The 69269-nt window shown below is 48.3% G+C and overlaps 6 protein-coding genes across 6 annotated transcripts in view; 3 read left to right on the top strand and 3 right to left on the bottom strand.

The window, feature by feature from the left end:
• Bsdc1 (BSD domain containing 1) overlaps positions 1 to 9599 on the top strand; it is a 29992-nt gene extending 20393 nt beyond the window's left edge. The window contains exons 10-11 of the mRNA XM_034503303.2: positions 6009 to 6112; positions 8207 to 9599. Coding sequence (XP_034359194.1) covers positions 6009 to 6112; positions 8207 to 8239 — 137 coding nt within the window. The 3' untranslated portion in view covers positions 8240 to 9599. The remainder of the gene's footprint in view (positions 1 to 6008; positions 6113 to 8206) is intronic.
• Positions 9600 to 9799: 200 nt separating this feature from the next.
• Positions 9800 to 12033, bottom strand: Tssk3 (testis specific serine kinase 3). The gene is made up of 2 exons (XM_034503222.2): positions 11377 to 12033; positions 9800 to 10827 (listed from the first exon to the last, which is right to left on the bottom strand). Exons 1-2 carry the CDS (start codon positions 11519 to 11521, stop codon positions 10166 to 10168), a joined length of 807 nt encoding a protein of 268 aa, XP_034359113.1. The 5' UTR covers positions 11522 to 12033; the 3' UTR covers positions 9800 to 10165.
• On the top strand, positions 11973 to 12873 carry Fam229a (family with sequence similarity 229 member A). Its single transcript, XM_034503221.2, has 3 exons — positions 11973 to 12253; positions 12333 to 12479; positions 12609 to 12873. The coding sequence occupies exons 1-3, from the start codon at positions 12117 to 12119 to the stop codon at positions 12709 to 12711; spliced, it is 387 nt and encodes a 128-aa protein (XP_034359112.1). The 5' UTR covers positions 11973 to 12116; the 3' UTR covers positions 12712 to 12873.
• A 20411-nt stretch (positions 12874 to 33284) lies between these two features.
• Positions 33285 to 35670, top strand: Marcksl1 (MARCKS like 1). Its single transcript, XM_034504104.2, has 2 exons — positions 33285 to 33609; positions 34419 to 35670. The coding sequence occupies exons 1-2, from the start codon at positions 33523 to 33525 to the stop codon at positions 34929 to 34931; spliced, it is 600 nt and encodes a 199-aa protein (XP_034359995.1). The 5' UTR covers positions 33285 to 33522; the 3' UTR covers positions 34932 to 35670.
• Positions 35671 to 35803: 133 nt separating this feature from the next.
• On the bottom strand, positions 35804 to 61882 carry Hdac1 (histone deacetylase 1). Its single transcript, XM_034503040.2, has 14 exons — positions 61726 to 61882; positions 54679 to 54791; positions 49444 to 49561; positions 44119 to 44193; positions 42811 to 42949; positions 42209 to 42350; positions 41214 to 41306; positions 38632 to 38740; positions 38411 to 38551; positions 37741 to 37849; positions 37515 to 37645; positions 37089 to 37241; positions 36624 to 36672; positions 35804 to 36374 (listed from the first exon to the last, which is right to left on the bottom strand). The coding sequence occupies exons 1-14, from the start codon at positions 61772 to 61774 to the stop codon at positions 36347 to 36349; spliced, it is 1449 nt and encodes a 482-aa protein (XP_034358931.1). The 5' UTR covers positions 61775 to 61882; the 3' UTR covers positions 35804 to 36346.
• A 6145-nt stretch (positions 61883 to 68027) lies between these two features.
• Positions 68028 to 69269, bottom strand: part of Lck (LCK proto-oncogene, Src family tyrosine kinase) — a 10227-nt gene continuing 8985 nt past the window's right edge. Inside the window, 1 exon segment of the mRNA XM_034502550.2 lies at positions 68028 to 68673. Coding sequence (XP_034358441.1) covers positions 68468 to 68673 — 206 coding nt within the window. The 3' untranslated portion in view covers positions 68028 to 68467.

Genomic DNA, 69269 nt, shown 5'->3' with positions numbered 1-69269 from the left:
ACTGGTGCTCTTAACCACTGCTACCTTCCACACACAGCCTGGAGATAAGATGCACCCCAAAACAAGTGAGGGGAAGCCAGAGTAACTCCAGACAGGAACAGTGGAAACAGGACAGGCAGAGGAATTTTTCTCTCTGTGGTACTAGAAACTGAACTCAGGACTTGCCAAATAGCTGAGGATAACTTAGAACTTCTGATCCTTCTTGCTTTCTACCTGCTTCCCAAATATTGGGGTTACAGTTGTATGATACCATGAGCAGTTTACACACTGCTGGGATCCAACCAAGAGCCTCATACCCTCAAGGCAAGCATTGAATTGACTGAGGTATATCCTTACTCATTTTGTTTTAAGAAAGGGTCTCAGGCTGGAGAGATGGCTCAGTGGTTAAGAGCACTGACAGTTCTTCCAGAGGTCCTGAGTTCAATTCCCAGCAACCACATGGTGGCTCACAACCATCTGTAATGGGATCTGATGCCCTCTTCTGGTGTGTCTGAAGGCAGCTACAGTATACTCGTCATATATATAAAATAAATAAATAAAATCTTAAAAAAAAGAAAGAAGGAAGGAAGGAAAGAAAGGGTCTCAAGCCAGGTGGTGGTAGCACATACCTTTAATCCCAGCATTCAGGAGGGAACAGAAGCAAGCAGATCTCTGAGTTCTGAGGGCAGCCTGGTCTACAGACTGAGTTCCAGGATATCCACAGCTACCCAGAAAAACCTTGTCAAAAAAAAAAAAAAAGAAAGAAAGAAAGAAAGAAAGAAAGAAAAGAAAGAGAAAAGAAAACTAATCTCATATAATAGCTAATAGCCCAGGCTGGCTTTTTTTTTTTTTTTTTTTTTTTTTTTTTTTTTTTTTTTTTTGAGATAGGGCTTCTCAACTGTCTTGGAACTCACTCTGTAAACCAGACTACCCTCAAACTCAGAGATCCATCTGCTTCTGCTTCTGCTTCTGCTTCTGCCTCTGCCTCCCAAGTGCTGGAATCAAAAGCCTATGCCACCACTACCAGACTTTAATTTTTGTTGTTGTTGTTGTTTTTTGTTTTTTCGAGACAAGGTTTCTCAGTGTAGCCCTGCCTGTCCTGGAACTCGCTCTGTAGACCAGGCTGGCCTCGAACTCAGAAATCCACCTGCCTCTGCCTCCCAAGTGCTGGGATTAAAGGCATGCGCCACCACCACCCGGCAAGACTTTAAATTTTTTTAAAGATTATTTGTCAGATTTATATTGTGTGTGTATTGCTGTTTGCATGTATGTCTGTGCACCACATGCATGCCTGGTGTCTGCGAAGGCCAGAATAGTGCCTCAGATCCCCTGGAACTGAAACTATCGATGGCCATGAGCAGCTAGCTATGTGTGAACTTGGATCTGAACCCCAGTCCTGAGCAAACGCAGTAAGTGCTCCTAACTCCTGAGTTCTGTCTCCAGCCCCCTCTCTTTATGATTTTTGATTATTTGTTTGTGTGTGGTTGTGTGCTGATGAGTTCAGGTAGCTGTAGAAGAGTTTTCAGATTCCCTGGAGCCTTCTGATGTGGGTGCTGAGAAACAAGCTGAGGTCCTCTGCAGGAGTAGTACGCATCCTTAATTGCTGGACCGTCTCTCCTTGCTTGGAACTCTTGATCTTCCCGCCTCAGCCTGTCAGATACTGGGATTACAAGTGTGTGTTACCACACATATATATGCTGTACTTTTTTCTTAGTTAACCCTCGCCCCTGCTAGAAGAAAACCTTCAAAAGTGAGGTTATATACCCGGCTGTGCTGCGTAGTGGAGCTACGTCTCCAAAACCCAAGGCCTGGGTATGGGGACTGTATTTAATGGAAGGGAAAAGGAGAAGAAGCTTAGGTGCTGATTCCTTTTCCCTCTGACACCCACACCACATCTCAGCTGCCATGCTGGGTCTGTGTGCTGCAGGACTGTGCCAGATTGTGCTTGCCTCTTGAGCCCCTCAGCAGAGCAGGGAAGGAAGTTGGGATGAATGTGTGGCCTACAGCCCTGGGTTAAAGGCCTACTTCACTATTAGCTGTGGAACCTGTTTTTAATCTCTGTTTATCTCAGGAAGTAGAAAAACAGTGGCACAACAGTTAACTGGGCGATAGACCCTCAGGTCAGTAATCTCTGAGAAAACAAAACAAAAGGCTCCTTCGGGAAGTCTTAGCATTCTTAAACAGATCTTGTAACTTGTCCTTTGTGTCAGGACAGGTGGCTCGTGTCTGTGCCACTGAAGTCTTCCTTCTGTGTAAACTAGGACTGTTGACACCCAGCTCAGAGGGGAGATGTGAAATGCTCCCAAGAGCTAGTCGGTGCATTTCTGCTTCCAGAAGGGTCTGCCCTAGTATATAAGCCTGAAGAGAGCTTCAGGATCCAGAGGTCAGGGGAGGCTGTCGTGGCCACAGCCTAGCTTAGCCAGGAGCCTAGCTTTTGACTCACAGGAAGCCAGCCACACTGACAGATAAACAGAAGCGTGTCCTGAAGGCACAGCACCAGGAGGCTCTGCATACAGGATCAGAACCTGAGTCTTGGTTGTAGCTCTGCTCTGACTTGCAGTGGGACATGTAAATTAAGTCTGAAACAAGGCCTTTGAAAGAAATATATGACCCTACTTCTCCTTTTGTTAAACATCCATTGCATTTCAACATGTAATTGGCACGTGACACTTACTTCTCAAACAGCAGTTCGTTTCTTTGTAGAGTTAGCCAGGATATCTAATACAGAATCCTGGGCTACACCTGGCCTGCTGAGTCAGAATGCAGGGGTGAGGAGGGGTCTGTGCTCTAGTAAGCTGCTCCAGTGGTCTTTGCAGAGAGGGTGGTTTGCCCTGAACTACATTTTTGGTGTTTGTTTTTTGAGACTGGATCTCATGTTTTATAGGCTGGCTTTGAATTCACTAGGTAGTAGAGGATGACCTTTTGAACTTCTGACTCCTAAGTGCTACAAGGTTGGGCCCCCATACCTGGGGTGTTTTCAGTGCTGAGGACCAAGCCTAGTAGGTCTTTGTACATGCTAAGTAAGTGCTGCATCCTCAGCACACCCCCCCCTTTGGTATAATTTGAATAATTAGCAGTTCAGAATAATTTGCTGGGTACTGCACAGTAGGTGTAGTGGTTAGCCCATGTCTGCCACGCTCCAGAGACCTTAATCACACTGTGGTGGGGAAGAAAGGGTGTGCGAGGCCTTTTGAGCAGAACGTACAAAAGAACAGCAGATTTTGCAGTTCATCTCTTACTGATAATTTTAATATAAATGGTTTCAGTATTGCCTAGAAGAAACCATGCCCAAGTCTATTTAAAGTAGTCATCACTCTGTGTGAGAACCACACAAAGCAAGAGGAGGAGCCGTCGTAGGAGCAGGCCCAGGTCCTACCACTGTGAGTTCTCTGGACTGTAGTCTGCTGACACGCTGAGCTCCTCTGTCAGCACATGCACGTGTCCAGAGGCAACATGTCCGTACACAGAGATGTGGTCAGAAATGTTTTCAAAGACTTTAACTTTTTTTTTTTTTTAATTATTTTTTTGTTTTTCCAGGCAGGGTTTCTCTGTGTAGCCCTGGCTATCCTGAAACTTTCTCTTTGTAGACAAGGCTGGCCTCAAACTCAAGAGATCTGCCTCCCTCTGCCTCCTGAGTGCTGGAATAAAGAGGCGTACCACCACTGCCTGATGACCTTAAAGTTTTTTATTTTTTGAGACAGTGTCTCACTGTCTCAAAACACCAAGACAAGGAATGTGCCACCATACCTATGTAGTTTTTAATTTTTTAAAGATTTCATAAGTATGAGTGTTTTGTCTGCATGTATGTCAGTGTCTGACATGCATGTCTAGAGCCCTGGGAAGTCAGAGGAAGGTGCTGGATTTCCTGGAGCTGAAGTTACGGAACGTTGACTGCCATGTAGTTGCTTAGACTAGGATCAGGGTCAAGAATAACACGTGCTTTTAATCACTAAGACATCTCTCTAGCCGTGTGTGTGTGTGTGTGTGTGTGTGTGTGTGTGTGTGTGTTTGTTGGGTTTGTGCATGAGTACAGCCTTTCTTGCTAGAAAAGTAAGTTGGATCCCCTGGAGCTGAAGTTACTGTGGTTGTGAAATGCTCCATTTGAGTGCTGGAAACTGAACTGAACTCAGGTTGTCTTAACCACTAAGCCATCTCTCCGCCCTCCCCTTCCCCCCTTCTTTCTTTTGTATTCTCTCTCTCTCTCTCTCTCTCTCTCTCTCTCTCTCTCTCTGTGTGTGTGTGTGTGTGTGTGTGTGTGTGTGTGTGTGTGTGTGTATACCTGTGCATGCATGAGTAGAAACACCTTGTGAGTTGGTTCTCTTTCCATCATACGTGTTTTGAGGATTGAACTCAGGCTATAAGACTTGACAAAGGTCTTTACCCACCAAGCCATCCTGCTGGCCCCTGTGCCCCATAGAAACAGTGGATTGGATTTGATCCATGGGCAGTAGTTGTCCAAGTGCTGACTTAAACAAAAGGTCTAAGAATATTAGGTATGAACTTGATGTTTTAGGCTACAGGGACTATATAAGAAAAATACCCATTCCTCTCCTTGGGATCTTTATACCTCCTCTAATTGCACAGTGAGCACACTCAGTCTGATACATGTTGCAAAACAAATGCAATGGGGAAAAAAGAGCAGAGTGAAGGGGGGAGAGGTTGGGATTTAGAAGAAGGTAGTAGCCGGGTGGTAGTGGCACACGCCTTTAATCCCAGCACTTGGGAGGCAGAGGCAGGTGGATTTCTGAGTTCGAGGCCATCCTGGTCTACAGATTGAGTTCCAGGACAGCCAGGACTACACAGAGAAACCCTGTCTTGAAAAAACAAAGCAAAACAAAACAAAACAAGAAGGTAGTAGGGTGTGCCTCGCTCACGGTATGGTCCTCAGCACTGTATGAAGGTAGCATGTGTCTCACACTGGAATCCTGTCACTTAGGAAGTAGAGGAATGAGAATCTTTATATAGTGAGGTTAAAACCGGGACACTTGAGACCCTGTCTCAAAGAATTGTAAATAGGATAAAATAGGCTTGTCAGCTAGGTGGTGCTTCAAGGCCTGTAGTTCCAGGCCAGTCAGGGCTAAAGTTTCTCAGAGAGAGAGAAGTCAATTTTTTTTTCTCTCCCTTAAGAGGGAGACAGAGACAGAGTGCGCACTTGTGCCAAGGCATGGACATGAAGTTAGAACAGCCTTTCTCTAGAGCCATCTCCTCGGCCCTATTTTAAAAGGGGCCGGGGTTGCAGGGGGACAGGGTCTCATCCCTGTACTTGGAAAGCAGAATCAGGTGAATCTATTTAAGTTCAAGGACAGCCTGGTGACAACCAGGGCTATATAGTGAGACCCTGCTCAAAAACAAAGACAGGTTGGCCTAGAGAAATCTAGTCAAGGCTGATTTTGGACTTCTGATCCTCCTGCTTCTCCCTCCCAAGTGCTCAAGAACACAGTATATGCCTCCACAGCTGGTTTTATGCAGTCCTGGGGACAGAACCCATAGCTTTGTTCATGTAGGCAAACACTGAGCTATGTCCCTAGCCCTAAATGTGTTGTGTGGCTGGGGATCTTACTAGACCTTGGATGTGGAAGTGTTTTCCTACTGAGCTACATCCCTTACAAAGATAAATATTCTACTGATTCCAGGATTTTTCCTTTTAAAAAGTAATTTAAAAAGTTACTAAAAGTAACATCATTGAGCCCAATTAAAAGTAGTTATAGCCAGGCAGTGGTGGTGCACGCCTTTAATCACTTGGGAGGCAGAGGCAGGAGGATTTCTGAGTTCAAGGCCAGCCTGGTCTACAGAGTGAGTTCCAGGACAGCCAGAGCTACACAGAGAAACCCTGTCTGGAAAAACAAAAACAAAACAAAACAAAAAAAAGGTGGTTATAAAGATGTTGTATATTGTTATCCCCTTTAAAGATAGCACACCAGGGAGTATGCGTAAGTAACCATCCTTAGACACGTCCTCCGTGTCGCAGGCTGCGTATCACACGTCCTCCATGTCGCAGGTTGTGTGTCACATGTGGCTTGTGATTCCAGGCTCAGGCACGGACATCAGTGAGGACTGGGAGAAGGACTTTGACTTGGACATGACTGAAGAAGAAGTGCAGATGGCGCTTTCCACAGTGGACGCCTCCGGTGAGGTGAGTAGGTCTAGTTAGCAGGCCAAGCTAGTCCGTGGACAGCAGAGTAGAGGTGCTTTGCTAACAAACCTCGCCACCCCTGCAGGGCAAATCCCTACATCTGTTAGAGCTTACAGGAAGAGAAATGAGGCTTTACAATGAAGACCGTGCCAGTTTTCATTGGACTCTGCTGCTGCTGAGTTCTAGGGTGTGTGCATGGATGAGTTCTTGACCTTAGCTCTGTATCACAGTCACCCAAGGAACAAAAAAAAAAAAACTGAGCACAGCATGGTGGCACATATGCCCAGTGTGACCCCAGTGATCAGGAGAAGGTGACTCGGGGAGGTCACTGCCTCGAGTACATAGGCCTGGGTTAAACAGAGATGCTGAGCACTGGGCCTGGCCTTAGCACTTAGGAGACCTTAGCAAGTTCCTGGCCTTGGAGACAGAAGGCCTTGGACTGTCATTTAACACCTGTTTCCTCATCTAAAGTACCAGACTGATAGTAGCTGTCTTAGAAGCTGTAGTGAGGTAAACCATGTCACCATGTAAGTGGGTACCTGTCATATGATGTCATTCATAGACACTAGTGACCATAGTTTATGTCTAAAGGGGACCTTTTACTGTTTTTAGTCTTTACCACCTCCCCATTTCTGCCAGAAATGACTTGGCACAGCTTTAATCCTGCCACTCAGGAGACGGGGCAGACAGATGTCTGAGTTTTAGTTCAAAGCCAGCCTGGTCTATATAGTGAATTCTAAAACAGCGAGGGCTACACAAGAGATCTGTCTCAAAGCAAAACCAAAAGAAGTAGGCAGTTTAGAGAGGCTGTCTGCCTGTGAACCTATGGCCCTCTCTTCCTTTCTTTCTCCCCCACTCTCCACCTCCTCTTCCCCCCACCTCTCTTCCTTTCCTTTCTTTCCCCCCTAGGTGGGAGGGGTTATCACTGCCTTACTGTAGCCCAGATTGGCCATGAAATTGCATCAGTCCTCATGCCCCAGCCTCCTGAGTGCTGGGATTGTAGGCCTGGACCACCAGGCTCAGGGATAGGATCTGGTTTTCCATTTTGAAGAGCTGGGGAATTGATGCAGTCACTATTACTTAAGCCTCCGTGATGTCCTCTGAAGAACTTGCTGGCTTATGTCTTTTAGCTCTCTTGAAATCCAAATACGCTTGGCTGGGAATATGGTTCTGTGGTAGAACACTCACCGAAGCTTCAGGAGGCCCTGAGTTTGATCCCCAGCTCTGAAAGAATATGTAACATACAACAAAATTGTCCTTGAGTACACCTGAGCCCTCACTCAGGACCTCTATACAGGAGTCAGCTGAGAACAGGCCAGCAGTGACAAGGACCTTAGAATGCAGAGCCCCTGAAAAGCCCTGTGCAAAGAGAACATACCCCAACAGGAGGGCAGGAGAGTCCATTTGACCTGTGACAGGCTCTCTAAAGTTTTAAAGTTAACAAAAGAGGGAAAAGTTCTAGCTGGGTGGCGATGGCATAGTCCTCAGGAGGCAGAGTTCAAGACCAGCCTGATCTACACAGCAAGTTTCTTTTTTGTTTGTTTGTTTGTTTGTTTGTTTTGTTTTGTTTTTTCGAGACAGGGTTTCTCTGTGTAGCCCTGGCTATCCTGGAACTCACTCTGTAGACCAGGCTGGTCTCGAACTCAGAAATCCGCCTGCCTCTGCCTCCCAAGTGCTGGGATTAAAGGTGTGTGCCACCACCGCCTGGCTTACAGCAAGTTTCAAGACAGCCAGAAACCCTAAATCAAAATAAAACAAACAAAAGGACAGCAACCAAAAGTAGACATTAGCACTTTCAGCCCTGTGCCTCCCACTTCTCAGCCTTTGCTCAGTAGAAAACAGTCTCCTTTAGGGACCGACTCCTCAGCAGACATCTCATGCAGAGTTGAGTGTAGTTAGTGGAAATATTTCCTTTGGATCTGAAGCAATCAAAGCAGCAAGCCTCTCAGGCAGCATGTGTCTGTGTTGTATTCCCTAAAGCCAATGATTGGTTTGGAGGGGCCTGGTCCAGTGGTCAGCTAGCTCGGTGGGGAAGATGGGCTCTGGGCGTGACTCAGAGTGTGCTGTGTTCTCATTGTCTTCTTACCTTTGCAGCTGGAAGATGTAGAGTGGGAGGACTGGGAATGAGGGGAGCCAGAGCAAGCCGCTCCCCCACCCACGACACATCCCACCTCCCTCACTCGCTAGTCTCAGCCGGCCTTGGAAGACACTGAGAATGTCCCCCCAAATGGCCTCTGCCATCCAGAACTTGGTACATATTCTGGTGGCTCCCTGCTGGCCCTCTGCTCACACCTTGGAAGAGCCTTTTCAAATACAGATCCAGAAGTCTGATTTGTGCCAACCTTAGGATGACCTAAGGGGAGGATTTACCCCATCACCGGAGAGCCTGCATTTCCCTGCTATTGTAGGGATTCCTACTGGGAGACCTTGAGGGGTAGCTGTCTCCTGCAGAGATAACGGGTCTACCGTGCTTTGAAGACAACATGCACTACCCCATAAGCTAGTAAGCCAGCAAGGAAGGCCATGCCACCTGCCCTTGGCTACACAGGAACAGTGAACAGTGTTTTTGTTCCTGTCCCAATGAGGAAGAGGCAATCTCTCTGGGACATTTGCCTCTCTGGAATCTTCATCCCAACCATTTCTCACTCCTGCAAAGGTCCTATGGGGTTCAGAATCTTAAGACCAAACCTTGACTCTACTCAAGCCTACACTGGGATATCCCTACACCTTCCCAGGGCTTTTATGTCAGATGCACCCAAGTCCTTAGCCCATCTGTGCCACTGCAAGAGTCTGCTCTTGTATTTCTTTCCCTCCCCAGGAAGGGAGGGAGCCCTTTGAGGCCCTCTGGTGTGTGGCCTGGTAGGATAACCTATCCTGACTCCCGTAGCTTAGGACACAAGCCAGCTCTGAGCTGTATGAAGTGGTGAGCAGAGATGAGTACTCGGTCCATCACCAGGCCAGCTTCTCTTCAGCCCTCTCTGTTCCTGAAGGGATATGCTGGGGCGAGCATCCTGAGACTCCTATCTCCTGCAGAGGCCCTCCTTCCTGAAGACAGCCTGGGGCTCTTACCCTCTTGAGACGGTGAGGGCCGCATGAAGACCTGGTGCTGCACGGATGCTGCTCTGGTGATGCTGTGTGCTGGTGTATCCACCAGTGACTCATTTAAAGGAGCTTGGTCAGGGTGGCGGTGAATAGTGGGCACTGCAAACCTTCAGTGAAGGGGGTAGGGTGGACAGAATGCTAAAATTTTTTTTTGATGGGATGGGTTTTTCTCTTTGTAATTAATTAACCTTTTGGTTGTTTGTGCAATATTATATATTTTAAATTATAATGCATCTCCCCAGAGTATTTTGTAGCTGGGAAAAGGAAAAAAAGTAAAGAAAAAATTCTAACAGCTTTTAGTTTTGTAATTAAAAAGGAACAAAAATAAGTTTGTCCTGAACCTTTTACAGATTTGCCGTGACAGCATTAAAGTCATTGAACAGAAGCCACAAGTGTCTGGGGATGTTTCTGTCCCCCTTGGCAGAGGCTCCCACAATTGCAGGCGTGACTTCCTGCCTGGAACTGGGAGCATAGGTGGGGTATAGCCTGGGTCTTAAGGATGTTCCTTGTCTCCTTCCTGACTCAACTTGGCCTCTAGTTTAAAAAAGGGATGGGCCCAAGCAGCTTCTCACCAAACCAAGGAGTCAGGTTTCCAAAAGCATTTGCTTTTATTTGGAAAGCAAGTTGTAGCACCTGAGTGGTTCCAGGGGATCATGTTTCTTCACTTCTCCCTGCCCATTGATGGTGTTAGGGTCTAACTTAATGAGCGCTAACTAATCACCTATGAAAATCATTTGAGAGCCATTAATAAAAGAAAAATCTAAATAAGGCCCTTAGTTCCAGGAAGGTCTTTACAGGGAAGGTAAGAGGCCTGTGGGGCCGCAGTAAGGAGGTAAAAGTGAGCTCGGGGATAAGTGAACTTAGTGTAAAACATAGATCACCATTTTAGAAGCGGGTTTTCAGTTTGCTTTCTCCCCCTACTTTATTGGGGAGGACTTGCCATTGCTTTTATCAAGTGCTTGCTAGCCATGGGTGCCAACTAACTTCTTCGATTGAAGGCCGGAGTATCATATCTGGTTCCAGGAGCCGCTTGAGCAGGTCCTGGCATTCGGTTGATATGCCCAGATGAGTGGGGAAGGACACCCCCTTCTGCTGCTGCCACAGCATCTTGGGGATATCTGTGTCATCAAAAGGTAGGCTTGCACAGAGCATTACATACAGGACCACACCCATGCTCCAGACATCGCCTTTCTTGCTATCATGGGGTATGCCCTGCAGCACCTCAGGGGCGGCATAGGCTGTACTGCCACAGAAGGTCTGGCTCAGCTCCCTGCGTGACTTGGGTAGCACCTTGGCAAAGCCAAAGTCGGTCAGCTTCAGGTTGAAGCCCTGCAACAAGGCGTTCTCACACTTAAGGTCCCGGTGGGCCACGCCACAGCCATGGCAGTAGCGAATAGCCTCGGCCATCTGGCGGAAGAGGGCCTTGGCCCGGCTCTCGGGGAGTGGCCCTCCATTCAGCACACAGTCAAAGACATCCCCTCCCTCAGCCAGTTCCATCACCAGGTAGATTTTTCCATCTGCTGACTCCAGCATCTCATACACCCGGATGATGTTTTTGTGGTCCAGGGTACGGACAATCTGGAGCTCCCGTGGCAGGAATCTCTGGATAAACTCTGAGGGGAAAAGTGGGGAGACAAAAATCAAGATCAAAATGGCCTAGTTTCTCACTTTTGACTCCTGCTTTCCAGCTTCTGGACACCCATCACGTCTGGGTGCTCCTCCTTGACTCCCTGAACAGTCTCAGGGGTTTGTAGCAGCAAGTAGTGCCTTTTACTACTTCATGATTAGCTCATCCTTGGAACAACCTCCCAGCAGCCTGCGGGACCACAGATGAGCTATTTGGGAGGTTCAAAGCTATTGAACCCGGTATTCTTTCCAGGGATTCAGTGTTCCTCTCCCTCTTCCACTGTGTGGGCGCCAGTTCTTGCTGCCTTTGGCCAACACCTCTTGGGACAGGAAATACCAAGGACCCTTTCTTTACCTTGTACTTTAATTGTGGATCTGGAAAGGTGCAAGGATCCTGGATTCCCGAATCCTTCTATTTAGGGCAGTAATCTGACTTGCTTTCTGTCATTCTGACTCAAAGGGAAGAAGAGCTGCTCTGAAGGAAGTGCCCACCCATGTTGGGTAGCCCACCCTTCCTCCAAAGGGCCCCAGCTCACCTTCTGGCCCTCCCATCTTGTCTATAATTTTAATTGCCACTTTTCTTTGATGTTTTTTGGAAAATGCTTCTTTGACTTTTGAGTAGGTCCCTTCCCCAATGGTCTTGCCCAGCTGGTACCCATTGGAGAGTAGAAAGTCCTCCATGCTGTGTAGCGCCTCCTTCTTGTCACCCTCTCAGCTCATGCTGCCTCCGCGAGGCAGCTCTACTCCACCATCGCCCTTGGCCTGCTTCTTTTCCCCCCAAGGACTTCATTCACAGCTGCCTCCAGGGCTAGAACATTCTCCGTCTGGACACAGCCACAGGTGGTGGGGAGGGAGAGGACCAGACATTTTTAAACTCCTGTTCAATTGTGATGTAAATGCTGTGTGACCCTCAAACAACATGGGCAGGCAGTATCTCTACTTTCCCTCACCACCACCAGCAAACCCAGCATGGGTTAAGTCATTCTTGAGTAAGGCACCGAGTGGTAGCAGTGTTGGGGAACGGGCCTGGGTGGCTGCGTAGGTCAGGGATGCGGGCCTTCTCCATGTGGGCTCCGCTTCCAGGCAGGTCGCCCTCGCCTCCGAAGTCCCCATCCAGCTGTTGGGGAAGAGTGCAAACCGGTCACCAAGGTGCAGTCGCCAGAGCCCTCTGGCTTCAGGCCCGGGCCCTCACTAAGTACCCGAACGCTCCGGGACTGCCTAGAATTCCAGCGAGGAACAGGCTGTGTGAGGTCAGCACGCAGAGACCCGGGTCACAATGCAGTCCTCCCCTTCGACGCTGGGGCCCGGGCGCGCAGCAGACACCTGCCAGGCTCCGCCTGGACCGGAGCGTCCTCCCGCGGCCAGGGCTCGGGCAGTTGCTTCCAGCCTGGGACCGGCCTCGGCCTCCGGCAGGTAAGCCACGACACAGGAGGTGGACACGGGCAGGGAGCACCTAGGGGCCCAGAACTGCCTGACCGCCACTCCTATACAGAGTGCCCCGGGGCCTGGACATGAGTGCCCAGGAGACCCCACAGGGTCGAAGATTCCCCATTGAGGCCGGAGACTCCCCTGGCCTTGCCTCCGCCCCCGAGTCCCAGGATAGCCCGGAGCCTGTAGCTACGGATCAAAACCCTGTCAGGTGAGGCCGTCGCCCTACCCCTCGGTCCTGCCCCATCGCCATCCCCAGGGCCCTACCCCAAAGAACCCAGGCGCATCCCCGGGCTCGCCCCAATACTATGCGCCCCCTGTCGCCTGCCGCTTTCGCCAGGCCGCTCCGACGCTGCCCGGGCTGCCACTGTCTGACGCTGCTGCACGTGCCCATCGACGTCTACCTGGCCATGGGCGGGAGCCCCCGGGCCCGCGCTACCTGAGTGCGCCTGCGCACGGCAGCTCTGCAGGAGCCGGGACGGACGAGGCCAGCCGCGGGCCACCACGCTGAGGTCGCACGCGCCGAGCACGAGACAATGATGCACATTTTAAAATAAAAGAATGATGCACATTTTAATAAAGCACAGCATAAACTGTTCTTTCCACTCCGGGCTGGCCGTGTATGTGTATCCGTCGGATCGGGCCCACCGGCTTCTCTGACCCAGCCAGTATCCTTCTCCTATCCCTTGGGCTACCACCTCTCTTGGACCAGCCCTCCACCCGCCTCCACTTCCCTGCCCACCTCCCTCTAGGGGCTTGTCACCATCTTCCAGGCATTTTCCCCCGTCACCCACCGAAATCTCCAGTTGTCAATCTCCCCTTCTCTGTCTTGGGTTTGCCAATGAAATCTTCATTTCTCTGCGGGACACTGGCTGCTCAGAGCAGCTTGGGACAGAAGCAAGAAAGGGAAAGATGAACAGACGATGTAGAAAAAAATAATAAGAGACTGACCACATGGAGTTACAACTCCGCGTAACTCTCTCGAGCTAGAATTAGGTTTGGCTCCCTGCTGCTCTTCGGCCTGCTGTAGGGATCAGGGGATGACCCCTGGACTTTTGGTTCCTCCTAAGACCAGCGGAGTTACTGAGAAGAAAGTTATTTGAAAAATATGTCCTAACTATATATATTTTAATTTTACTTTATGGGCATGAACGTTTTGTCGGGATGTGTGTGCAGGCACCAGCGTACGCCTGTTGAATACCCTGCAGCTAAGGTCAAGGATGTTTTCGAGCCACCGTGGTTGCTGGAAATCACACCAGAGTCTTTTGTAAGGACAACAGCTGCTGTAAGCCATCTCTCCAAACCCCACCCTTACCCCCAATTTTTTTTCTTTTCTGACTGGCCTAGAACTCACTTTGTAGACAAGGCTGGCTCTGAACTTGAGATCCACCTCCCTCTACTTCCTGGGTGCTCAGATTAAAGGCGTGCACCACCATGCCTGTCCTCCTAAGTTTCTTAATTACCTATTTCATAAACGAATTAAAGGACATGCCTAAGGTTCGCCTGATAACGAGTCATGCTGGGACATAAAACTATTCTATTTCCTTAAACTAAATGCCTTGAACCACTCCCCTCAAGCAGAAGCCATGACAGCAAAGGTCCCAAGAAGGGAGCCTATTTAGGTAGAACACATTCTAATTTTGCTGCTGTTATTCTGTAGTTATAATGATGGGAGGTTTTTGTTTTTTTGTTTTTTTGTTTTTTTTTTTGCAAGAGAATCTTTTGTAACCCAGGCTAGCCTCTAACTTTGATCTCCCTGACTCAACCTACCAAGAAAATCACAGGTCTGTACCACTATGTCAGGCTTTATAGTTTGCTGTGTTTTTTTTTTTTTTAATTATTATTCTCTTTAAATATGAAGCTATGTAACCCAAAGGTCTAGTTCAATCTCCAGTCCCTTGAGATCTAAAATAAATGACTGAAATACCTCTCCACTGACCCACATGAAGTAGAGTTCAAGCCCCTTTTTAGGATACTTCAGATCCCACTGTCATCTGAAAAATGCAATTTTTTGTTTATTAGAAAAAAAATTAAACAAAGCCATACAGGATCTCATATATAGGCCCATGCCATGGGCCTGTGATACCTCGCCCGGTTTTATTCAGTGCTGGGGATCCAGCCCATGAATTTACACCTACTAAGTAAGTGGTCTACCAACCTGAGCCTTTTAAAAATGTTTTGTAAGACTGGTTTAGGGGTTGGGGATTTAGCTCAGTGGTAGAGTGCTTGCCTAGCAAGCACAAGGCCCTGGGTTCAGTCCTCAGCTCTGGAAAAAAAAAAAAAAAAAAAAAGACTGGTTTATTTTTATTTTGTATCTACTGATATTGTGGTGGCTTAGATTTGTTTGGCCCAGGGAGTGGCACTCTTAGGAGGTGTGACCTTTTTGGAGTATGTGAAGCCTTTCTTGGAGGAAGTGTGTCACTATGGGGGTGGTATTTGAGACCCTCCTCCTACCTATTTGAAGACAGTCTTCTGTCTGCCTTTGGACCAAGATGTAGAACTTTTGGCTCCCCCAGCCTCATGTCTGCCTGGATGCTGCCATGCTCCTGCCTTGATGATAATGAACTGAACCTCTGAACCTGTAAGCCAGCCCCAATTAAATGTTGTCCTTTATAAGAGTTGCCTTGGTCATGGTGTCTCCTCACAGCAATGGAAACCCTAACTAAAACATGTTTTGCCAGCATTGTATGTCTGCTCACTGCATTCATGAACTGTCCACTGAGGTCAGAAGAGGGTGTGAGATCCCCTGTAACTGAAATTACAGGCAGTTGAGAGCCACTGTGTGGATTCCGAGGATCAAATACAGGACCTCTGGAAGAGCAACTAGTGCTCATAACTGCTGAGCCATCTTTCCAACCCCTCTCCTTTTTTAAAGCAGGTTTTCAGCTCAGTGTGGGCTAGCCTGCCACTCAGTATGCTCCTACCATGTCCTCAGGGCTGGGGCAGCAGTGCACATCACACGCAGCTAAAGCACTTTCATTGGTTTCCACACAAAAAGCTCCCCCTCCCAAGTGGTCCTGAAATGCTGGGCTCTATGGACTCATCCAGCCCTGAAATCCTGAATCCATCCCATTCTCTCTTTTTCCTCTCATCTCTGGTACTTCCTTCCCTGCCCCACCCTCTTCTAGGCCTTTTCTTTAAAAAAAAAAAAAAAAAAAAAAAAAAAAACATAAGGATATAAAAAAAAAAACACACAACTCTATAAAATAAACATTTTCTGCCACCTCCTGTGCACTTGGTTTGGGACGTCAGGCACTGATCTTGCCAGGCAGGCCATGGAGCTGGCTAGCTCGCTAGCTCTAGAATGTCAGGGAGCCAGGGAAAGGGGCATTCCAGGTAGAGCACTGTGGCCAAAGGCTTTAAAGCAGGAAGGTGAAAGGCAAGATCAGGAATTAAGTCCACTCAAGTCGTCGGGCGCCTGCTCATACTGAGAGTCAACATCTAATGCCGAGCAGGTTAGCAGAAAAGGCACACCAAAAAAGCCCAGAGGACCAAGCTCAGGGAGTTTGAACGTGGTTCTGCAAACAACCGACTAAGCCAGGCTCCGTTCTCCTGTTTCTGTTTCCCATTCTATTCTGGTCCTTTCCACGAAGGAAAGCCTCTGGCTTCAATCCAATCCTGAGTTCAAGTCCTGTCCCTGCCGTTTTCTGACTGTAGGGCCTGATACCTAAGCCTCTCTGAGCTGCCATGCCTGTATCCGGAAAGTGGGGTTTACGTCACCTTGTGCATGGCTTTGGTAAGGTCCTGTCTGTATAGTACTGGGCAGGAGGCCAGATTCAGCTAGCCCTTTCGAACAGTGAGGCTGCAAACTGCTGCTACTCTGACCTATGACTTCAAGGGGCAGCAGAGAGCCAGGCAGCCAAGGACACTGTCACCACACTGCAGAGGGGATGGATCTGGAACCTAGGAGGTTAGGGAAGGGACAGCTTTTACAAGAATCCCTAGCTGGTGAGGTACTGCTGCATCTGTCATTCTCAAGGGTAGAGCTGGCCAGAGACTCTAGTATTGGACCTCCTGGTCCCAAGCCTTATTCTCTGGGCCTGAGCAATGAGAAGGGACCCAGAAAAAGATGTTTGAATCACTGCCTTCTCTCTCAGATGCCTTATTAACTGGCCCCTCCCGAAGGGACCCCCTTTTAGAAGGAGGGGGCGAATCGAAGTACAGATGGACCCCCCAGGTTTCCATGGAGATGGCAGGGAAAGGGTTGCTTTATCACCATGGCAACAATTGACGTCAGCACTATTTCCCATCTCTCGATATGAGAAGGGGGGCAGCCACCCCAACCACAAGCAATCCCCCACAAAGCCTCCTCCCTTTGCTGAGCCAATCAACCAAGGGGTGGACAGGCTTAATATAGCATAGGAGGTAAGATGCACAGGCTCTGATGTCTGTCAAACCTCAGTTCAAATCCTCACTCAGCCTCCTCCTAGCTGTGTAACTCTGAGCAGACGCCTTAACCCCTTCAAGCTTCTCGGGTACCAGGATAGCCTCCCTCCAAGAGCTGCAGAGCTGCAAAAGGTGCAGGCCACACATTGGGACTAGACCATGGGAAGTACATAGTGACAGCTTCTCCTCCTAGGATCTGTCAGGGAGGACTTACAGACCTGGACTCTATTAACCCTAGAAGGGGCCCCAGGATGATCATAGACCAGACCCCAGGATGCGTGCCCTTGACGCAGTCAGAGACAGTGGAATTTCCAGGCTCTGAGGAAACCACAGATGTCACTTTCCCTGAAGCCCATCACATCCGGGCTTTGACCCAGCTTCCTCTTTCTCCTCCTCCCCTATGCCCTGTACTAAGCCTTGTCAGCAGCCTTCCACTTCCTGAGCCTCTGTCCACTCCTATAGGAAAAAAGATGAATGGGAGACCACAGGAAGACAGGGGCCAACTGCAGCAGTAGCAGATTGGACAGCTTGGGGAAATGGTGTTCCCAGGCCTACTGCCCTTTCCCAGCCACCACTGAGGCCTGAGCCTCAAAGGTACAGTTCTGGCTCGTTTCCTCAACCTCCAGTCCAGGCAAACTCGTCCTGTCCACACTGCCCTGGCACCATTCTGAGGGAGACCCCACCAGCCATCCAAACTCCTCAGGCAGCTTCTTGCTTGGTTCTTCCAGTCTACAGCCCCGGCGGAGTCACTTCTACTTAAACCTCTTCAGTGGCTTTATGGCACATTAGATGCCAGGCAGCTCCTGACAAAGCAATCTTCCTTTTTTTGAGAGAGAGGGAGGCAGGGGAGGTGGGGGTTTCTTTATGTAGACCAGGCTGGCCTCAAATTCAAAAGATCCACCTGCTACTGCCCTCTGAGTGCTGGGATCACAGGCTTGTGAGGCTGTGCTCAGCCTGCTTTGGGTTTTTTGTTTGTTTTAGCTTCTTACCTTTAGGCACTTGTACCATAGGGCTGGAATGGCTTCTCCCAGATCCCCACTTATCTACCCCTCAGGTCTCCGCCAGTCTTCATCTCTCAGGAAAGGTTACCCTGAGCGCCACCTCTTTCTTGTTCTGTTTAGCGCCGGTCTGTGTGCCCACTGAGGCATGGGGCTCTGCTATGTTCACCCTAACATTGCTGGGGCCTGGCGTGGGAGGGCTCCCAGGTCTTTGGATAGACTGCTTGACGAATCCACAGAAGGAAGCAAGGCCCTGAAGGAGCCGGCAGAGGAACTAACACAACCAAAGGGTCTGACGGGGAGTCAGAAATGTCTTTCACAGGAAAGTGACACTTGAACAAGCAAGTTGTGGTGGTGGGAAATGTCCAGGCACTAAAATTGTGTGTGAATTTAGTGCTGAAGAGACTGTAGGGCAGGGCGGGGTAGGGAATGGTGGTGGGGGGAGGGGTGGAAAAGACACACTGGAAGAACAAGCCTGGCTGCCCTACTGGGGCAATCATGTAGGGGATGAAAGATGTCAGCAAAGACAGGAGACTGTTGAGGCCCCCTCCCACCAGGTAACAGATCCTTGGGCCAAGTGTAAATAGCGTAAGAGGAAGCTAGGGACACTAGTCTTTCTAGGTGCGTGAATATGAAAATGGAGAGACGAGCCATGGGGGTGGTGGCACGGTGGTGGCACATCCTAGTACACCAGGAGGCACAGGCAGACAGATTGGTGAGTTCAAGACCAGCTTGGTCTACAGAGTGAGTTCCAGGACAGCCAGGTTTATAGAGGAAAACACTGTCTCTGAAAAACAAAAATCAACCAAACAAACAGAAAATAGTCATGTGTACACACTTTTAATTCCCATATCCTGTCTATAAATAAATAAATAATAAATAAATAAATAAATAAATAAATGCTAGTCACCTGTGCTTTATACATTTCATTTAAGATGCCGGGCTGGGGAGGTGTCTCAGCAGTTAAGAGCACTGCATGCTCTTCCAGAGGACCTACCCAGCAGCCCCAGTTTACAGGGCACTCAATATCCAGTTCTGGTCTCCATGGGCACCAGACAAACAGTGGAGCACAGACATACATGCAGGTAAAATACCATATACATTATATAGATGAATAATAACAACAATAACAAAAAGAACCAAGCCTAGACTTCTGGTTCAAGCACCTATTTCTTTTTTCTTTTTTCTTTTTTTTCTTTCTTTCTTTTTTTTTTTTTTTTGGTTTTTCGAGACAGGGTTTCTCTGTGCAGCCCTGGCTGTCCTGGAACTCACTCTGTAGACCAGGTTGGCCTCCAACTCAGAAATCCGCCTGCCTCTGCCTCCCAAGTGCTGGGATTAAAGGCATGCGCCACCACTGCCCTTCTTTCTAAGGGAGGCGGGATGCAGGAGCTTGGCTGCTGTGGTCACACCACCCTGGAAGCCTCTAGGAGGCAGGTAGGGGTGGGGCAGAGACCAGTTGAAGGCATGGGAATCCAGGCTTGGGCTTCCCGGTGCCCAGGAATGCTGCAAGGCTAGGGTAGGTAAAAGTTACTAAAATAGCAAGAAAAGGAGCGCAGAGTGTCCTCAAAACAAAGGGAGGGCCCCAAAGTATCTCAAGTGGGAGGGAGGTTCTCACTGTGTGAGTGTGGAGTCAGCCACCACTGTGGGGTCAAGTCAGATAAAGACTCACTCATCCCTCAGATTTAGCAACAAGGAGATCAGGGATGACCTTCAGGAGCCGCTCCCAAGGATTGGTCCGGAGGAAACCAGATTGCAGCAGGGGCTGAGGGGAAGTGTAACAACCAAGAATGTTGGCCTGAAAGGGAGCTAGAAGAGGGAGGGGCCAAGGCTTTCTGTTCCTTCCGAGATAGGCAGGACCAGAGCCTGTTTGCTGATGGGAAGGAGCCATCTTGGAGAGGCTCAACCAGGGAACGAAGGGACTGGGAGAGGGAGGCTGTCCAAGGACAGAAAAGAGATTCCTAAATATGGCTACACAATTCGGGGGACAAGTCAAGGCCTGTGCTGGACTCTGGTAGCTCAAAGCAGCTGCCCACTCTCCTCTGAAGCCTGCTTGAGTCACTAGGGGTTAAATAGTCCATACTGACAGTGTGCAAAAAGGATCTAGGCCAGGACATTCCTCAGAATCTCTGTATCAGGAAGCAGGATCCAGGCTGGGCTCAGAGCTCTGAGCCCCATGCTTCAACCAGGTCAAGGGCACAGACTTGTCCCACCCTTTGTTTTTTGCTAACCTCCAAACCTCAGTTCATTCTTCAGCAACAAGAGTGAATTAGAACAGATGGAAGATTTAGGGTCTCCCCCATCCTGAGACAGGGTTTACCTGTGTAGCTCTGGCTATCCCGGAACTCACTCTGTAGACTAGGCTGACCTCAAACTCAAAGATCTACATGCCTCTGCCTTCCCAGTGCTGGGATTAAAGGCATGTGCCATCACTGCCCAGCTGGCAGATGAGAGAATTTTTAACTATTTAGAGTAGTAAAGAGAGTTATGGAGTCTTCCTGTTTTTCAGCTTCAGATGTGTTTGGAACTATACAGCCGTTGAGAAAGCCTTTGAGATGTGGGTTCCTGTGAACACACCTTTAGGGTTGTGGGAATAGAGGCTGGAGGCCTCTGGGTAGTGTGTGTGTGTGTGTGTGTGTGTGTGTTCCCTCAGACTTTCCTGTACTCAACCCCACCCTTCCTAAAGGCCCTGGGCCTAAGGGGGTTGGAGGTCTATCTTGGGGAAAGTTGAAGATGCTGGCGGGATGGGGGGTCCCACCAAAGATCAACTCTACCCCAACCCCCTCAGTCACTTGGCCTGATGTCTTGGCAACGGACCGAGGGGGTCAGACCTCCCCTCCACACATAGGCAGGTATTAAATGGTCCAACCCTGGGTCAAGAGGACCGGACATGCTATTATTCACTGAGACTGCCCACTTCGTGAACTTTCTTCTGTCCCACTGAAGTCTGAAGGAGAATGTCACTGGATAAAACACCTTGACCTGGCAACAGGTCTAGAGGTTGAAGGGGTGTGCCCAGGTCCTTGGGAAGAGCCAAGTCGGGATGGAGGTAGCAGAAGCCGGAGTTTCCAATTCCTCTCCGGGAGCCTATCTTTCTAGGTCGACTACAGTGACCTCGACCCATGGGGACTCCTTCTCCCTTGTGTGTACCCTCCCGAAGTGATCGATCCCGCATCGCCTGGGCCAGAAGCTATACTTCTGAGACTACCGCCGCTCTTTGGAGTCGGCCGCTCGCGGAAGCCGGGGAGACTACTGAGCCCGAAGCGTCACCGCATGCCGGGTAGTGCCCGTCGCTGACCCAAGCGCAGGAAGCTGCTCTGTCCGGGTCACCCGCCTGGCGACTGGTGACCCTACCCGCTGGCTAAGGCGCCCAGACTCAGAAGGAGTCGGGCAACGGGAGGGGGGTCTCTAAGGGAAAGAAGGCGTGGCCAGAGAGGAGAGGGGCGGGGTTCTCGGCGGGGAGGCGGGTCCGGGTCCCGCGGGGCCCTCAAGGAAGTCGGGAGGTCAGGACACGAGGCGGGACCCTCGGGGGGAGAGGGCGGGACCCTCGGGGAGGGGGCGGGGCCTGCGGGGCAGGGAGAGGGCCTGCGGGGGATTCCAACCCTTGTGGAAGGGCGTGGCCTGAACTGGGTACTTGTCCTGGGGAAAGAGGGTGCTCGTGAACAGCCTGGTCCCCACCTTGTCTGCCCTGCACGGGGCTCTTCAGGTGGAAGCTCTAGTGGACTAACATTAATTACCAGTTCCTAGGCTGGAGGAAGAAACCGGGTTTCTTCGCGCCCATCAGAGCGGGAGTGAGGGGCGGAACTTGGGAGGAGCCATGGTGGGGGATGGGGAAGGTCGAGCTAGAAAAAAGACCCAGCCTCTAGCTTTGACCTCCACCAAATTTTCAAAAGTAGTTTCCTTTTGGGGGGGAGGGGGAGGAGGAGTAGGTGTGAGCCACAGCCTGTGTACGGAGGTCGAAGACCAACCCGCGGGAATCGTTTCTCTCCTTCAGCCCCTCCATCTGGGTTTGGGGGATTGAATTTAAGTCAGAGGGCTTGTTAGCAAATGCCCTTACCCTCTGAGCCATCTTGCCGGCTCACGAACGTATCTTTCTTTTTAAAGGTTGGCAAATATGGGTATACTGAAATGCCTATTCACCAAAGAAGGAGCGCAAAACAGTTAACAGGCTGGAGAGATGGCTCGGCAGCTAACAGCGTTTGCTGCGTTTCAGAGAACCTGAGTTTAGTTCAGTACGCATGTTCGTGGCTCACAACTTCCTATTACTCTGGCTTTATGGAAACACTCCTCTGACCTCTGGGGGCACCTTCACTCCAGTGATAAACACACACAGACACACATATATGCATTGAGAGAGAGAGAGAGAGAGAGAGAGAGAGAGAGAGAGAGAGAGAGAGAGAGAGAGAGAGAGAGAGAGACCTGAGTGGTAACACAGGCCTTTAATCCCAATACTCCAGGAGGCAGAGGCAGGCGAATCTCTCTTGAGTTCCATGCCAGCCCCGTCTACACAGTGAGTTCCAAAACGGCCAGGACTACACAGAAAGACTCTGTCTCCAAAAATAAACCCCAAACATAATGCCAGCTTTGTCCCTAGCACAAGGAATTTAGACACCAAGATATCCTCAACTATTATCTAGGGAGGCCTCGGGACAGGAGTGACTGGAGTCCAGGGGCTATCGGGCAAGATAAATGGACAAAGAAAAGAGCAGCTCAGAGTTGGCTTGAAGGACACCTTGAGAGCAACTATCTTGCATGTATCTGTGTGCTTCATACTTCTGTGCAGCTCCGAAGTCTGTCTGTGTGCCCTGCCTCTGAGTTCCATTTCAATGTATTTATTGGCCCTGTTTTGGCAGCTCGACAGTGTTTTCCTCCACTGAGTTCTTAGGCATCACAGTGGTGAGACAGTTGAGGTCCCTGTTCCTCTGGAGCTTATATTCCAATATGGATAGGCCATAAAACGGCACCAGAGATAAGCAATGTGTTGTATTTGAGAACAGGGATGGGCCAGGTGTTGCTTCTTATGGGATGGGCAAGGACCGTCTTGCTCACAGGTCTAGACAGTGCCTGACACATAGTGAAGTCAGTAATGTTGAATCCATTGATCGGGAAGCTCTGTCAGCTTGGAGGCTGAGGGGATCAGCCCTTTTTAGGCCTCAGGAAGTGTTCTACATGGAGGCAACAGCTTATGTCTCCTTGGTGACCTGTATCTTCTGGCTCTGTGCTGAAGAATTATCTTGCTATGGCTCAGCTCCTGTTTGCTGTGTCTGTGATCTCTCGGCATGTGCATGGGGTTTAAGCAGGACCTAGGAGGGTCCCTAGGATAACTGCCCAGCTGATTCACTGCAACAAAAGGCTGGTCTAGGCAGACAGACCTGACTCTTCCCGGAAGTGCATCGGTCCAAGGACTTTGGTTGCTTTTCAGAGTAGTAACATCCTGCAGCCCTGAAGGAAGTCCTCAGTCCTGTCTAACCACAGCCCCTGCTGAGGCAACCCCAGCTTTTCCAGTCCTGTTGCCTTGTGGGCAAAGGGGAAGAGATGAGCTGGCCTCATAGTAGCTGGTTCTATCTAGACAGAAGGTTCAGGGAAGACCTGACAAGGGTGGGGAGTGGCTATTGCCTGAAATTCCTCAGAGGAAAACCTCAAAGGACAGAGACAGTTGATGGGCTAAGCATCCATTGCATTCAAAGACCTCCCTATATGGATGTAAGCCCAAACCCGGGCAGGGACAGAGGGAAAACAAAGACAGGGCTGAGCCGCCTCGCAACAGCCCAGAAGACTTGACACTTTTGCACGAGTTTTCTCTTTAAGCATCGGACTCCATCCACACTTAAATTGTCCTCAGATGAGGAGCCTGAAGGCCCACAGACACTAAATGATTCATCCGAAGACATCAGGGCAAAGACACTTGTGGCTGCTTGAGCTCAGGACACCTGGAGTGTTCGGCTAAATTCCCTGTGCCTTGCAGTGCCAGAGGAATGTCACAGGTGTCTGTTTTCTAGGAATCTGGGGATACAGGCTTCAGGCTGTTCGGATAATGATTCCAAGGCCCACCTGTGCGGAGCCAAAGATGAGCAAAGGTGGCCTGGAAGTCCTGCACAACCTGGTGTCCCCTCTCTATTATGATTGCCCCCTCTTTCTTTGCTCCTGGGGGCTCTGAGTTTCTGTCCCTCATGTCCCAGTTAAATAGCTTTGTTTCCCCAGAGCTGCCTCCACTTGGTGTGTTTGTGTACGGGGACATCTCAGTTCTTCCCAGTGACACACACGTGTTGACTGCTACATTCCTATGATCCTCCCCCTCCACCCTGTCATCTGTGAACACCCAGCAGGGCAGGCAAAAATCATTCCAGAAAAAAAAAAAAAATTGGTAGAGCCACGGGTCATCTGAGCGAAGGGTCTTCAGAGGATGATGTAACTTGTTTGGGGCATAGTAGGTCCTCTGAAGGGTCAGGAAGGCTCCAGGGATCCCTTGAGCTGTGTTTCTTGATAGCTGAGAAGACCCTGGGGGTGGTGGGGGTTGAGCACAGACAGCAGCATTCCAGGAAGAAGGGCAAAGGGGAGGGAAGAGAGATTGGGAGGTTGTGAGCTGAATGTCTCACCTCAGTCAGGAGCCACTAGACAGGCAACTAGGTTAGCCTGCTAGCTAAGGTTAGCCAAGGATCGGAGCTGTGGAGAACACCGGGCTGGAGGAAACTGTCGGGGAGCCATGAACAAGTTTAAAGTAGAGAGAGCCGTGGTCCATGCAAGTCAGTTCGGTCCATGGCCTTCAGGCATCTGCCTGTGCTTGCCCATACACTGTCTGCCAGGTTCTGTGTGGTGCTGAGGCCAGGAGTGGGCCTCCTCACACCTCCCATCAAGGTATGACTGAAAGTGCCCGTGGCCAGAAGAAAGAAATCTTAGGGCTGCAGCCCTGACTGAGACACTCAGTAGAGGTCAGGCATAGTTGACACATGCCTTTAATCCTAGCACTCTGGAGGCAGAGGCAGACAGAACTCTTGTGTGTCTGAGGCCAGCCTGGTCTAAATAAGTAAGTTCCAGGCTGGCCAGGGTTACATAGTGAGACCCTGTCATAAATGAAAGGAAAAAAAAAAAAAAAAAAAAAAAGGTCAGGACAGCAGCAGCACCCAACTTCCTGTGACCAGCACACTCACAGGCCACTTTCTCTACCTGTCACTGCCCAGTCCCCACTGGCTGGCTCTAGTCTAGACTTTACGGTCCTTCCCTCACCCAAAGCCAGTCACCCAGCACTGCCTTTCCTTAGACGGTCCAACTGACTCTTCTCTGGGATTCTGGCTATACCTTCTGATCTGTTTCCCTGGGCCTGTTTGTCTGCGTTCTATAGCTCCCTGTGAGAACATCCAGAGCGACCTCTAAAGGATACTGAGTCCAGGACAGAGGTCTGGGCTGGGGACAGAGATCTCAGTCACCACCTTATAGCCTCTCACAGACATATGAGAGGTGAGGGGGAGAGACAGACAAATTATTTCTCTCTCCCTCTTCTTCACCTCTCTCTCTCTCTGTGTGTGTGTGTGTGTGTATGTGTGTGTGTGATACATGTTTTTACTCCAAACTCACAGATCCCAGTGACATCCCAAAGGTACTTCAATCACCCTGACCCAAACCACCCTGCTTCCACTCACAGCCCCCTCTTGCTCTAGGCTAGCCCCATGTAGCATTGCAACCCTTACCTAAGCCAGACCCTCCGTGCGGTGCCACTCTGAGCCTTGCTCCTCCTTTGTCCTTTCCCATGGCCTGTCACCACATTTGGCAAGTGAATAGATCACCCATCCTTTCTAGAAACTCTTCCTCCGTCAGCCTCGAGGACACCCTACTCCAGGGTCATTCCTCCTCTCTGGCACACCACTGGCTCTCCCTCCAGGAGTCTCATCCAGAGTCCTTCTTGGAGTCCCTGGGCTTCCAGAGTCATACTTTGTCTCTAGTGGGTCCTGCTATGTTCTAAAGCTTCAAATGTGGCACTGTCACGGGTATTACTTAGAGAAGACGGTACTTTCTTCTCAATCCAGGCTCTGCTGTCTATTCAGTGCCAGCCTGCTCTCCCCATGAACTCCTCTGGGTATCTTCAAGTTCAGCTCTGAGGTTATACCTTTAGTTCCAGCCCTGAAAGCAGCAAGAACAAGGGGTTCAGAGAGTGCCGGCCTTGGCTACCTCTCCTGACCACCTGAGTCTCCTCTGGCTTTGATGACTACAACAAGCTCAGCTCCTTTTGAGACAGCATGGAAAAAGTTAGGCAGAGGGTATCATGGTGCAAAAGTGGGAAGAGAGGAGAAACATGGCTATGCTGGAAGCCAGAGCCCATGGTAAGGACCAGATAGTGGAGACCTTAATTGCCAGGTACAGACAGTATTCTAAGAGCAATGCAGAACCACTGAGAGCCAGAAAGCCAAATGAAGCGTGTTTGTTTTGTTGTTGGTTGGTTGGTTGCTTGGTTGGTTGCTTGGTTTTTGTTTTCGTTTTGGCAAATGGTTTCTCTTGTTGTCCTGGCTATCCTGGGACTCACTATGTAGGCCAGGGTGGCCGGAGCCTACAGAGATCCTCCTGCCTCTGCCTCCTAAATCCTGGGTTAATGATGTGTGTCACCAGACTTGACATCAAACGGAGCATGTTTGATTTCACATTTCTTTATACCTTTCATTCCTTCTCTTAATTACTCAAACAAACAAACAAGAACAAAAACTGGTTAGGGTGTATCTCAGCGGGCTGGGGTGTATCTCAGAGGGCTGGGGTGTATCTCAGAGGGCTGGGGTGTATCTCAGAGGGCTGGGGTGTATCTCAGTGGGCTGGGGTGTATCTCAGAGGGCTGGGGTGTATCTCAGAGGGCTGGGGTGTATCTCAGAGGGCTGGGGTGTATCTCAGTGGGCTGAGGCATAGCTCAGTACTGGTGTACATACCTTGCCTACACAAGGATGGCTCAGGCTGGCTGAGATAACTGGATTCCATCCCCAACATTGCAATGGCAAACTTTGAGCAAGCTGCACTAGAAAGTCCCCCTGGGATAGTGGAGGGTGTATCTAGTGGCACAGGGGGTGGGGGGTGAGATTATACATCCCAGGGGAAAGCAGGTCTTCCTCAAAGCAGTGGCTAAAGAAAGGCTAGGCTGAGCTGAGCCGGCTGAGTCTTGGCCCGGTCCTGTTTCCTCCTGGAACAACGGGATACAGTGTGAAGGATGCTGTGCAGAAGCTCTGAGCCCAGGAAATGGAGTCTGCCCTGGGGAGAGTCATTCTTCCCCCTTGGTGAATCTTGAAAGCTCCTGGGGAACACTTTAATCTGGGTGTTGAGATAGAGGACCAGAAAGTTCACGTGGCTGATGAGGTAACTTTCCACAAAGCCTAAAAGCCTGAGTTCCATCCTGGGGAATCGAACTCTGAACTCCACATGCATCACACACACACACACACACGCACACGCACACGCACACTCACACGCACGCACGCACACACACAGGCGCGCGCGCACACCACTACCAGACTCACACACAGGTACACACTGAGAGACAGAAAGCACACATGGAGACACACACACACATATAGAGACACACAGGCAAACACACAGCGACACACACAGACACTATAAAAAAAAAAAAATAGAAGAGAGGAAACTCAGAGAGTGTGAGGTTTTCTCTGTAGAGGGATGGGGCACGTTCAAATGTCCTGAGGTGAGAGGAAGGGCAACACTCTTAGGGAATGAATAGGTGTAGCGTTGAAACTCTGTGGGCCAACAAAAGAAGAAGAAAACATCTCTGAATGCGTGCAGGATCTTTATGCTCCTCTGTGGTGCTTCTGGGCTTTCCTTTATGCCTGCCCTGGCTCATTTAACCCATACTAAATAGCCCTAGGGAGAAGGTACAGTCCCTATTCCCATTTTGTAGATATAGATGCTTAGGCAATACCACACCTCGTGACAACCTCAGTGGGTCCCAAGGTCCTCATCTGACAGAGATGGCAAAGCATGACTTTAGGGAAAGGGACTGGCCGACAGTTACAAAGCTGGAAGGTAGCATGCCTTAGATCACCTGGAGGAAGAGGCTGAGGGGAAAGGGTGTCACGGAGGCTGTGTAGAGGATAGGGCGTGATTGGAGATGGACTGGAAGTTTCAGTTTCTCTGGTAAGAGGGACTTCCCCTTTGTGGGGGATTTTGGCTGGAAAGTTATAAGCAATCCAGGCTTTACTGTGGGATAGTCTTTCCCCAAAGGTGCCCAGGAGTTGAGGAGGGAGGGAGACGGGGCAAGGGCAGGCTCAACACAACCCAGATAACTGGGTTGGATTTCTGGTGACCTCATCAAGCTTGGGGAATTGAGCCAGGAGCACGAGCCTCTGCTATCAGGGCAACCAAGCTCCACAGAGAATGTGCCCATCCAATCAGCTTATGTGCCATCAACTCTGCCCTGGCACTAGTAACCCCCCCCCCCAACTCCTACATATATACTTCAAAAGAAAGGAAGGGGGGGGAACCAAAAGTTCAGGACAGCCTAAAATTCTGAAAAGGAATTTTTCAGAACTCCTCTGCACTGGCTCAGAATCCATAGCAAGGCTCAAGGCTTAGAATTGACAGGAAGGTTACAGAATTAATACCTGCTGGCAGTTGAGCTGGAACCCAGAGATCCCAGGCCCATGAAGAGTAACCCTAGATCCAGAAGTCAGTACTTGAGGGTCTTGGCCCTGTTCTTGTTGGGTTCCTCTTTGCCAAGCCCCTAATACTCCCATTCACCTGAAGTGTTTTTCTGGATGCCTCCAGCTGAGTCCAGTGCCTGCCTGGTGCCTTTGTCCTAGCTCACTGGCTCTCACTTGTTCTCTCTCTCTCTCTCTCTCTCTCTCTCTCTCTCTTTCTCTCTCCACCCCCAAAGCTGGTGCTGACTTCTTGTTTTGACCCTACTGTCATCAAAGTCCTCCAATAGGCTTCTGCTTTCTCTTCGGCCACTGAGAACTGTCGTGGCTGTGTACCTCCAGGGTCCTAGGATAATGTGCCCCGTCAATGCCATGAGCCACCAGCACTGCCGTCTGTCAGTCTGGCCTGGCACTGCTGTCTGTCAGTCTAGCCTGGCTCAGGGATCTTCTTCAATCTGTATTCTGGAAGCTCTTGTCTCAATCTGGCTTCTTCCTGGGTCCTCCCTTGCTGCCTGCCCCGCCCAGGTAGTCCTCCTAAAGCCTGGGTACTTCCTGGATGACCTCACACAACAGAAATGAGAGGCCTGATTCCCACCCCCCACCCCCGGGGGTTAGTCTTGTCTTAAAACCTGACTGTTGCTCCTCTCAGGTCACTAACCATACTTTGGGCTCTGGCCTTTGGCTCAGGAAATGTGTACATCTATGAACAGAAGCGTGTTGAGTTCTGGTTGCCGCCTGAGGTCCTCCTGGACCTCCTTTGAACCCCTCAAACCCATCAAGGACAACTCCCCAGACTCCTCTGATGCCCAACCTCACTTAATGGATATTTCCCTGGCTATCATCCAGATTAGGAAAGGAGGGTCAATATCACCCTCTCTCCATTGTCTCTACACTCAGTCTCTGAAACCAAGGATTCTGTCTCCCAGACTTGTCCCAGGCTAGGCTCTTCCTTCCACCCCTCCCCCCATAGAAAATTCAGTTTCCACTGTCCACTGATGTAACCTCTTCCTCCACAGGGCCCACTGGCCCCTCATCCAACCTTGAGTCTGGCTTTTCTTTAAACCACTGTGTGTCCTACTAGCTAGAAAACTCCTATGGTAGGACCCCTGTGTCTCAACACTTACCCCCTCTTTAGTGTGAGCAAGATGCTGGCCCAGGCCAGACCTGAGCTTTCTGCTCAGGAGGATGTTTCAGGAGATGGAGATCCTGGAGCTGGCATCCGGATGATGCCAAGTAGCACTCTCTAGAGCCTCTAGCAGAACCAAGCTCCCTCAAAGTCTCCTCCTATCCCAAGGCCTTCACATAAGCTGTTTTCACCACTACAAAGTTTACTGGACCCCATCTCAGTCGATACACCCACCCATAGCTTACGTGGTATCTACTCTGAGTCCTGCTTACAGGGTGCCTTTTTAAATTTTATTTTTAATTTCATTTTATTTTTATGGGTATGGGTGTTTTGCCTGCTTGCATGTCTGTGCACCATGTGTATGCCCTCCCTACAGAGGCCAGAGAAGATTTGATTCCCTGGAACTGAAGTCACAGAGAGTTGTAAGCTGCCCTGTGGGTGTTGGAAATTGAACCCAGGTCCTGTGGAAGAGCAGCCAGTGTTCTTTACAACTGAGCCATCTCTTTAACCCAGAATTCCATTTGCTTGTTTGTTTGTTTTGAGACAGGTTCCCATTATACAGCCTCGATTGTCCAGGAACTCACTATGTAGACCAGCCTGGGCTCACAGGTTTCAACTTGCCTCTGTTCCTCAAGTGCTGGGATTAAAAACATGTGCTGCCATGCTTGGACCTGGACACACAGCAAGGAATAGTCTTTTATCAGGAGCACTGGGGCAGATGAGGGGTGTGTTAACATGGGTCTGGGGCAGATGAGGGGTGTTAACATGGGTCTGGGGCAGATGAGGGGTGTGTTAGCATGGGTCTGGGGCAGATGAGGGGTGTGTTAACATGGGTCTGGGGCAGATGAGGGGTGTGTTAGCATGGGTCTGGGGCAGATGAGGGGTGTGTTAGCATGGGTCTGGGGCAGATGAGGGGTGTGTTAACATGGGTCTCATGTGATGCCAGCTTCACTTCCAATCTATCCCAATCATTACCCTTGACCCTCCATCCTGACAAAACCCACACCTCGATGATCAAAAGCAATTTAGAGAAGGAAGAGGTTTATTTGGCTTATAACCCCCAGGTCACAGTCCATGACTGAGGCAAGTCTGGGCGAAAATTCAAGCAGGGGCTTGCAGCCAGACCCACCAAAGAATGCTGCTCACTGGCCTGCTCTCTGCTCATGCTCAGTTAGCTTTCTTACACAATTCCAGACCACCCGCTGAGGGAGGGCACCACGCACTGTAGGCAGGCCCTCCCATAGCCATTAGCAATCAAGGAACCCTCTCAGGTCTCACAGTAGAAGCCCAGAGACATGCCCACAGGTCAGTCTCAATTAGGCAACTCTTCATTTGAAGTTTTCTCAACTCAAGCAACTTCTCCAGATCCTCAAGTTAAAAGGGACAGTCTACCACAGTCTCAGTGGCTCCTGAACGCATCCAAGTCCCCTGGGGAAGAGTTTCACAAAATAGGCACTCTTCAGTCTCTTCCCTCGGCCTTGTACACACTCAGCTACATACCCAGTCACAGTAAGACAGTCATCAACACACAGTCTCGAGGAAGGCCAAGAATTCCCCCTGAAAGTCTCAAAGAGTCACCAGCTGTCACCAAACCTCTCTAACTCTTGAATATACAGAAGGAAACAAAGACCAAACATGCAGACTCACAAAACACACAATAACAAATGTACCCACCTAGGCTCGTTCTCTCTCTCTCTCTCTCTCTCTCACTCTCTCTCTCTCTCTCACACACACACACACACACACAATCACAAAGTCACACACAGGTCTAAGCACAAAGCCATACAAAATCACACACAGCAAACAGACACACAGTTGCAGACAGGCTCAGAGTCCCAGAACAATGAGAGCATTGTCCAGGTTGGCAGCAGCTGGAGAGAAAGGAGCCACAGTGTGGGGGCTGCTGTCCTCGGCCTCCACAGCCCCAGCATCTTCCCATTTCCAGAGGTCAGATTCTGCTAGGACCTAAATTTGCTGAGACCCTGGCGCCCCCTCCTCAGTCTCCGGGATGTTCAGGGAAGAGGTAGAACCTCCCATATGAACCAGACTTTTAGGGGCTCTGAGGACTTGGGGTCTTTAGCCCTGGTGTTCTTCCCTCCTGGAATCTTCCCAGAGACTTGTCTCTGTCCCCACCAGGCAGTGCCTGGAGAACAGGAGCCTTGAGATCTACTCCTAACCTCTGACCTCAACCCTCCAAGGACACACACACACACACACACACACACTCCATCTCAATCCTGCTAACTAGTACAGGCAGCGCCTGGCAGCACTGGGGGTCTCCTATTGTGGCTGAGACAGAGAGCAGGTCAGGACAGCCATCCCTTAGTGGTAACACGTAGAGAGAGCTACTGTTCTATGAGTGACCTGCAGTGGGGACACTGTGACCTTCCCTGTCTCCAAATAATTCTTGCTTCTCACCCTCATTGGACAGCCCCATTTCTCAATAGGAAATTCCTTAGGGTTTTTTTTTTTTTCACCCTATGCTACTGGTAGCTGCTGTTTCCTTGGGACACGTCACTTTCCTGTTCTGAACTGGGGATGAAATGAGAAGCCAGGCCTGTAGTGTCAGAGTCAGGGTGGGAACGGGCACAGGAGTAAACACAGAATGTAGAAGCCGCCTCATCCCTCTATGGTCAGATCTGTGTGGAGTTCCCTGATTTCTCAGGCCCTGCGGTGTTTACACCTTACAGCTTCTGGCCTCCCAGGCCTCTCCTAGAAGGGAGGGCGCGTCGAGCTGTTCAGGACAGAGCCTTTCTTTCACAACATTTGCCTTCCTCTAGCCTGAAGCTTTTCCTATTGGGGGACAAGAGGAAGCAGCTGTACACACCGGAAAACATATCTAGGCCCAACTAAGGACTCTGGGATTCTAACTGGCCTACCTGAAAGAAGGAAACGGAAAAGGACCAAGGTCTTCGAACAGGGTAGATTTGGGGTTTTATCACTAATAGTGTGCCCCAGTTGTGGAAGAAATCCAAACAATTTCTGTCACATCCAGAAAGGGGTATTTGAAGTCTGCTGAGCCCCATTGGGATTATGTTACCTGTATGGGGAAGCCTCAGTGTATGGGTACAGACCTAAGAGGAGGGAAAGCAGGCCTAACTCAGGTAGACTTAAACATCTCTGAGTCTCAGGCTCTTTTGCTTACAAAGGAGGATGAAGATGCAATGACTTCTGGTCAAGGACACACACACACACACAGGGGGGCGGGAGGGAGGGGAGGGGAGAGAGGGGGAGAGGGAGAGACAGAGACAGAGACACAGACTTGGTAATGGACTTAGGCAGTGAGGAGAGGAGCTGCCCACCAACAGACTGAGAAGACTGACTTGCTGGATCTCACCATTCTGATCTGAGTGAGGTCAGCCTCTCACGTTGGCCGCGGTAGACTGACAGGAACGTGGGTGGGACTTGAATTCTGGCCAGCGGGGGCCCAGAACTCAGAGGATGTGTCTGTGGTATGGTGTGTGTGTGTGTGTGTGTGTGTGTGTGTGTGTGTGTGTGTGTGTGTGTGTACGCGCGTGAGTTCTGGACAAATTTCTAGAGTATAACTCAGCACCAGCTGAGTCTGACGAGTCTGGACGAGCCTTTCCAAGAGTTCAAGGAGCCGGTGTAGAACCAGGGAATGGGAGCCTCTCCACTGTGAAGCAGGAGCCAGGCTGAAAGTGGGCTGGAGATGATTGAGTGCTTTTTCATCGACGGCCTCCTCCCAGTCCGTCTCCCGGACGGACCGGAAACCTCTCTTTCCTACACCGAACCCTACCTGCCCCTGGTCGTCCCAAGTGATGGGGGAACCAGACAGCAGGCGCTGCCCACCGCACGAGAGGAACGCGGGCCCGACCCCGCCTCCACCCCGGATTGGGTGCTCATTTAAATGTCCGGCCCCGCCCCGCGCCTCGGGCGCGTACATATAGGCGGCTCGGCGGGCGGCGGGCGGCATTCTGGCGCGGAGCGCAGCAGAGGTGGGCGCAGCTAGCGGGTCGGCTGCGGAGCGGGGGTGCAGCGCGCTTTGCCCCCCGTACCCCTCCCCCTCGGACGCAGCCCCACCCCTCTGCCCGCCGGGCCGTCCCAGCCGAACTATCCCCTGCGGCGCCAGCGCGGGGCGGCTCCGGGCGCCCCCAGCAGACCCCCATCATGGGCAGCCAGAGCTCCAAGGCTCCCCGGGGCGACGTGACCGCCGAGGAGGCAGCGGGCGCTTCCCCCGCGAAGGCCAACGGACAGGTGAGTGCGCCCGGCGCGGCCGACCCCGGCCCCCAGCCCGCGGGCCTCGCCCCCTCTGGGGCCCAGGGCCGGGGCCGCGCGCTTTGTCCGGCCCGGGACACGCGGCGCCCCCTCCCCCGCCCGGTCCCTTTGTTCTCGGCGCCGCAGCCCCCGCGGGCGAACGAGGGGAGGGGCGGGAGGGGGCGCCGGCCGGGCTCGTCGCCTTCTTTGTTCGCGCCCGGCCCGCGGGCGCTGCCCCTAGGCCGCCCCGAAGGCCGCGCGGGAACAAAGGCGCTGCTAGGCCGCACCAAGGGGGTGTCTGGGGCCGCGGGGATGGTGCTGGGCGCCCCGGGCGCCCCATCTGGAGCCCCGACCTCGGCAGCCCGCGGTGGCTTTTGAAGCGGCGGGGAGCAGAGATGCGGGGAGACTCTGGGGTGGGTGGGGGCTGTTCACACAAAGTGCAAGCCTGGGAAAATAGGCCGTCCAGGTGCAGGGAGGCAGCGCCCCGGGGCTGCTTCCCGCCCAATAGCGCTCGGCAAGGCTGGCCCGCCAGCGAAGGATCCAGGCCCGGTGAGGTTCCGCGCGGAAAATAGAGAGCGCGCCCCGCGGGAGGGGGGTGGGGGCCCGTACCCCAGCGCCTCCTGCTGGCTGCGTCCGTCCCTGCGCGCCTTTGAGGGGGTAAGGGCGATGTTGGATGGGAGTGAGGCCAAAGCTAGCCTTGGTTGCTGCGGACCCCGGCGGTGGGTTCCGAAGCCTGCGAGGGGCCAGAAGCGGGTTGGGGGAGGGGGAGAAGGGCCCGGGCCCTCACTGCTATCTCCTCTGCCCCGCAGGAGAATGGCCACGTGAAAAGCAATGGAGACTTAACCCCCAAGGGTGAAGGGGAGTCAACACCCGTGAACGGAACAGATGAGGCAGCTGGGGCTAGTGGTGATGCCATCGAGCCAGCGCCCCCTAGCCAGGAAGCTGAGGCCAAGGGGGAGGTCGCCCCCAAGGAGACCCCCAAGAAGAAGAAGAAATTCTCTTTCAAGAAGCCTTTTAAATTGAGCGGCCTGTCCTTCAAGAGAAATCGGAAGGAGGGTGGGGGTGATTCCTCAGCCTCCTCACCAACAGAGGAAGAGCAGGAGCAGGGGGAGATCAGCGCCTGCAGCGATGAGGGCACTGCCCAAGAAGGGAAGGCTGCTGCCACTCCTGAGAGCCAAGAGCCCCAAGCCAAGGGGGCAGAGGCTAGTGCTGCCTCCAAGGGAGACATAGAAGAGGAGGCAGGGGCCCAGGCTGCAGAGCCATCCACTCCCTCGGGCCCAGAGAGTGGCCCCACATCTGCCAGTGCTGAGCAGAATGAGTAGCTGGGTGGGGGCAGGTGGGTGATCTCTAAGCTGCAAGAACTGTGCTGTCCCTGTGAGGTCACTGCCTGGACCTCGTGCCTGGCTGCCTTCCTGTGCCCAGAAAGGAAGGGGCTTGTTGCCCCCTCCCAGACACGCTCCCCTTTCTCCCTCCTGTGGATTCTCCCATCAGCCATTTGGTCTTACTCTTAAGGCCAGTTGAAGATGGTCCCTTGCGGTTTCCCAAGTTAGGTTAGTGATGTGAAATGCTCCTGTCCCTACCTCCTTCCCGAGCCCTATCCCTGCAGAAGGCAATTGCTGGGTTTCCAATTCTTTTCCAAGTTCGTTTTGTTTATCCTGCTTCTCAACCCCCTGAGCCAGAAGTGGGGGCTTATACTCCCAAACCCTGAGTGTCCAGCCTTTCCCCTGTTGAATTTAGTCCCTTGTGCTGTGCCTAGTGGCACCTGGGCTGGGGAGGACATTGCCCCTGTCTGGGTTTTTATAAATGTCTTACTCAAGTTCAAACCTCCAGCTTGTGAAATCAACCATGTCTCTGACTTGATAAGCAAGTATTAGGCTTCAGGCGGGAGGGAGGTCTGTAATGTGAAACAACTTCTTGTTGTCTTTTTCCCCTCCCATTGTTGTAAATAACTTTTAATGGCCAAACCCCAGATTTGTACTTTTTTTTTTTCTAACTGCTAAAACCATTCTTCCACCCGGATTTACTGTAACATTTGGAAAAGGAATAAATGTTGCCCCTTTAGTGGTGCTTTCATGAGTGGTCTTCTGGGGTATGGGGAAAGACCTGAAGGATAAAGAAGACAGGTAAGTAAGTTCAGGGGTGTTGGTGTCTCTGGAGACGAGAGGCAGGACAGGGACACTGCTGGCAAAGAAGCTCGGGAGGGCATAGAAACGTGATGTTTTATTACAAAGAGTCAGTCACAAAATATCTCAAAAAGGAAGCTAGGCTAACAACCTCCACCTGCAGAATTGGGGGAAGACAGGGAGGGCAATGTGAGTTTTCTTGGGAGGGAAGGTATAAACCAAACCAATCTAAAAATGGCTGATATTACCCAAGCCTGAAAAGGGGTTCCAGAAGACCCAGTCACCCCTTCTAAAAAGCTTAAAAGGAGCATCTCAACAGAGCTCCTGAGCAGGCACTTGGCAGTTCAGGATTTTGTCTTCTTTTGTTTCTTTCTACTGACCCTACGAAGTTCAAAGCTGGGGGTGGGGTGGGGGGCAGGATGGACAAAGGAGCTCTGGGAAGAGGTCCTGCCAGCACCACTGCCCTGTGCTCTGGTCCCTGGTTCCTATCTAGTCCCTAGGGCCAGTATATTTAATATATTTTATATAAATACACAGAGGAATAGAAAATATAAAATCTGAGAAATTGAAGGACAGTGAGGAACTTGGGGAGAAGACAGGACTGCAGACCTTGCTCAGGCCAACTTGACCTCTTCTTTGACCCTGTGGAGAGAACAGACCTGCATGAGAAACCCATGCTAGAGGGTTTGAAGCACAAATACAGCTACTGCAATGACTTCCACAGGACCCTGGCTGCCCAGGTGACTGCTGGGAACTGCGGAGACATACAGACTACACCCTCAAAGAGGCCTTTGTAAGCCCGACCAGCTGTCCTGGCTCTCCCCTTCCTTCTCACAGTGGTAGGACACAGGGGATGATGCTCCAGTGCTACGAAGATAGTTCCTTCCTCACCCTTTGGCTTCTGGCTTCTCCTCCTTGGTTTTCTCCTCTTCTGTGACTTCTAGAAAATAAAGGATAAGTATGCTTGAAGGCCTCATCTGAAAAGACTCAGGTCAGGCAGTGGGACCCCTTCTATCCTGAACTCCTTCAGTGAACAGTTCACTGGTTATAGAAAAATGAGAAAAGCCCATCCCAGGTCCTCAGGTGAGGCTGGCTGAAAACAAACAGGTTAGACCAGTTTCTCAGCCTGTTTCAGCAAGAACACAGGCAGAGGCAGCCCCCTGGGAAACTGGGAAAAGGGATTGGATGGTATGAGAGCCAGGGTCAATCAGCCAAGAGAGACCAAGAGTGTCACTGTCATTGTTTTGTGGGTCTTGCCACTTCTAGGAGCCACTGAAAGATTCAGACCTTTAGTTTAAGCTCCAAAGGAGCTGGCTGGGGCTGGGGCAGCTCCTTCCTGATCCAATCCAAACCCACCTTTTTTCTCTTCAGGATCTTTCTCTTTCTCATCCTCTGTTTTGACTCTTTTGGCTTTTTTGAAGTTAGAAGAGTTCTTGCGACCACCTTCTCCTTCCTCATCTGAATCAGAGAATTCTTCCTCACAGGCAATTCGTTTGTCAGAGGAACAGACTGGGAGGCAGCAGAAACAGACATTAGTATGAGAGCAAGGGGCCATATCTATGCCCAGTGCCTCCCTGCCACGGGGACTGAGTGGTAGAGTACCTGTTTGGATGAGAAGACCCTGGATTCCACCCCAGCACCCCTCAAGACACCAGGGACAACTACCAAGACATGTGGGGGTGAGGGGTTTCTAAACAGCTGGGCAGCTTGGAGGAGCTGGGAAGTGAAGGGAAGCGGTAGAGCTCCCTACTGACAGGGACAAGCCCCTGGATCTAGTCTTACTGGAGATGCGTTTGTCCGGGTCTTCCTCATCCTCATCACCACTCTCTTCTGGGATGGCATCCTCAGGTATGGCCTGCATCTGGACCCCAGGGGCATGGGGCAGCATTCTCAAGTTCTCAAAGAGCCGCTGCCTACAGTTAACAGGAAAGGGAGTGGATGGGCTCTAGTTAGAGACAAACCAGAGCTTGGCCCGATCAATCGAGAGGCAACTTGGCAGCACACTCACTTGATCTTTTCCAGGTACTCATTGGTGTTCTGGTTAGTCATATTGGAAGGGCTGATGTGAAGCTTAAAATCTGGTCCAAAGTATTCAAAGTAGTCATTGTATGGGAGCTCTGAGGGGAATGGGAGAGAACAGTAAAGACACGGCCGCCACAGGGCCCATGGAAAAGCATAGGGAGCCTTCTCTGGGTCTGTTTACCCACCCATAAAAGAGAAGACAGAAGAAACTAGAACACCTACAAAGCTTTAATCTGCTCTTTGTCTTTTTGAGATAAGGTTTTTCTGTGGTTAGCTGGCCTGAGCTTCCTTCTTAAAGGCTGGGATTAAACTTAGGACCTACTGTGCCTGGAAGAATTCCAATCTCTGTAACTCCACTCTCCACTATCGACACCAGTGGAGTATGTGTCACTAGGAGGGGAAGGATCCAAGCCCCCAGTGCAGAACACTAAGCACTCCTGTATTCACAAACATCTGAATAACTGACAATGCCCTGACCAAAAACAAGGGGAGAAGATAAGACTAGGGAAAACTGATTGCTACAGTTTGCCTACCACAAGACAAAAGGCAGGAGCCTCCATGAAGAGTAGGAAAGGACTTATGACCAAATGGAAACATACATGAAGGCACACGACTTCTAGCTCCCACACAGCTTAACCTGGCCCCTGAGCTAATACCATTAGGGATCTCTGTGTCCAGAGCCACAGCTGTCTCGTAGGTCCAGCACCGAGCCACGTTCCTGATGGTGTAGCCACCTCCTCCCAGCATTAGCATAGGCAAGTTGAAACTCTTCACGAACTCCACACACTTGGCATGCCCTTGGGAAGGAAAAGCTATGACAGTTTACAGGGGAAACCAGCAGACACTACCCACCTATGCGTGTGCTACCTGGGCTCACCTTTGATGGTCAGATTGAAGCAACCTAACCGATCCCCAGACAGGGAATCGGAGCCACACTGTAAGACCACTGCACTAGGCTGGAACATCTCCATTACTTTGGACATGACCTAAAGAAATACACCTTGGTTATGATCAATCTCAAAAAAAGCATGTGAGGTCCAGAGGTAGAAAGAGGTCAAGCATTTTCTTTTTCATGTATTTCCCTGATTCTGTGTGGTAGACAGGTGGTTTCTCATTTGAAAGCATCTGTAGGACTAGAGAAATGGCTCAGGGGTTAAGAGCATTGACTGATCTTCCAGGTCTTGAGTTCAATTCCCAGCAACCACATGGTGGCTCACAACCATCGGTAATGGACATCCGATGCCCTCTTCTGGTGTGTCTGAAGACAACTATAATGTATCAACATACATGAAATAATAAATCTTAAAAAAAAAAAAAAAAAAAAAAGAAGCATCTGTAAAGATTATCACAGCTCCAACAACTGAGCTTTGAGTGCGGCACCCCCCCCAGCTCCCCCACCACCAACTCCCTCCTCTTTTCCTTTTTTTAACTGCCAACCTCCCAGGCTGCTTCCTTTCAGAAGCTTCTCAACCTCTAGCTGCATCTGCTCTGCTCCTTTGTCCCTGCAGATTTCATCTAGTTTTGTATGTTGTGTTCTCAAACCTAAGCATATACTGTTACTCAGGAGCCTGTAAGTGGAGCTTCTGTCATCTTTACTACTAAGCACGTGTGACCACATTTGTGTGGCCACAAAACTTATTAAATATTTGATTAGCAGTCTGCCTGTTGCTTCACTCTATGTGATAGCTATTCCTTTTGTCCAGTGTCAATTCCTCATGCTTAATCTCCTTTCTTCACATAGGCACCTCCTCATCGAAACAAAAAACAACAAAAGAACAATCCAGCTCAAGGCCTGGCATGATGGCACAATTTAATCACAGAACTCAGGAGGCACAGCAGGGTAGATCTGTGTGTGTCTGAGGCCAGCTTGGTCTATATAGTTGAGTTCCAGGCCAGGACTGCATTGGTGAGAGCCTCTGCATTTCATACTACCTTCTCCCTAACCCAGGCCCCTGTGAAAATACAGGCTCCAGTCAGCCTGCCCACAGAACATGCCATGCCACACGGCTTTTCCAGAGTCTCTGGACAGGCTAAATAGCTGGGGGATTTTTCCAGGCAAGCTAGTCTATAAAGACTAAAATAAACTCCACTTTTTTTCTTTTTCTTTTTTGTTTTGTTTTTTCGAGACAGGGTTTCTCTGTGTAGCCCTGGCTGTCCTGGAACTCACTCTGTAGACCAGGCTAGCCTCGAACTCAGAAATCCGCCTGCCTCTGCCTCCCAAGTGCTGGGATTAAAGGCATGTGCCACCACTGCCAGGCTTAAACTCCACTTTCTTAAAATGTGTAGATATTAGTAAAAGGCTGCAAGAAACATGAAAAACTCGGGAAACAGAACATAATGAAATGAACAAATAATCTCCTAGTGGCTGACCCCAGCGATGTGGGACACAGAACACTGAGGGCTGCTCAGTCACTGTCAGACCAGGCTGCTCCCATCTTCCTTTGATATAATCTCTGTTTTGCCAAATAAACTGCTAAAATGGTCACAAACAACAACAAAAGAAAAAAACACATTACTGTGTTGTGTAATAGTTTCTGATTCCATCCTGCGGGAAGCTCCTTAGCAGGAAGGTATACAACTCAAAATAGCTTCAGAAGTCCCCAAAACTGAACATATTCACTAGGCCATCTCTCTGACAAAGAAGTAAAAGCTTCAAAAAGAGTTTCAGACTAGACAGGCTGCCTGGAAGAAACAGAAACTGCTGAGCTGCTTGGAAAAGGTTCAGATCAACTCAAGCTCCTGGAAATGACTCTCCAACCTGTTGAGCTGCCTGAAGGCTGGGCAGTATGCTTTTGTGAGCTGTCTCACAGGCTGGGGAAGGCTTTGGTGATAAAGCTGTCTTTGAGATATTTCTATTTCTATAGTAAGCTCTTACCAATACTCCTGTACGTAATCCCAATAGTTCTGAGTTCCCTATGTGTGGTGAACAGACGTGTGTTACATCAGCCCTGGAAAAAGTTCTGTCACACAACAACTGACCAGACTGTTAGGTACGTATTGTTTACCTCCCACAAAGATTGTGCCTTACATGTTACTGTACTGAGCAAAAGGCCAGACTCACAGACAGCAGCAACAAATTATGTAAATAAAATTATGTAAATAGTTTGTTTCCCACTATACTACACAACAGTCAAAGTTGAAAATACTTCCTTTCGCCAGGCGGTGGTGGCGCACGCCTTTAACCCCAGCACTTGGGAGGCAGAGGCAGGCAGATTTCTGAGTTCGAGGCCAGCCTGGTCTACAGAGTGAGTTCCAGGACAGCCAGGGCTACACAGAGAAACCCTGTCTCGAAAAAAGAAAAAAAAAGAAAAAAAAGAAAGAAAGGAAAAGAAAAGAAAAGAAAAGACTTCCTTTCCAGTTAGCCACTGTAAGGAACAACCTGCTGGCTACAGTAGGTGCTTTGCTATCTTCCACTTGATCAATCCCAACGTATCCCAAGGGGTGAGCCAAGACACTTACTGGCTTGAAGATGGCTTCATAGGACTCGTCATCAATGCCGTCTCGCAGTGGGTAGTTAACGGCGTAGTACTTGCCTTTGCCAGCCCCAATATCCTAATCAAAAGGGACATTCAAATTGAAACACAAAAAAGGGGCTTCAAAGACGGGGTTGGAAGGCTAAGGAGAGAGACAGTGGTGTTATGTGAGACAAGCTGAGCCCATGAGATCTGCAAGCTCACAGCCTCTCAACATTCCTGAATTACACGGGGCAGAGACTGAATACGCTATCCTACAGCACAAGATTTCTGCCTCTAGTTACCAGCGAGCCAGGAGGTAGGTCACAGAAGTCAAGCCCACCTTTCACAACTCTGCCCAGAGTTTTACTGTATATTCCTCTACCTCTATTCTGTCCTTTCTAGAAAGCTGTGGAGGGCAAGTCACAGAAGAAAGCATCTTCCAATTAACTTCAAATACCAAAACTGCCGTACTCATGTTTGCTGTACCAAATAACTTAATCAGTACCATTTCCCACCTAAGGACAACTGGCAAGGCAAACCAATCTCACTGTATGCTAACAGAGACAGATGAGAGAGCCTTAGGAGAGGAGCAAGTCCGTTAACTGTTCTACATAAGATTCAGGCTTTCACGGAGTGTTTTGGGGTGAGTCCATTGCTTTCAGTCATAGTGCTACAGGGAAAGGTGACCTAAAAATAAAGAGCCTTTGAGATGACTCCCAGGAGGCCTAATCCCCACTCCAATGCAACCGAAGGACATAAGAGTGTGATGCAACCCAGCTGTGATCAGGAGGCTGTGACAATGAGCCAGAAAACCATGAATTCTTTGGACCCTTTTCATCTTAATATTCCTCCTCCAGAATAAAGAATGAGACTATGTAGGCCCCAAGATGATAGTCTGGTACTCTGAACAGCAGAAGAGGCAATGAGTAGATTTTAGTGACACAGGACAGGAGAGTTAGAGCTGAAGGTGAGTTAGTTGGTCCTAAAGGGAGTTCTCACCCGTAGGTCCCCAGTTCCCGGGAAGTACTCTCCGTATTTATGAAAGGACACAGTCATGACCCGGTCTGTAGTATAGAAGGCCTCTTCCACGCCATCGCCATGATGAATATCAATGTCAATATACAGCACCCTCTGGTGATACCTAGGATCAGAAGGTGATAAGGGCCCTGGGGGCTCTTTGGGGAATGGGACGCGCCAAGGGCGCCAGGTCCCAGCTTACCGGGCTAGCTGCCTCCCTCAGGTATCTCTAAGCACCAGAGACGTGGAAACTGGCTGAAGGAAGGTAGAAGAGTGGCCGGGGTGTCTCCAGAGGCCTGACCAAGCCGACCATGTCCGATCTTCCTACTCTACAGCCAGGGTCAACTCCAGTCACACAAGGACACTCTGGAGACAGGGTCTGAGCAGCGCCTGCCCCAGATCTCGCCGTGGGCTCAGATCAAACCAAGACCCCGTCAAGGAGAGGATGGCCAGAGACACTCATAGAACACATCCTAGCCAGCACACCATAAGAAAAGCAAACTAGGGAAGCAAGCCCAGGGAGAGAGGGAAGTGGGAACCTGGCCTAAGGTGCTCCTCCAAGACACAAGGCCAGGCAGGCATACTTTAGCAGTTCCAGGATGGCCAAGACGATATCGTTGACATAACAGAAGCCAGATGCTTCAGACTTCTTTGCGTGGTGCAGGCCCCCAGCCCAGTTCACGGCGATGTCCGTCTGCTGCTTGTTGAGTTTCACAGCACTTGCTGAGCAAGGGAAGAGAACACAGCCTGCTACTAAACCATTCCCTCTGCTCCTGTGAACCAACCCAATGAGAGGTACTTTGTTTTACAGTGTTGTGAGGTTTTTGGTATTGTTGAGGCAGGGTTTTGCTGTATATGTTATCACAAACAACAACAACAACAACAAATTTATTGTATGCTAGGTATGATAGCACACACCCTTAATCCCAACACTAAGGAGGAAGAGGCAGGCAGATCTCTTAAGCTTGAAGCCAGCCTGGCAATTCCAGGCAAGTCAGGACTACATAGTGACCTTGTCTTAAAACAAAGCAACAACAAAGCCCACTGAAACAGACATGTTGCCGTACGCTGCATACTGTGTTTACTGTTTACGATTATTTTGTCTGCATGGATGTGTATGCATGCATAACATGGATGTGTATGCATGTCTGCATGTGCACCTTGAGTACCCAGTGCCCACAGAAGTAGGAAGAGGGCAATAGACCCCTTGAACTAGAGTTGTTAGCTGCCACAAGGGGCTGGAAACCAACCCCTGAGCAGGAGCATTAAGTATTTTATATGCTGGCCTATTGCTCCTGCCCCTGCATTTTTTTTTTTTCTGGTGTTTGATTTAATCTCATATTCTATTCATCCAGGTCCAGAGAAACAACAGGCTAGACTACATGTAAAGTACAAATGTGCAGGAGGCTATACCATCTAAATCTGTCCACACTATGTACATCAGAACTGCTTACTTACTAACACATTCTCAGAACATGTCTCCATCCTTAAGCCGTGCATGGCTGCATTTGCTAGGGTTTAGGGCAATGCTAAGGTAACTCAGAAGGTACAGTGAAGTGACCTGTGAGGAGTATTTATGACTTCACAAGTTAATAACCTTACTGTTTCAAAAGACAAAGATGTTGATCCTTCATTTTAAAGCTGTTTACAGTTCATGAACTGCATTTACATATAGTGTCTCAACCCCTGAGAGCTCCGGGAGATTCCTGTACATAAGCTCTCTGGGCAGGGGAGGAGAATTAAGAACATTTGTCAGGACTGTGTCAAAAATGTGAAGTTAAAACCCACAGGATCATTCTTTGTGGCCACAGGTCAGCACTACCAGGGCCTTCTGTAAAGGATCTCCCAACAACCATCCCGCACAGCCCGAGAAGCAGATTTAGTCTCCTTACCAACAGAGCCACCCGTGGACAACTGACAGAACTCAAACAAGCCATCAAATACTGGACAGTCCTCACCAACGTTGACTTGAAAGAAATAAGCAAAAGGTTAATTTCCACAATTTTTTTCAGTTTTTTATTTAGATATTTACAACTTAATGAGAAGAAAAGCAAAACAATTTAGATTCAGAAAGCTTGGGTTCTGGCCTCAGTCTTGGAGGTTTATGCTATTAGTGATAATAAGCAATAATGAAATTCATCTCAACCAGTCAGTGAAAACATTAAGAGACCCTGCCCTGGAATTCTGAAGACGGCCTCACTGTGTTTCTCAAGCTGATCGTGAACTCCTGGTTTAACCTTTCTTTAAGCCTTGGCCTTCTGAGTAGCTAGGACTATTCCATACAGCATTAAAAATCTTATAGGAAAAAGCATTTAGCAATATGGCAAATGCTGGTAAAGGAAACCTATATAATCCTCACTTGGTGAGTGTTTACAGCATGCCACCACTTCTAACCACTTTTAAATACCTGATGCACTTGTCCTCACACAATCTTCTGAGGTGGACTTCATTCTGATCTTATAAATGAAGAAACAGACTCAGAAAGAAGTGAGCAAAAGACCTATAGAATTATTTGCTGAGTACTGAAAGAATCCATATGCTGCTGAGTGCTTTAGATACCTGATCCATTTATCCTCACACAATCTTCTGGGATAGAGTTTGGTCCAGCTCTATAAATGAGGAAATGGGCTCAGAGAAGTGAATGAACTGCTAATAAATACTGGAGGCAAAATTCAAGGCTTATGATTTGCTGCTGCCTGTCCTGAAGTCCCTGAGGTAATGGATCCTGGTTCCTTCAAAGTGCTTTATACACACACACCCTCATTTAGTTCTCACAACTCCAAGAGCTGACAGGACAGGACCACTGTGCACTGGAACAAGGACATGCAAAGAAGGTAAGTGACTTGCTAAAGGTCCTATGACCAGGAAGTATCAGAATCAGAATAGGACCTAGGTGTCTTGACTATACCCAAGTGACAACTAGAGTTATTTCAAGCCCATGAGGTAAAAGTACAAAGCAGGGCATGAAGTAGAAACATGAAAACACTAATGCAAATTAAAAAATCAAGCTGACAGGAAGCAGCCCTGAGGGCAGTGTCCGAGGAACCCCAGGCACCCACAAAAGACAGAGGACACTGACTGAGGTCAGGGGAAGAGCAGGCTATCCTTACTCTCTGGGGCTAACCTTACTCTCTGGCCATCTTTATCATAAGTGTTCCCAAAGCAGAGCTTTGGGCAGAAGAGGCTAGGCAAGGGCCATCCTGTTTTCTGGTAACATATTAGGACACAACTATACTTGTTTTTTGTTTTGTTTTTCGAGACAGGGTTTCTCTATATAGCCCTGGCTGTCCTGGAACTCATTCTGTAGACCAGGCTGTCCTCAAACTCAGAAATCCGCCTGCCTCTGCCTCCCAAGTGCTGGGATTAAAGGTGTGTGCCACCACGGCACAACTATGCTTGTAACAACCTCCAGAATTCCCAACTGAGTCAGCAGGTAAAAAAAGTGCTTGCTCTGTAAGCCTGGTGACCAGAGTTCAATCTCTGTAGCTTACAGAAAGGTGGAAGGAATCAACCCCCCTGCCCTCCACCCATACACTGTTACAGCCCCACAGTGCATACACACATAGAAATTAATTTTTTTTAACATTACCAATCCAGTGCTACTGTAACTAGAGGAGTTCCCCAATTCTGGTGCTTAGGGAGTAGGCAGTGGGTGGCTGCTCCTCATTTTCTAGGTAAACACTGGGAAGACGTTATATCAATAAGAACTTTGGTCCCTGGGGGTCAGGCTATATATTTAGGAGCAAATAATTCCCCCTCTGAGTGTTTCCTTTAGGTCCTGGTACTTGAGTTTCCAAAGGCTGGTTTATACTCCCTCGTGGGGATGAGAAAAGGATTAACCTTCAGGATCTAATTGGACATATAGCTCACACATCAGCTCCCACTTGTAATCTTACCACCTGGGAGGAGGAAGGAGAATGATGAAGATTTCAACTTAACTACATAGTAAGTTCAAGACCAGCCTTGGCTCCATGAGACTTTCTTTTAAGAAGCAGCATCTTTGGAGACAGAGCAAGCAAGGAAGGCATGGCTATGGCTATAACATCATCACTCAGGAGGGTCTCTGTAAGTCTCAGAGCAGCCTGCTACCAAGCAAGTCTAAATAGTATTAGACTCCGTCTCAAGCAACAACAAAAGGCAGCACTGTGGAAACCTGTAGAGGATTAAACACTAAACTTGGAATACAAGCTACACCACCTCAGCAATAGATTCACTGAATGGAGGAGGGGAGGGGAGGGGAGGGGGAGGGGAGGGGAGGGGGAGGGGAGGGGAGGGGAGGGGAGGGGAGGGGAGGGGAGGGGAGGGGAGGGGAGGGGAGGGGAGGGGAGGAGGAGACTGCCTCGTATAGAAACAAGGATCTGTGCCCACTCCTCACCTTGACTAATCACATCTGCTTTCCTGGACTGGGAGGACACATGGGCTTTCATTATTTTTATACTTAAAACCTCACTGCTTTTTGTTTTGATTTTGTGAGATGGGGTCTCACAGTGTAGCCCTATGGCCTGAAACTCCTGTCTAGGCGAAATCATCTCTACAGCATGTTGCATGAAGGCTGTTATGGCATATGAAACAATTCTGTTACTATTCTTTTTTTTTTTTTTTTTTTTTTTTTTTTTTGGTTTCTCTGTGTGGCCCTGGCTGTCCTGGAACTCAGAAACTGCCTGCCTCTGCCTCCCAAGTGCTGGGATTAAAGGCGTGTGCCACCACCGCCCGGCCTGTTACTATTCAGTACAAATGCATTCTTTGTTTTGAGACAGACAGAGTCTTACTCTACATCCCAAGGTGGCTTGAAGACTCATCTCTGGCCTCTGTCTCCCAAGCAGTGGGATGACAGCACCTGGCTAGGAAATGTAGAGACACTGCTGGCTGTACTTCAATCAGGAGTCTGCAGTTTTCTTCTCCAGCCTTCCACACTGCCATGGACGGCAAGTCTACAGACAGACAGCAATGCGGCCTGATGGCCCCACCACCTTCGCCCTTAGCATGTTCTCACCAGGAGCTCCAGTCCAAAAATTACATTTATTTAGCTTCCCATTTTGATTTAAAAAAATATTAGCAGAACATCTGGTTAAGGCTGTCAAAGTCTCAAAGCAAATTTTTATATGCACCAAGAACACACAAACTAGACACTAACATTAATAAAGGGCCCACAGGTTTTCATTTCTGCCACGGCAGACATTTCAGACAGCACTTCACTAAGTGAAATCTCAAGTCTTTGCTACTTTGATTCCTGTAACACTATGAATCAAGTTTGTAAAACTTCATTAAGTCGATACCCTTATCCTGTCCAACTTTTCTTTAAGATTAATTCTGATTGTACGTTTGTGTTTTGTCTCTATGTGTGAATATGCACCATGTATGCACAGTGTCCATAGGGGGCAGAGGAGGGTATCAGATCACCTGAACAGATGGCTACCAGCTACCATGAAGGTGCCATGAATCAAACCTTTACAAAAGCAAGCCAGTGCTCTAACCACTGACCCACCTCTTTAGCCCTTTATGCCCACCCTTATTTTCAATGGGAAAGTTACAGATCTAATTTTTAAAATTTTATTTATTTATTCCTTTTACATCCCACTTACTACCCCCATTTTTTAAATTTACTTATTTTATATATGTGAGTATATTGTCGAATTGGATCTCATTACAGATGGTTGGGAGCCACCATGTGGTTGCTGGGAATTGAACTCAACCTCTGGAAGAGCAGCCGGTGCTCGTAACCATTGAGATATCTCTCCAGCCTCACCAGATCTTTTAACACACAACTTTATAATGCTAGTTTCTGAAAAACCAGAATACTGACTGGCATAGAATCTGCTCATTCTGGAAGGCCTTTTATTTTGTTTGCCTTGACATATTTGTGAATAACAGAGATAGCACATAATACCGAAAGCTACTGTTCCTTGAAGGTAGGCACGATGAACGCAGTAGCCTCAAATAGGAGAGCTGTACTACTATCTTCCTTAGAGAGCCTCAGAGAGGCTCAAAGACTTGATTCACAACATAACTGAGGAGAGAGAGCTCAGTGGGTAAAATCACTTGCAGTAAAATCTATGACTTGAGTTCAGTCCCTAGAACCACGATAGGAGAGAACCTAGTCTCCAATGTTGTCTTCTGATCTTTATACGCAGGCCATTGTGACACACACACACACACACACCCCACAAAAGGAACACAAAGGGAGAGGTGAACAGCTCAGTTGCACAGCACTTATCCAACAAGCTCAAGACTCCAGTTCGGCAAAGCCCACACTCCACACGAGACGACTTAGCAGACTGACGGCACCTCCACCAGGCTTGCCTTTCTAATGAGAGCCTATTTTGGTGACAACTAAGCTAGATCCCTGTTGTCAGCATTTCATGGAAACTCCTAAAACCACCTGCAGGAAACCAATGACTGATCTCCGTGAAGTCAGCAAGATCTTGTCAATTTAGAGAGTGGACACTTCAATCACAAAACAAAGAATTCAGGTGTGCCAATGAAGTCCCAGATTTGACCAATGCTTTCCCACAACTAAAACAATCACAGTTCTACAAATGAAGTGCGGTTTCTGAGATGGGATGCACCCTGCAGTGTAGGGGCCCAGCAGGCAGGGGTGGGGCCACCTCATCTCAAAGATTACATCATCTAGTCTGTCCTTAAGTTTGAGCAATTATAACTGGACAGAATCAATAACCACGCCGGGCGGTGGTGGCGCACGCCTTTAACCCCAGCACTTGGGAGGCAGAGGCAGGCGGATTTCTGAGTTCGAGGCCAGCCTGGTCTACAGAGTGAGTTCCAGGACAGCCAGGGCTACACAGAGAAACCCTGTCTCGAAAAACCAAAAAAAAAAAAAAAAAGAAGAAGAAGAAGAAAAAAAAAAGAAATCAATAACCATCTAGCTCATGGCATCCTACAGACAGGTCTTAGGGGAGTACCCTGTGTGGTTAGTTAAGAGCAGGACAAGTGTCTACACTGCCTGCTTCGCAGCCCAGGGCCTTGCCAATTACACTCACAGCATTCCTGGAACAGCATAGGAGCCCTAACTGGGCAAGTCCAAGTCTATTATTTACAATCAGGAGACAGGAAAACCAGATGAGAAAAGAAAATGCATTGGCGCCTTTGGGGGACAAGACACATCAGTTGTGAACTAAATAGGGACCAAAGGGTGGTACTCTCCATGGAAAAAGAAACCCAATAGGGAGCTTTGGATCAGGGTGTGAACGGAACATACTTACATCTCTGCATCTGCTTGCTGTACTCAGACATATTATCTGGGCGAATAGAACGCAAGAATTTAATGTAGTCATCACTGTGGTACTTGGTCATCTCCTCAGCATTGGCTTTGTGAGGACGCTAGAGGATGTAGGAAGAAAGGGCAAGTTAGCCTTGACCAATGTCACTTCATTCTTCTAGATGAGTCACTTGGACTCTGCTCCTGGGTGCTGAGATAAAAATGTATGCCAAAACACCAAGCTAGGAGTTTGTTTTGAGAAGGGCAGTGGTAGTTTAAGACTTTCTCTTGGTTATCCAGAAACTTGCTCTGTAGACCAGGCTGGCCTGGAATTTGGGGATCCTGGTGTCTGCCTTTCCCTCCCTTAGTGGTGGGATTAAAGGTGTGTGCTGCCATGCCTAGTCTGGGAACCTTTTATAAACCATTGCACTAAGAATTCTCACCAAGTCTTTTCCACTAAAACTTTTTTTGACATGTTTCAGGTTTCCTGATGATCAACACTATTTCCTCACAACATCACTTACTGTACTGTACTTTTGCTTACACTTATGTGCACCACCTATGAACAGAGCCTATGGAGCATTAGATTCCCTAGACCTGGAATCCCAGGCAGCTGTGACAGCACCTGCCATGCGGATGCTGGGAATCAAATACAGGTCCCCTGGGAGAGGAACAGCGGGGTCATCATGGAATTCACGTTGACCTCAAATCCATGCCTACCTCAACTTGACTGCTCAGCTTAATTCCCTTCCTTCTTTTTAACAGAGCACCGTGATGCAGACCTCTATCTACTACAGCACTCAGGGGGCAGAGGAAGACGAGAGAGCAGACTAGAACTACACAGTTCAAGTCTGACCTAGAGTATAAAACTTTTTTTTTTTTTTTTTTAATTATTTTACTTACATTCCAGACCGTTGCCCCAACCCCATCCTCCCTCCCGCCCTCTGCCTGAGAGGTTGCTCCCCCAACCTCCTAACCAGGCAGCCCCATTCCCTGGGGCCTCAAGTCTCTTGAAGATTAGGCGCATCTCAAATCTTCTCCCACTGAGGCCAGACCAGGCAGCCCTCTGCTATATGTGTTGGAAGACTGGCTTTAATTTTAAAAAGGCCTCAAGAGACAGAGTCAGGTAGATCAGAGTTGAGGTCTGTGGAGGAGTTCCAGGCCAGGAGGGGATAAAGAAGCCCTGTCTGGGAAGGTAAACAAGCTCTCTTCTCCCCATCCTTTATAAAAGGATCACCTTAAAGATGCCTGCCTGTCTTGTCTATAGTTTAAACAACTAACTTTTATTGAGTGTTTATTCTGTGTCCTTCATGCGGATAATAGTTAAAGCTTATACTAGTGTTGCCTCCCCTTGCAGTAGAATTTTGTAATTACAGCAGAAAGGGTTACACTGGTGGTACACTTGACTGGAAACGAATATCTGACTCTAGGCACTACTTTGGACTTCATTTTTTTATATATAAATTTTATTTATTGTATGACTACTCTGCTGCATATACATCCACATGCCAGAAGAGGGCATCAGATCTCATTACAGATGGTTGTGACCCACTATATACTTGCTGGGAACTGAACTCAGGACCTCTGGAAGAGTAGCCAGTGCTCTTAACCACTGAGCCATCTCACCAGCCCTTCAATTAATCCTTAATGTGAGGAAAAATAAAACACCCAGAGGCTAAGCAGAGTAACTCATATCTGGAATCACAGGGCTCAGGAGGCTGGGACAACAGAGGGAGCCCAAGGCTAGTGAGGGACATGTAACAAGTTCCAGGCCAATTGAAGGTACAGAGTAAACTAATTTCTCAAAAGCAAAGATGTGCCTTTAATCCTAGCACTTGGGAGGCAGATACAGGATCTCTGTGAGTTCTAGGACAGCCAGGGTTACACAGAGAACCACTGTCTCAAAACAAAACAAAACCAAAAAACTATCACAGGCTTGTTTTGCTTTACGTTTTTAAGCTTCCTCTGCCATGTGTGTACACATGCGGGAATGCCACAGTGCAGGTCAGGGAACACATGCAGGACTCGGCTGTCTCCTTCCACTATGTGACCCTGGGTATTGGGCTGAGGTCCTAGGCTCCAAGTGTCTGCACCCTAAGAACCATAAACAGTAATAAACTAAGTAACCCCTTATCCTCTTGGCAATATCAGCAAAGCTCTGTTGTGGCTCTCCCTTCTAGATACTACATAAACCCTAACCCCATTTTGGTCTGTGTTCTGAGTTAAAGACTGTTTTTTAAAGATGGGGCCTCAATATTTAGCTCTAGCTGTCCTGGAACTCATTTTGTATACCAGGCTGGCCCTGAACTCAGAAATCTGCCATTCGCCACTACACCAGCTCTATCCAGGAATCCTAGAAGCACTTTAAATCAGTTGGACTAAACAATTTCCTGTTTCAGGGCCAGCAGCATTCAAGTTCCACTTCACTTTCAGAATTTCTCTTCTACCATTTCTATTAATGAAACCAATATCCAGTCAGGGTGAATGATCTGTGTCATTTAAACTCTGGATGCAAGCCTATACACAAATAATTGGTATAATTGAGAATCATGTTGAAGGCTAGTCTGTATTACACAGGGAATTCAGGGTAGCCTGGGCTAACTAGCAAGACCCAACTTCAAGAAAGAAAGAGAAGAAAGGGGGTCAATGAAGAGACAGCTCAGAGGTTAAGAGCACTGGGTACTCTTCCAGAGGACCATGGTTTGGTTCTCAGCACCTATATGGCAGCTGAAAACTGTAACTTCAGTTCCAGCAGATCTGATGCTCTCTTTTGACCTGCAAGCACACTGCATGCACATGGTGCACACATATACATGCAGCCAAAACAAAAACACCCATACAAATAAAATACAATATAAAGAGCCAGATATAGTGGCACTCACCTTGGAAACATACCAATTTGTTTGGGCATTGATAAACAACCGTCCAAAGGATCAAATTACAAAATCCATTAAGGCTGGAATTCTGCTAAGAAGCTTCTAGAAAGGGATTTTCCCTCTTTAATAAGGAGGAAAGGACTGGGAGTTAGCTCAGATGTCCTAGCACTTTCCTAGCATCCACAAAGTACAGTGCAACATGGACTATGTGCAATGGCTCATGCCTGTTACCCCAGTACTTGGGAGAGGGAGGAAGGAGAAAATCAACAGTTCAAAGCCATCTTCCTCTGTTAATTTTCCCTCCTTGCTTTCTCAGGCATCTATACTGGCTCTGAAAACCAGACAAGGGCATCTGGGAGAGAAGCTTCATCCACTTTCAATCTCTGAATCCCTGAGGATGTTGCTGTTGCTAGTTTACTCAAGGCATGAAGACAGCCACTAAAAGCAGAGTGTGCCATCGAGCCTGTCTTTTCTGCTGGGATAATCCCAAAGGAAACTGACCTCGCTATTTTGGTTATTCCTTTGATTTTTAAATTGTATTTTTTTAAATATTTATTTTATTTATGAGTACACTGTCGCTGTCTTCAGACATACCAGAAGAGGGCAGTGGATCCCATTACAGATGGTTGTGAGCTACCATGTGGTTGCTGGGAATCGAACTCAGGACCTCTGAAAGAACAGTCAGTGCTCTTGACCACTGAGTCATCTCTCCAGCCCTGTATTTTATTTTTAAGACATTTTAAAGGTGTCTCTATGTAGTCTTGGCTAACCTGAGACTTGATATGTAGACCAGACTGGCCTTGAACTCACATAGATCCAATTACCTCTGCCTCTAAGTACTAGTAAAGGCATGCACCACTACTCCCAGCTAACAAGTACCTGCCTCTGCAGAGTAGGCAGAATACTTAGTGGACATGAAGTTCTAGGTTCAATCTTCAGCACTGCATGAACTGGACATAGTAGCGCACGCCTGTGATTCTGGCTTTGGGAAGATGGAGGCAGAAGGTCTGAAGCTCAAGGTCATCCTCCACCACAAACTGAGTGGGAAGCCAACCTATGACAATATATTTGGGAGACCAGGGCAACAGGACTAAGTTTGGGGCCAGTTGGGGTTACATAGTCAACAAAACCAAAAGCTCCCAATTTGTTCCTCACTGCCTGCAGAAGAGGCAAACTGAGAATTGAGCCAAATTTAGTCTACAGATATATTAGTATTTTTACATATATGCTAAAAAATAAAAACAGATCTGGGAATTATAGCCAAAAATTAAAACAAAGACAAAATCTTGAGCCAACATTTTAAACTTAGGAGGTATTATATAATCCAAAGTTCCAGTTTTTCTTTTAAAATTGGAAGCCCAGACAAAATCAGTTAGAGCTGTATGTGGAAAGAAGACATGAGTTTACACTGAGGCTGAAGTACGCTGGAAGTAGAGCACTCAAAGACAAAGTGTTCAAGCTCCTCAGCACTGCATATGTGGGAGCCAAGAGGATCAGAAGTTCAAAGGTCATCTTCAGCTATGTAGTTAGATGTAGACAAGCCTGAGCCCCTAATTCAAAAACAGTCCACACTCCTCCTTTGTTTAGTTTTGTCTGTTTGGTTTTTTATTTTTCAAGACAGAGTCTGTCTGTGAACCCCAGGCTGGCCTCACCTCAAGGATCTGCCTGCCCCTGCCTCCTAGGGGGCGTCCCCACTACCCAGCAGGTTTGTTGAGGTGTTTTTGATGGGACAAGGTTTTATTCTAGCCCAAGTTTAGCTTGAGCTCATTTAAGACTGTAGCCCAGGCCAGCGCTGAATTCCCAGCAAGCCATGCTGGGCTTCCATGCTTGGCTTACTGTGCACTGACTGAAGATTTTTACTTTCTCTGAACACCATATCATCCTCACTTCTGTTTGTGTCTATGTTCAACCCTTGACCTGGGTATCAGTCCCTTTGTGAATACTAGACTAAGTTCTGGTCGTTTTCATTCTTTGGAGACAGGGTCTCCGGTTTCCGCTGGCTTTGAATTGACTCTACTGCTGAGGGTGGCCTTGAAACCCCAATCCTACCTCTACCACCAAAGTGCTAGAAGCACACAGCTTCACACCCTCAGCCTTGGCTTTCTAGTCAGTTTTAAACCTCCTACGGCTCCTCCTGTCTTTCCTCCTCACTGCTCTGCCGTTAACATTAACTGTTGCACAGACATACTGTGGTAAACTTGGTTAGCTTACAAGTATGTATTGACACTAAAGTGCTTAAAAATAGAATCTTCATGTACTTGCCAAATAATAGCCACTGAATGAATGAGCAGCTGAAAAAGGAAAATAAAGAATGCATGCAGGGAGCCAGAGCTGATGAGGGAGGGGCAGCTCTGATAACTCACATAGATTTCCATTTTCCGGTAGAGACCATAGTTGAGCAGCAGATTGTGCGTCATGCGGATTCGGTGAGGCTTCATCGGATGCCCTTGTCCATAATAGTAGTTTCCAACGTCCCCTGAAAAAAAGAAGACAGCTTATTATTTATTTTGGTTTCTTGAGACAGGGTTTCTCAGGGGCTGGAGAGATGGCTCAGTGGTTAAGAGCACTGACTGCTCTGATCTTCCAGAGGGCCTGAGTTCAGTTCCCAGCAATCACATGGTAGTTCACAATTATCTGTAATGGGATCCGATGCCCTCTTCTGGTGTGTCTGAAGACAGCTACAGTGTACTCATGTACATAAAATAAATAAATAAATCTTAAAAAAAAAAAAAAGGGAGAGAGAGACAGACAGACAGACACAGAGTTTCTCTGTGTAGCCCTGGCTGTCCTGGAACTCACTCTGTAGACCAAACTGTCTTCAAACTCAGAGATCCACCTAACTCAGCCAAGTACTGGGATTAAAGGCATTAAAGAGATACCCTTGGGTTCTCCAGTTTGTTTGTTTGTTTAAAGATTTTATTTTCAATTACACATAAATATGTGTGGACATGTGCATGCCAGAGCAGGTGTCTCCTGTGAACTGCCTAATATGGGTGCTGGGAATTGAACCCTGGTCCTCTTGAAGAACAGCCAGTGCTCTTAAGTGCTGCACTGCTCTTAGAGAAGCAGCTTTAGTAACACAGTTAAACACTCTCCTGGGAGAACCTAGCAAACTCCCAGGACTCTAACGCTCACTTCTAGTTTCTAGGCTTCTTCCCCACAATGAATAAAAGTAGCGCTGGGGTCCCTACATAAGTCTAGAACACGAACACACACACACACACACACACACACACACACACACACACACACGATAAAACCGAAGGGGAAGAACAGGCGGTGTGCTGACTCAGCTCACCACAACTCTACAGAATGCCTTTCCCACCACAAAAACCACTCACTACTACCTGGAATTATAACCCACAGCCTACAGATAAAACCAAACTTTCTTATTGCTTATTCCATCTACAGAAATTGCTTCTAACTGGTTCCTGGCCTTCGATTCAAACCATCTGCCATATTATGACCAGTTATTTTTCTTAATACACAGCTCATAACAACCCCTACTTGCTTAAAAAAAATGTTATGCTCCTCTTGCCTACAGGCTATGACTTCAATAGGCTATCAGTCAACGTCTGTTCAATCTACTTTGTGCTGGCTAGACTCTGACACAAACTATGGTCATCCGAGAGGAGGAAACCTCAATTGAGAAAATGGCTATGGGCCAGCCTGTAGAATATTTTCTTAATTAGCAATCAATGACGGAGGGTCCAGCCCATTGTGGGTAGGGTCATCCCTGAGCTGGGTGTCCTGAGTTCTAAAAGAAAGAAGGCTGAGCAAGCCATGAGGAACAAGCCAGTAAGCAACACTCCTCCACAGCCGCAGCATCAGCTCCTGCCTCCAGGTTTTTCCCGTTTGAGTTCTTATCCTAACATCCCTCAGTGATGGATGGCAACATGGAAGTACAAGCCCAATAAACCCTTTACTCCCCAACTTGCGTTCTGGTCATGATGTTCTGTAGCAGCAACAGAAACCCTGACTTATACACTGCCTTTTCTGCTTTATCTGTGACTGTCCACCAACCATCACCCTGGTTGTATATTTTCATAAGTAAACTTCTGTTTGGAACAGCCTAGCCATTAGTTCATACAGCATCTGGTTTTTTTTTTTTTGGTTTTTTTTTCCGAGACAGGGTTTCTCTGTGTAGCCTTGGCTGTCCTGGAACTCACTCTGTAGACCAGGCTGGCCTCGAACTCAGAAATCCACCTGCCTCTGCCTCCCAAATGCTAGGATTAAAGGCGTGCGCCACCAAAGCCCGGCGTTCATACAGCATCTGAATAGTTAAGTAATTGCTACAGAGACCAACCTACTATATATATAGCAAAAACGATGCCAAAAATAAACCAGGTATGGTAATCTACACCTGTCATCCTTGTACCTGGGAGGCTGACATAGGAGGCTAGAGGGCTAGCCTGGGATATATGATGAGCTAGTGTCTCATGAGTTTAGGGCCAGCCTGGTCTACATAGAAAGTTCCAGGTGAGACAGGGCTACAAAGTGAGACCCTGTGTCAAAAACCAAAAACTAAACAAAATATTTCCTACCTAGCCCTTCACTTCACAGACAATGTCTACCAGTCTGCACTCTAGACACACCAGATTAACAGCATTTCACACCTTGATCCAACAGATCATATCCTCAGTTTGAACAGTTCCTCAAACCTGGGCTAGTTCTCTCTTTGATGTTTCAAATGTACTATTACTAGTGCACGTGTGTGACTGAGCTATGCAGTCACATACAGCACACATGGGGGTCAGGGACAACCTTCAGGAGTCAATCCTTTCAGCTCTCACACACAGCTCACCAGGTTATGTATGGCAAGCTCCTTCTTTACCTACTCTTTAGAACATTCTTTGAGACAGGGCCTCACCATGCAGTCCAGGCTGGTTAAAACTCATTCTCCTGCCTCAGCTCCCTGACTGCTGGGATTATGGGCTCATGCTACCACAGTCAGCATGTTCTTTTCTCCTGATGAACTGTATGCTACGCTACAAGGACCAGCTCCAAACACTTCATAGATCAGCGACTGAACTTTCTCTGTACATGAGCTCTATGTGCAGCTCCTCTATCAGTCATCTTGTATTTACATATTACTTACGTTCACAGAATTGAAGGCAAAGACCATGTACTATTTACACCATGAGCTCAACCAGCAGCCAATGGATTATTAATTATTAAACTTAGAGAAATTAAGTGCCTATGGTCACAGTTATCAACTGATCTGGAAGTCCACTATTTGACTCCAAATCTGGGACAGAGAAAGGCACTGAGGTTCCTGGGTACCTACTTCAAGTCTGCATTTAATCTAGAGAGCTCTATGAAACCAGGAATGTGGCTTGCTGATAATTACAGCACAAGCAGATAGAAGGGGAGGGGAGTTCAAGGCCAGTCTGAAAGACAGATAGACCCTGTCTCTACACACAGTTGAATGAAGACGTCGGTCTATGTGATGAAAGTCCTTACACAGTACTCTAAACACAAATGTTCATTTTGTTGTTTTGAGAGTGTCACATGGATCAGGCTGAACGTCCAGCAATCTTTCTGACTCAGTCTCCCAAGTATGGAATTACAGGCTCAAGTGACCACTCCCAGCTTAATGGACTTTAGTTGGGCTACTTTACCAAAGACCAGGCTGGCCTCAAACTCAGAAATCCGCCTGCCTCTGCCTCCCAAGTGCTGGGATTAAAGGCGTGTGCACACAACTTTTAATCCAAACACTTGGAAAGCAGAGACAGGCAGGTCTGTGATTTGGAGGCCAGCTTGGTGAATGCAGGCCCACCAGAACTACAAACAAAATTCCTTCATTTAGACAATTTAACTTTTTGCTTTGTCAGTACTGGAAATCAAATTAGAGAACCATACACTCTAAATGTTCTTTCTTACTGCTGCTCTCAACAGAAACTGTTGTTTTAGTTTTCTAGAAAGCCAGGCAATGGTGGCACACAACTTTGATCCCAGGACTTAGGAGGCAGAGACAGGTGGATCTCTGTAGGTTCAAGACTAGCCTGATCTACAGAACAAATTCCAGGACTACACAGAGAAACCCTGTCTCAGAGGAAAGAGAAAAGAAGGAAGGAAGAAAAGGAGGGAGAGAGAAAAGGAGGGAGAGAGAAAAGGAGGGAAGGGAAAAGGAAAGTGGCTTACAAAAGTGACTTACCTACTACAGCAAACCTAACAGGCAGAGTCAAATGAATCCCAACTGGGAAAGGAACTTAACCTGACTGAAGTCTTTCTACTTTTCCCGACTCCCTTCTTCACAACTGCTCAAGTTCCTACTCTCCAAAGTCCGACATCACATTCCATGAAAGGAATATTCTTGTATTCACTGTATTGCATAGGCTAGCCAGAAACTCCAAGGTCTTTTTGCCTCTGCCTCTCAAGATTACAGGGAAGCACTTCCCTGATGGCTCAAGAACATTCTTACTTCACCTTGAGGCTTTCTAGCACTTTCTCCTTCTGCCTTCAAACTTGCCTACACTTGACCATTTCTTTGTCACAAACCCAACTGTGGACTAGCAGGCCTGTGGACCTGTGTGGACTCTGGCTTCTGCCTCAAGTGTGCCCTCCATAGTCTCCACTCCATCACTACAACCTCTCTTTTGGTTATTTTACGGTGCTTTTTTTTTTTTTTTTGGTTGTTCAAGACAGGGTTCTCTTGTGTAGTCCTGGCTGCCCTGGAACTCACTCTGTAAACCAAACTTGCTTCGAATTAAGATACCCAACCCCCAACCCATCTCACACAGATGGGATTAAGGTGTGCCACCACCCACCACCCAGCTCTAAAGACTCTTTCAAGGCCACAAAACAAGACCTTATCTCTTAGATGAGTGTAGTCGTACACACCTTTAGTGCAGGCACTCTGGAGGCAGAGACAGGTGGATCTCTGTTAATTCCAGATAGGCAGAATACAGAGACCCTGTCTCAAAAATAAATTGCAAACTGAAGCATCCTCTTCTCTCCACTTCTTCTGAATCTGCCCCAATCCCTAACAGCACTTGTTCCATCAGGGAAACAAGGCCAGCCTGGTCTATAGAACCAGTTCTAGGACAGCCAGAGAAATCCAATCTTGGGAAAAGAAAAAAAAATTGTCCCCAACTTTTGTGTGTGAAGTTTTGCCTGCATGTATGTCTATGCGCCACATTCCTGTCTAGTACACAAAGCCTGAAGAGGTCATTGGAGCCCTTCCAACTAGAGTCACAAATGGTTGTGAGCTGACAGGTAGGCCCTGGGAATTGAGGGAAGCACCTCAGTAGGAAGTGCTCTAAGCTACTGTGTGTCTGGCATGCATACCTATGAGTGCAGGGAAGTGTGGAAGCCAGAAGAGGGCGCTAGTCCCTGCAGCTGGAGTTACAGGCCATCTGTGAATCACCCATTATGGAGCCTAGTAACTGAACTCTGTCCTCTGCCAGAGCAGTATGCACACTACCAATTGCTGAGCCATCTCTCAAGGCCCTCCTTTCTCCAAGTAGCAAAGGAAGGGAAACTTCTTGGGGGCTGGGGGGAGAAATAGGGCTGGCCTTTAACCCCAGCACTTGGGAGGCAGAGAAAGGAGGATCTCTGTGAGTTCAAGAACAATTTAGTGGTCTACAACACCAGTTCCAGGACAGCCAGGGCTATACAGAGAAACCCTGTCTCGAAGGGGAGAAAAAAAAAAAAAGGGAGGGGAAATTAGGCAATTCTATTATAATCTCAAAAAAAAAAAAAAAAAAAAATCATGCCTATTATACACGACCCAACATTTTAGGAAGGATACGGAGATTTTTCTCCAAGAACTATATTATCTACAAGAAGCAAGAAAAAAAAACACAACTAAACAAAAAAATGAGGCTGCTGGGCACAGTGGTGCACCCCTTTAATACCAGCACTGAGGAGGCAGAGGCAGGGGGTCTCTGAACTCAGAGACCAGCCTGGTCTACAAAGCAACTTCCAGGGCAGCCAGGGCTGTTACAGACAAACCCTGCCTTGAAAACAAAACAACAAAATAGAAACAAGAAGAAGGCAGTCTTGGTGACTAAGGCCAGTCACCCTGCAGCAGTGGACAAGGCTGACACAGGAATGTGGCTAACAGTTGACAGACAGCGCGGAGAAAGGGCACTAGAGCCACTGAAGCTCCTTAGTTCACTTCTTTAGATTAAAACAGGCCGGGTTGTAGCACAGGCCTTTAATCCTAGCACTCAGGAGGCAGAGTAGGTCTCTTCCAGTGGGAGGCAAGCCTGCTCTACAAAGGGAGTTCCAGGCTAGCCAGGGTTACACAGAGATCATTTCCAAAAGGAAAAAAAAAAAAGTAATTTCAACATAGCTCTTCACCATCTACAACCAGAGTTATCACACCCTTTTCTAAACCAACTAAAATTACTATGCGAATTACTTTATACTGACAATTGCCAAAAATATCTGTCTTCTAAATTTCAGACCTAAATAGCCAACCACCTACTGGCTGACTGGCTAGATGTCCCCTAAACAACTCAACAGCTATTCCTAAAACACAAACACAAACTCTGTGGTGTAAGCCCGGAGTCAGCGCTCAGGAAAGATGTCTTAATTCAAGATCAGTGTGAGCTACATTTCAAGACCCTATCTCAGATAAAGGTGCTGCCCCCTCACCTTGCCGTTAGGTCGACTTCCCAGGGCCTGGTTCGTAACTCCAGTTCTTGGGTCCTAAGCACTGACACACACCTGCTCCTCTCAGGTTGGGCTGAGGCTCCTGCTCCGTGTTCTCCTACACTCAAAGATTGCTTTGCCCCAGCGCTAACAGCGAAAGGTACCTGTGATATTGTCTAGCTCCCCCTTCAGACGGGAACTCAACACAGGAAATGTGCCTCGATGAGCCCTCCAGTCCCAACAGAACCACCACCCAGGACAGAGTACGATGCTCCATGCTGGTTCAATGAAAAGTCGATTTAACAAGTTTCACCTTTCTCCTTGCATCCCCGGGGAGCCCCATTTCCCAACTAGCAACTGCAGGCCCTACTCACAGATTTGGGGGGGTGAGGTGGGGGAGGGGATATGGGTGGCCAGTCCTGCAGAACTCACCCAAAAAAAAAAAAAAAAAAAAAAAAAAAAAAGGCAAGGGGGACATTGAAAGACCTTTGTATTCTCAGCAGGAAAAGACATCCTGGCAAACCGTCTCCATCATATTCCGATCCCCGCCGCCCGGCTTGGCCATCCCTCCAGGAGTCCCACTCCAACTTCACGTCGGATTCCCTGAGAAGCTCCGCCACCGAGATTACCGCAGGCTACCCCTTCCACGACCCCCGCCTCATCTCGGCCTCAGCCTCGACTTCCTCTCTTCAACCTCCTCCTTCAGCCTCGACTTTCCCTCAGCCTCCCCCTTCAGCCTCGACCGCCTCCCAGCCTCCTCCCCCAGCCTTTCCCCAACGCCCGGCCCCGGCCGCCAAGCCGCCGCTCACCATCGTAGTAGTAACAGACTTTCCTTTTGGTGCCCTGAGTCTGCGCCATCTTGCTCGCCGCCCGGCCCTCCCGTCAGTCTGTCCGCCCGCCCGCCCGCGGCTCCTCACGGCGTCCGACCCGGGGGAGGGGCCAGCCTCGTAGCTCCGCCCACCCTCCGGGCCCACCTATAGCCGCACAGCCCGGGCCTCAGTCTAACCAATCAGCATGCGCGGGGCTGGGCCCGGAACTCGGCGGGGGGCAAGGGCAGCTTAGAGAAGCCACCTCGGGCCCCCTGGGCCTGTACCAAAGTCCGGCGCGGAGGGGTGGGCGAGTCCGGGGGCTGTACCATCAAGTCCCGGGGGAGGGAGTCGGCCTCGTAAACTCTGCAGCCCGCTTCACAGTTGGGAGCGTGTGCAAAGATCAGAGGCCAACTTTCTCGTTTTACCGAGAATACGTTGAGGCTTCCCGGGGAAAGATGCTTGCGCAAGGTCACGCAGCTAAAAGACTAGGTTTGGTCTGGATTAGAACTCGGGAGAGAGAAATGAATGGCAAGGAACAGAAAAAAATATATATATCCAGAGGCCTACTGTAGTGGGGCAAGAGCTGTAGGCGTTCACAAGTTCTGATGGACTTTTAATGTCTAAGCTCCTTTTCAGTTGGGCGTGGTTGCCATGTCCTTCGTCCCAACACTCAGGGGGCAGAGTCAGGAAGATCTCTGTAAATTGAGGCCAGCTTGCTCTCCATAGCGAAAGCCTGATTCAAAAAATAACAATACAATTTTACAGGTAAAGCTGAAGAACTTCAGGTCTTTGTGAGCTATTCAATGTTACAAATTAAATTCTGTTTCCAATTGTACGTATTTAAAAAAAAAAAATACAAAATCCTATATGCCCAGCGCGGTGACGAAGTAGCAGAACTTGGTGTTTTGTTTTTAATTTACTGGGAGGAGTTCTCCAGTTATGGCACTCCTGAAGGGCTGGGTGGGGGCGGGGCGGGGCTGAGATGGCGATCTGAAGACAACATGAAAGAGACAAGAGTTGGTTCTCTCCTTTCACTAATTTAGGTCCAGGGAATTGAACTCGTGGTCAGGCATGGTGGCAAGCACTTTTATGCACTGAACCATATCACCAGTCCAGAACTTAATTTTTCTAAACTGAAAGCCTATGTCTTGGGGAAATTTTGTTTGTTTCTTCAGTTTTTGTTTTTAGAGACAGGATATCTTTCTGTAGCTCTGACTGTTCTGGAACTCATCCTGTAGAGCAAGCTGGCCTCCAACTCAGAAATCTGCCTGCCTCTATTTCCTGAGTGCTGGGATTAAGACTTTCACCACTCCCCCACCCCCAAACCATGCCAGCAAAATTTCTTTTCTTTCTTTCTTTCTTTCTTTCTTTCTTTCTTTCTTTCTTTCTTTTTTTTTTTTTGGTTTTTCAAGACAGGGATTTTCTGTGTAGCCCTGGCTGTCGGAAACTCACTCTGTAGACCAGACTGGCCTCGAACTCAGAAATCCGCCTGCCTCTGCCTCCCAAGTGCTGGTTTAAAGGCGTGCGCCACCACCACCTGGCAACAGCAAATTTTCTTAACCTTGCTATTACTGACATTCTTTGTAGGGGCTGTCTTCGGCCTTGTAGATGTTAATTAGCATGCTTGGCCTTCTTAGATGCCAGTAGCAACACCCCACACACACCCATACTGTGACACCCAAAATTGTCTTTAGACATTGACAAATGTCTGGGAGTGTCTAAATGACAAGAAAACCTACAGAACCACCACACCAGATCCTGAATCCATGAATCTTCAAATAGTCATTACTGATCAACCAAAAGGCTCTGTGCTGGGCTGGCTTGCTTGCTTGCTTGCTTGCTTGCTTGCTTTCTTTCTTTCTTTCTTTCTTTCCTTCCTTCCTTCCTTTCTTTCTTTCTTTTTTTTTTTTTTAAGCCACAGCAGCTGGGCATATTGGCACAGGAGTTTAATACCAGCACTGGGCTATAGATCTCTGTGAATGGAAGCCACCTTGGTCCACATAGTGAGTTCCAAGACAGCCAGAGCTACACAGTGAAGCCCTGTCCACTGGGATTGCGGTTTGTACCACAGCACCCAGCCCTTGTCTGTTTAGCGTCACTCCCTTGGAAACTGCACTGGGGCCTTTAGTGACAGGGAGGCGGTGCTATAGCGAAGGCCAGGAAACAGACTCATTGCTGCATGGCTGCTTCCTTACTGGCTTTAGGGGGTTCTACCTAGCATTCCTAGAACTCCTTTTCCATCTTTGCAGTATAGAGAGAAGACAACCCCAAAGTTTACCAGCTCCACCGCTGTCCACAATACCTACTACGGAATGAAACCATAGGTATGGAAGCATTTGTAAGATGTAGAACAAGGTTTACGACCTTACATGCCCACAGAGGCCAGGCAGGTTGTATAAATGAATGAGTTTATACTCTTATGGCTCAAATATTGTTTGTTTGCTCATTTTAAAACTTGGAGCTTTTAACATGCTTACAGAAATATATGAGCTCTCCCTTCTTTTTTCAAACATACTGCCATTTCAGAGTTTAACTTTTATTTTTTTAAGATTTATATATTTTTTACTTATATGAGTACACTGCAGCTGTCTTTAGACACATACTAGAAGAGGGCATCAGATCCTATTACAGATGCTTGTGAGCCACCATGGGGAATTGAACTCAGGACCTCTGGCAGAGCAGTCAGTGCTCTTAACCGCTGAGCCATGTCTCCAGCCCAGAGTTTAACTTTTTAAACTCAGAATTTTTTTTTTTGAATTTTGATTTTTTAATTTTCTTTCTTCATTTTCCTCTTTAACCTGAGAACAGCAGCATCAGGTTTGGTGATAAATAGCCATTAACACTTGGCTTAGGATAGTAGTGAGTGGAAGGGATCCTGGCAGGGACAGAGAATTCATGTCCCAACTAAATTTAATGACCAGTACTTTCTCCACTAGGACAGGCAACCCCCAGGAAACCAAACCTCTCATTATTGAAGAGACAGCCCAGATCTAGAGTTTTATATATAAATTCTTCCCAGTGATTTTGGCTTTGGCTAAGTGGATCATCTTTAAAATAAAGATGAAAATATTGAACCCTGAAGGTCATGCCTCTAATCCTAGCATTCGGGACCCAAATATAGGAAAGTCACAAGTTCAGGTGAGCCAAGGCCACAAAGCAAGAGCCTGTTTAAAAAAAAAAAAATATCCCTTCTTGTACTGGAGGTGTCCCTAATGTCACAAAATGGTGGAGTGTTTGCTAAGCATACATGAGGCTCTAAGGTTCTCCATCCTTAGCACAAAAATCTCCACCACTTTAGTGACATCCTTGCACACATCCAGTGTGATGGATGAGTGGCCAAAGGCTCACCTATCTGCAAGCCAGATGACCTATATTTGATCCCCAAGGGCTACGAGGTAGAAGGATAAAAGCAACTCCTGAAGGTTGTGGCACAGACACTAATAAAAACATAAAATGCAATAAAAACATGAAAAATTGGTTAACTCTCCCCCCAGACATGACCATCTTTCATTTTTCCCTCAGCACATAATCTATCTTTCTATATATTTTCTTATTAAGATGTAAGCACTGCAAGGTATCAAAGGCTATGTCTGTGAGGGCATATGTGTGCCTGTGCGTGTGTGTATGTGTCTGTGAGTATGCATATGCGTGTGTGTATCGTGCACGTGTGTTAGTGTGTGTGTGTATATGTGTGAGTGTGTATAAATGTACACGTGTGTGTGTTGGCTTTTTAGACATTGTCTCATAATTCACTGTATAACTGAGGATGGCCTTGAACTTGCTCACCTTCCAGCCTCCACTCCCCAGTAGATTATGGGGTGCTACCTCATGCGATTTGCCATGCCCATTTAGCCTTTTTGAAAATTGTATTTATCATAAAATCTAGGGCCTCAAATGTTCCTGGAACAGTAGCTATCAATACTACATTGAAACATTTTGGAAGTTAGCCAAAGCCGAAGATTCAATGCCAGCCCAGGCTACCACTGAGACCATGTATCAAAAGAACAAATAAGTAAACAACAGACAGACAGACAGATATCTATCCAAAGGGGCAGGCAAAATGTCTTAGCAGTTAAGGGAGATTACTGCTTGGGCAGAGGCTCTCAGTTTGGTTCCCAGCAGTTGAATCAACTCTACCTGCATAGGAATGATGTGAAGAAGTTCATGCAGACACATACACATACACTTGATAAATAAATCTTTATAAGTATATCTGAAGTCAAATGTAGCTCTTTACCCAGCTTTGGTTTTGATATCCCAGGATGCCCTAGAATTTGCTATGTGGCCCAGCATGACTTCGAACTTCTGTTGATCCTCCTGCCCCCTCAGCCTTGGAACACTGGGACTGCAGGCGTGAGACACCACACCTGGCTTAGACATGACCCTTCAAACGAGTAGCTGTAAAAAGAAGAAAAAAGAAGGCCATGTATAAAGGGAGGTAAGTCACTCACACTGACCTTTTAGGACTTGTGAGGTGAAGTTGGATTAGAGGGGTAAAGAACGCTGCCCTGGGCCAGAGGAATGGGCTTCGATGGTAAAGGTTCTTGCTCTTAAATTTGAGGACATGAACTTGCTACTCAAGACACAAGGTAGAAAGACAGAACTCACTCTCTAAGATTGTCCTCTGACTCCACGAGTATGCAGTCATGCACCAAGGCACCACACACACACACACACACACACACACACACACACACTTTTGTAAAAAAAAAAAAAAAAAAGTCAGACTTTCACTTATCCCAACTCTCACCTCAACTCAGGGTGGCCTGGTTTCCGGCTCCATTTGTTTGTTTTTCCTGGTGAAATGTCCCTTAGGAATGCTGGGTGCTCCTGGCTCAGGGAAATTAGGATAAGAGATCTGGCAGGAGTCAAGAGAACAAAAGAAATTCCTTACACTTACAGACCTTAAAGGTAAGGGATGCCTGGCTTTAGAAGGGAGGGGATCTCTGAGCTTGGACCAGTAGAAGTGCTAGATAGGCTCTAAAGCCATAATTTAGGAAACAAATCCTGTGGTACCATCCTACCTTAGGCTGTTACATGCTAGGAGCATTTACGGAAAGTTCTAGATAGAATATAAGGTGTGGCTTATCTGTTCTACAGGGGCAGCAGCTATGATATAACATCCTGACTTTTTCACACACACACACACACACACACACACACACACACACACACACGAAATGGTAGTTTAGAGAGATGACTCAGCTGTTAGGAGCATTTGCTGCTCTCACAGAAGACCATACCCAGCACCCCCATGGTGTCACACAACCATTCTTAACTCCATTTCCCACATCTGCTTCTGACCTCTGGACAGCACTAGACATACCCATGGTACTCACATCCATATTTGCAGGCAAAACATTTACAGACAGAAAAATAAATCTAGAAAGAAAGCTGACCTTATCTCAAGTGCTGTCTTTGTGTGGTCCACAAACTGTCCTTCTGTATGTTCTTCTGTATGGATTTTTTGTTTTCTCCCCCAGTGCCTGAGACAAGGTTTCTTCTCTATGTTTCTTCTCTAAGTTTTAGGACTCTATGCTGTAGGACTTAAAGCTGTAGACCAGGATGGCCTCAAAGATAGAGCTCCATCTGCCTCTGCCTTCTGTGCTGGAATTAAAGGTGTGCCCTACCACCACCTGGCTGTTTGGTTCTTTTTTGTTGTTTTGTGTGTGTGTGTGTGTGTGTGTGTGTGTGTGTGTGACCGAAGAATGCTACTAATAAGCTAAAAAGTTATGGTTATAATACTCATTCTCGGTTATCACAATGTTCTGAAATTCTCCTGCTCACCACTCATCCACCACCGTTACTCAGGACCAATCAGCTTAAAGGTTAGCTGGTAACACTTTGCCTAGTGAGCCAACTGCTCCTCTCCTTGCCTTTAAAGTTCGAACATGGCTCTTCCTATAAAAAGTCTACTCTGAAAGCAGACTAATGCCACAATTATGGTTTTCCTTCTTCTGGACCTGGGTGTCCAGTATTACGCTGCGTGTTCTCGTCTCGTTTAACTGAGATGGTGTACGTGGTTTGAGCGACCGCTCCCCAGACCCCAGGACTCGCCTCTCAGGTGGATTGACTCTCAACCACCTGGACTTCACACCACATGTTTTCCATGATAATCGTTCTTCCCATGTTCAGTGGAGAGGCACGCTTGGATTACAGGACTATCCTGTAGTAATACTGACAACTCACAGCAGGAGAAGCTTGGGTGGGTGATGCAGTAGCAACCCCAGTCTCTATCATTTGACCCCCACCCCCACTATCTGCCATAAAGAAATGAAGTGTGCAGGAGAAAATGTACAACCTTAATTCAACAGACTTTTATTGAGTTCCTGGTGTGTGCTAGGCATCAAGGCAGGACACACAGAGATATTGGATTGGATGGCAGCCCACTAGGAGGGCCTTCCTGGAGGCCCTCAGAAAGGCAATGGTAGACAGAGACACTCATCAATCGCAGGCCTTCTCCTCTGCATAGTTTCAGGAAATGGAATGGTAGAGGAAGAGACACCTTAGGTAGTATCCAAGACTTAGACTCACATGTTCCATGGTTATAAGACACGTGAGTAGAACCCACAAAACCACAGATGTGTATACAAGACAAAAACTGCATTATGTGTGGCACACGCACAGGCTTCATGTACAGAGTCAAAGTCCATGTGTGTACAGGTCACATGGATATGGCACAAGAATTCCATCTGCCCTGGCCAGGGCAAAGGGATTGGGGAGGGTCTTGGAACCACATGGCTTAGCACGGCTGGGGTTGGTACTGGCCCTCCGTGGCTGTGAAGAAGTCATCTAGAACGCTCCGAAGGTAGTCAAATGTGGGTCGCTCCTCTGGGCGCTCCTTCCAGCACAGCATCATGAGGTGGTACAGCTCTTCGGGACAGTTGTCAGGTCGTACCATTCGGTAGCCTCTCTCCAGGTTCTGAATGACTTCAGGGTTGGTCATTCCTGGAAGGTGGATGGAAGAAGGAACATCAGGCCTTTCATCTTTGGAAATGTAGAATCGAGGCTGATGCTAAGCTGGGATTTTCTCTTTCTTTCCTATCTTTTTTTCTATCTATCTATCTATCTATCTACCCATCCATCCACCTATCTTCTTTTTTTCTTTTTCTTTTTTGTTGTTCGTTTGTTTTTGAGACAGGGTTTCTCTATTCTATGTAGCTCTGGCTATCTTGGAACTCACTCTGTAGACCAGGCTGACTCAAACTCAGAGAGATCCACCTGCCTCAGTCTCTTAAGTGCTAGGATTAAAGATATGCACCACCACCACAGCTGGCTTGCTCTATCTATCTATCTATCTATCTATCATCTATCAATCACCTACCTAACATCTATCTATAAATCAATCATCTATCTATCAGTCAACTACCTATTTGTTTATCATCTATCAATCAATCATCTATCTATCTATCTATCTATCTATCTATCTATCTATCTATTTCTATGGTACTTGGAATTGAAAACAGGACTTTACGCACATTAGACAAGTACCCCATCATTGAGCTACAGCCCCAGCCTATAGTTTGGATGTTGAATGTCTCCAC

Source organism: Arvicanthis niloticus, chromosome 5 (assembly GCF_011762505.2).
Source record: "Arvicanthis niloticus isolate mArvNil1 chromosome 5, mArvNil1.pat.X, whole genome shotgun sequence".
In the NCBI taxonomy this organism is placed as follows: Eukaryota; Metazoa; Chordata; class Mammalia; order Rodentia; family Muridae; genus Arvicanthis; species Arvicanthis niloticus.
The sequence above is the reverse complement of the archived record's forward strand: the minus strand, read 5'-3'. Positions and strand labels throughout refer to the sequence as shown.

Coding starts and splice junctions, on each gene's coding strand:
- Tssk3 (XM_034503222.2), bottom strand. CDS start 11,521: ATGGAGGACTTTCTACTCTCCAATGGGTACCAGCTGGGCAAGACCATT. Junction 10,828..11,376: donor CAAGATGGGAGGGCCAGAAG/GTGAGCTGGGGC, acceptor TTTTCCCCTCAG/AGTTTATCCAGAGATTCCTG.
- Fam229a (XM_034503221.2), top strand. CDS start 12,117: ATGCAGTCCTCCCCTTCGACGCTGGGGCCCGGGCGCGCAGCAGACACC. Junction 12,254..12,332: donor CCGGCCTCGGCCTCCGGCAG/GTAAGCCACGAC, acceptor ACTCCTATACAG/AGTGCCCCGGGGCCTGGACA. Junction 12,480..12,608: donor ACGGATCAAAACCCTGTCAG/GTGAGGCCGTCG, acceptor CGCTTTCGCCAG/GCCGCTCCGACGCTGCCCGG.
- Hdac1 (XM_034503040.2), bottom strand. CDS start 61,774: ATGGCGCAGACTCAGGGCACCAAAAGGAAAGTCTGTTACTACTACGAT. Junction 44,194..49,443: donor CAGCAAGCAGATGCAGAGAT/GTAAGTATGTTC, acceptor ATTTCTTTCAAG/TCAACGTTGGTGAGGACTGT. Junction 36,375..36,623: donor GAGAAGCCAGAAGCCAAAGG/GTGAGGAAGGAA, acceptor TTCTCTCCACAG/GGTCAAAGAAGAGGTCAAGT.
- Marcksl1 (XM_034504104.2), top strand. CDS start 33,523: ATGGGCAGCCAGAGCTCCAAGGCTCCCCGGGGCGACGTGACCGCCGAG. Junction 33,610..34,418: donor CCGCGAAGGCCAACGGACAG/GTGAGTGCGCCC, acceptor TCTGCCCCGCAG/GAGAATGGCCACGTGAAAAG.